Genomic DNA, 72089 nt, shown 5'->3' with positions numbered 1-72089 from the left:
TGAACTGGAAGTATTAATTGTGAACCGATTCCAAATAGGGTGGCAAGAGTCGGAAGAGGAAACTCGGACTACCCAAATCTGGTCTCCTCCTGTCTACCTCGCTCAACATGTTTCTGTTTGTATTTGAGGACTGGTTAGTATTGCGTCACGGGACCACGTGATCTGTCGTCTCATCAAAGCTCGGAAAAACTCTTCAATTTACGGGATCGTGGTATCTTCCACGCAATAAAATCACTACCCGCCTACGATATTTAATTTATAAACATCACAGTCCAATTAAAATCTGTAGAGAATTACTGTACACACATAAAAGGATTTTATTTTTGTTTCTGGTCCCATTTAAGTATTGAAATTGGTAAGAGGGGTACAAACTGTTGCTGGGGTGGGGGTGGGGGTGGGGTGCGAAACACGAGCGCGCGCGTCTGTGTGTTAAGTGAATAACATACGTCAAATGGACGTACTGTAAGTCTAGGTGTATTTGTCGCAATTCCAGCTTTCAGTCTCTGTTGCAGATGTTGAACGTGGCCAAGACCTAACTTTACGAATACGTACTGATACTGGCAATTTGTCTTTGAGCCATGAATTAAATGGTAGAGCGATAGCTTCTAGTGCAGAAGTTCTGGTTTTGGTCCATGTAGAAGATTTATCCTGTACTGTTCCCAGTTTCACTTCACCGTATCTTGCAGAGAGGAAGGTTCTCGGTTATTTCAGAAGCTAAGTCACTAAATTTGCAAGCCATCATTGGGCAAAGCAACCTAAACTGAAGTTAGAACAAGCTTATTACTCTGATATAGACTGGGCATCACAATGGCACGGCTGCCACTTTATGGAACCCGCTCTGACTTTTCTATGGAGTAAATAATTTCACTTAATATTATCATGCAGTCTCTTGTAGTATCTAGTGTTAGCACTTTCCACTCTGTAAGGTGTATAAGTGTAACCTTCTGTTGCCCGGATGGCAAGGATGGTTGAAGAATACCTCACGTTAGTGAACTGATTATTTTCCAAACATAGCCACACCTTTCAGCTGCTTGGTGCGTTCATCGTCTTGACTCGTTGGTAGCTTTTATAACTTTTGTCGTCGACTGCAGTATCAGTATCCGATGCATTTGTACGTATTTTTTACTTTGTTTGTATCGATCCCACTCAGCATGTATTATTAAAATCTCGTACGGAATGCTTTTGCCTCCAGGAGCATGTGGCAGGAGATGATTAATGCCGTTACCGTTTGTACCAGCAATCGTGCAGATCTGTTCATGCTTATGTAGTGTAACATCCATCTCTTATCCAATACAAATTCTGATAATACCAGCGATTCCAGGAAACGTGTTAATGCATGCTATGGATAAAGTGACAGATGTAGCAATTACGGTTGATAATATGTTAATTTCAATCGCACCATTAGCTAGGAAAAATTCGTACGTACACAGTGTCAGTGATGCTAATTATCTTGCGATAGTTCAGCAAAGGCATCGTGTACTTCGCATTTTCGATCAAGATGGCGTTGTATTTCAACTATTTGTTGCAACCGGAAGACTAACAGGCTGTCCGGGTTTATGGTAGGATGTATCAGAACATAATTTACAGTTTCAGCATTGACAGCATTATAAAGCAACTTGCTGATTCTATAATTTTTAAATTTAAATTTACTAGCAGAATTTTTACACTTAGCAACGACAAATACTTTCAATGTAAGCGAGTCTTTTGACAAGAGGTCACAAAAATTAGCCTCATAACTTTAGATTTTGAAAAAAAAAAATGTATTTTAGAGCTCCAATGATAACAACAGTGAAAAAGCTAATGCTTTTTGATTTTGTTTTGTTTGATGCGATTTAACGCCATTTCTCAGCAGAAGACTAGTTTTACATGGCGATCGGCATAATTGGTGGAAGAACCCTGGAAGACCCTAGAAATCACCATCTACCCACGGAAAGCTACTGACAAGCTTTCTCACTGACCCACACTGGATAAGCCGAGACTCGAACACGCACTGAAAGTGGTGAGATGTGTGGATGATCTGAAAAGGCGATCGCTTTAGACCATAGGGCTGCTCGAGGCTCTATAATGCTATTTGAGCTACCTCTCTGCACCAATCCACTGTTTCGAAGACTCATTTATGTATGGAACACACCTCTTATTAAACGTATTTAGTCATTTGCAGTAGGATAATGACCAGAGATTGTAGCTAGAAAAATGCCATTATATTTCATCTTGATTTGGCTGTTTTGCAACGCGCTATGACGCGGTTTTTAAGTAACAGAAGCTGTATCCACATGATAAAGTCGCCAGCCGCTTACAATTCCTACCTGTCTTTACATCACAGGCTCTAGAACGACTCTATGGTTTCATTGATGTGAAGTTTCGGAATTTCAATAACTGCTGTATTAAATGTTCCAAATGCAATATAGCCTACTGTGCACGTTACAGCCATACGTAGTTCGTCAAGTGCGTCAACACAACGGCTATACGCGGATATTGTGTCATTAACACAGTAGTAAATATTCAACTCTTCACTCAACAGATACCGAACATCAAGCTTCCTGCTAAAGAGAGAAGTAAACATTACCCTCCTTACCATATAATCATCGGTTGTCCTTGTAAACAGGCACACAAGAAAATACCTTACTGTTTTTTCCAGTCTGAGCATTGCTAATTTTGAAAGGCTATCCGTTATTGTATTTCTAGACAGTTGTGAAGCGAAGCCACCCATCATGACAAGCTTTTAGGTTATCTTCGGCCGGAATAAATGATGCTGTCCTTTTGTTTGCGTGGTGTTTTCAGCTAGGTCGACTACAAGTACCAATTTTAGACTTAGCAAAATTGTTGTTTCAACATTAAAGATTTGTATATGCCGAGACTGTTCACAGAGATTGACAGGGTAAGCAAAAATAATGTGAATCTTGGAGTTTCTTTGATCATTTGTTATGTGCTATTTGCTCTCAAGCAATCTGTTCAAAAGTTGCCTCTACTATGATCTAGTACAAGTGAGCACATATAAATCACTGTGGGTAATTTTCCCATAACCAATAACATTCGCCCTATTGAGATAATGTAAGCTTGGAGAATCTTCTTCGACAGAGGACTAAAAAAACCGGTTCTTGTATTTGCTATATATTCTGAAACTGTAGCTTCAAAAACTCTTTTCTGTCGATTTCGTTTAATTGGAATACTGTTTTGCAAAATTCTTTTTAATCCACATTTAGTGTGATTCGTTTACCTTGTCAATTATATCCACTTTGGATAGATGTTGTATTGACAAACATCAACAACAAAACAAAAGACCACCCCACCCCAACCCCCCAAACCAAATGTTAAGCAAAATATTTAGTTTAACTTGATCACATACTTTATAAGAATTTGTTGCTTGTAAATTCAGATATCTCTCTTAGAAGTCCAACTGACCATAACATATGTATCAATTATGAAAAGGTGGTTTCATGATCACTGGTAGAAGTTTCAACAAGGGCTAGTAAGTCACTCTCGTACTGTCCTCTTCGAGTCACGCGATCTAAGAGGTAGTTTCTAGTCAGTTATATTCGAGATGGTTCAGTATTGGGGTTACGCAGGTTATTTACAGTTCATATATCAGGGAGAACAGATGGTAACACGCATAGAAAATCTAAATTCCATTCACCAAGAAGAATAGCATGAAGTGTTTCGTTTATGCTACACTAAGAGTTCGTTCAAGCCTGGACAAAAATAATCCATGTGAATGTTCCGGGTGATGAAGAGTACAAACAAGTAAAATCATCGTTTTAATTAAGATTCAACCCACATGGTTTCATTCCTTTATGATTTAAGATCGGTTCTTCAACGGGATGATAACGATTCCATGGAATAAACTTGTATACCGTGACTATGACTTGATATCTCAATTCGAATGTGCTAAAGCGAAGAAGAACAGTTGTCGTCATACTTCCAATAGCGATCATGTGCTTGTTTTTAAAAAAATTTTTTTTAAAAAAAAAGTATTCATAAGACTATGATTGTCTTTGAGTGCCAGCTTATTCTTTCAAGATAAAGTGACAGTATTCTTATGGTCCACAGCTGCTGCCAGCACATAAAAAGTAACCTACATCATGATGGAACTTACATAGTTCGAGCTAACTGAAGGCGTACGAAACAAGCTTAAAGACAAAGCCATGTGTGACGGAATAATGGTCAACAAACTAGACACTATAATACCTGAAAGCACGCGCAACAAGATTGATAAATAACTTCATCGGGCTGTTGTCATACCAAGGACACGTCTGTGTCGGTATTTAAGCTACTGGTTTTTATGTAAAATCAATATTTTAGATTAAAAAACTTCAAGCATATCAATATACTGGATAAAACAATTGCGAAAATACACCAATGGTAGCAAGCTACTGTCGTGTGGACAGTGTAGTTGCAACGTTGTAAATGTAAAAGCAGCTAGCGCATCGACTGTAGAGCTAACTAGTGGCTACAAAACGTACAGTTTAGCAGATGTATTGGCCGTCGCAAAATACATTCAACGCCCTGTGCTTGGCGAGTGCCGTACAATAGCTGTTCACAAGATACATAATCTGCTTGTCTCACGATCAGGTATGAAAATGCACCTACAAGTACGTACTCGTGCTTGCCGATATAGCTTCGTGGTTTAAATGAACATGGTCCGCTAAGAGCATCATATTTAGTTCAGAATGACTTATGATTTAGTCTTTAGTTTCGATGCTGCATCACAACAGCTGGCAAAACACAATGTTAGAATTCGCCGCGCTAAATATGGCTATAAGTAAACATCATGCTCATGATATGGTTGAACGCTTTAACCGCACATTGGCTGAAAAACGTTTCATACATCGATATAGTCGGGAAATACTTATTTGGAGCAGGTTTTTCTAAGATTATTTACGACTGTGTTTGAGTCATCATTCGGGAAGTTTGTGTGTGTGTGTGTGTGTTTTTGATTTGGAATTTTAACGTAGCTTTAACAATTTTCCTGTTATATCGCTACGATATCTGCAGTGTGACAGTTTATAGTGATGTCTAGCAATGGGGCATCATGTCGCAGACATGTGGCATGATGTCCCACCCAGTCAAATTATCCCGACACCAGTCCGACCAGTCCTAACACTAACCTCTTAATGCTGAGCGCCAAGCGAGGCAGCTGTTCGTACCAGTTTTGTAAGTCTTTGGTATGACTCAGCCGGGGATCAAACCCACGACCTCCCACATCCGAGGCGGACGCCCTAACCACTAGGCCACTGGAGCGGTAATTTGGGAAGTTGTTGCTGCTCTTATCAACGTAGGTATGGGACTAACTGGCAAAAAGAATCATATGATGTTTTTACGATACGCTGATCCTTTTGCTTTTTGCAAGTTGAAAGTGACAGAGCTAAAAATGTCCGAGCATTTCAGACCAGAAAAAGAAATGTTTGCAAACTATTATCGTTTATCATCAGCAATTAGTATGGTTAGGTTTCAAAATTTTCTTCCATTTTTGCATCGATATTTCAAGTCTCAGCTCTTCGCGGCAGTCTTCCTATTATCGTTCTGTGCTTCGTCTGACTGAAATGGACTCGCAAACTCCTTCACATATACGATACCATTTTCCCCCCAATTCCCTTTCGTGACTAGAGTCGAAAATTGGCCGCCAAAATATTCATTCAAAACAAAAAAATTCTTGAAGGCGGGGTTAAGCAAGCTTTCTCATAATCGTAGCCAATCAGTAAAGAGAATACTGCACACTAATTTCATTGGCTTTTTTGGACCAATCAGAATCTCATGAAGTGGTATGTAACACGTTGTGATATAAAAATATGAAACTAAACATATCGTAGGAAGAATGAACTGACTATGTGATCATATTTGTTATGATATACCCGGCATCCTCTTTTCTTGACCAAGTTAGTACCTGGCCACCACTGTAAAAGTCAAATAGCGATCAATATTTAAGGTACAGAGTGTTCAACGGTCAGGATTGCATAGACACTTTTTAAACTATGTTAGTATCAAAATTTGAGAACAGTAATTAATATTTAATTTAATTTTAGTAAATGCGTTGACATGATAACTTTGACATACACTTTAAAGGCCACAACTCAACAGATTTAAAATCTCCTTACAACTGAAAATCAACATACAAGTGTGTTTATGAAAATCATTTTGATGCGAATTGTTTATACAAATGTCTAAGAACTCAATATCTCTCAAGTCTGTATTTCTAACAACAGTCCACACATCTCAAAACGTCTCGTATTTAGCATAGGTGAACATAAGTCGTATACTTTCTCCAGATTAATCCTCAGAGAGATTATAAGAATAATTTTATACAAAATATGGAGGCAACTTACTCCAAAAGCAACAACCTAAAAGGGTTTTTGAACCATTCATTTATTTCTCTGATTCCTCTTGGATTTTTGCAACTAGTGTAGGATGTCACTTGTATTTAATAAAATAAAAGTCTAATCAGAAAATAAGATGCTAACTGGGGTAGGCCTCTTCGCTTTTACGTGGGAATATAAAGCAAACAAGCATGATTCTGTCTGTTCCAAACAAGTCACATGTCAAATGCAATAAAATCGCTTTTGTTCAATTCAAAGGCTTTGATTTCCAGAATATTCAACATGACCTTTGCTGAATGTCTGATGTAGCCTAACATATGTGAGATTGTCTTAGTGTCCAAGTTAATGTCTAACACAAGATACTTTTGGTGTCCAAATTAGTGTCTAACAAACGTTAAAACTGTATGGTCTTAAATTAATAAACAGAAAAGAGTGTAAACCAACAAGTTTTTTTTTTAAATTATAAAACTCTAAAAATTAATTTATTTCCCTCGGATACAAAGTGAAAATTTGAAAAAGAACTCACAGTATTGCGAATTAATTGCCAAATAGTCCTAAAAGTTAGTCCACAAGTCCAAAAGTGTAGAGTATTCATAATGAATTCCAACTGTGTTCAGAATGAATTGAGGCATGTGTTCTTTCCTTGTATTATTCAGTTATGAAATTAAGATTGTGCATAGAAGTATTTTGAAGACGTAAGGTTAGTGATGTCGCAACCTTTTGGCGATAAAATATCTGTGATTTTTTTTGGTGAAAACATTAATGTACCGCTTTTGAAAAAGTTCAGTATCTTGGTTAAGACTACAGCTTGGTCAGACTCGCCCAGGTTTGTAAATGACCATTTAAAATATTCCAAAAACAACCATGAAAAATTAACATAAAATATATCAGAGTGAAATATTATTTCAGTCAAAGTCATTTGTTAAGCTATCCGAAAAGTAAAGTAATTTGTAGTCTAAGGTCTTATTATTACTGGGGCAATTCAGACTTATAAATTCACCGGAGAGTTGTTATTTTTACTGGAAATCTTTGCGACATGTATACGTACGATATTCTCACGCTGTGATGAAAGTGAACAGCTTTTGTATTGAGTGGAGGAATACTTCTTTGAAATCTGAATAGTGGAATGAGACATCTTTAAAATCGGAATAGTAGCGATTGTTACGTTTAATTTCTTCTTTCTCTCCACTGTTGGAATTTTAAAAAATATTCCTATATAACCTTTATAGTTTACTTTACATTACTTAAGTATTTAATACACGATAATAATACTTTTAAAAACAATAAGGTTTAATTAGGTTTCGTTCTACGTTTATACCTGATATAAAAATAGCGCCCAATGTTCTTAGCAAATATATTTTAAACGTATAAACCACTGAGTGAGTAAACTAGCGAATAAACAATGCAGTTTCTTCGAAAGCAATCATTTATCACAAATGTAGCATATGAATAAAATACATATTTATATATCACAATATATATCCCAGAATATAACAGGAATTAGATTGCTAAAGAGAACAACAGAAACTGTCTTTGAGGAGAAATATTGTGATATATAAATATGTATTTTATTCATATGCTACATTTGTCGTTGAAACATTAAAATAAAACAAATTAATAAGCTTTCGTAGTCAGAACATAGTTATGATTCGTTTGTTTTTGGAGAAAAAAAACTCTGTCATCATGAGGTAATCCAGGTACACACTATATCAATGCGCTGTCATCATGAGGTAATCCAGGTACACTATAGCAATGCGCTGTCACCATGAGGTAATCCAGGTACACTATAGCAAGGCGCTGTCATCATGAGGTAATCCAGGTACACTATAGCAATGCGCTGTCATCTTGAGGTAATACAGGTACACTATAGCAATGCGCTGTCACCATGAGGTAATCCAGGTACACTATAGCAAGGCGCTGTCATCATGAGGTAATCCAGGTACACTGTAGCAATGCGCTGTCATCTTGAGGTAATACAGGTACACTATAGCAATGCGCTGTCACCATGAGGTAATCCAGGTACACTATAGCAAGGCGCTGTCATCATGAGGTAATCCAGGTACACTGTAGCAATGCGCTGTCATCTTGAGGTAATACAGGTACACTATAGCAATGCGCTGTCATCATGAGGTAATCATGGTACACTATAGCAATGCTCTGGCATCATGAGCTAATCCAGGTATACTATAGCAATGCGCTGGATTTAATTTATACGGACTGTGGTAAACACACATTCCTGAATACTTCAAATATGTCACACAACAAGGTATGCAACAGTTATATTAATCTCCTCATAAGTTTAATTTAAACTGTCTCATGACATATTTTGCATAAATTATGCAAGTATTAAGGGAATGTATGATTTATATTTGTAATTTAGATTACAGTCATTGTAAGTAGGATTGTGATATATACTAGTTATATGACAATATCGTGATATATACTGGTTGTATAACAGGACCGTGATATTTACTACTTGTATGATAGGTCCACGATATTTACTAGTTATATGATAGAACCGTGATATTTACTAGTTATATGAAAAGGACCGTGATATATACTAGTTATATAACATGAAAGTGATATTTACTAGTTATATGACAGGACCACGATATTTACTAGTTATATCATAGGACCGCAATATATACTAGCTATATAACCAGGACCGCGATAGTTGCTAGTTATATGATATGACCTTGATATTTACTAGTTATATAACATGACCGTGATATTTTCTATTTAAAGAACCAGGGCCGCGATATTTACTAGTTATATGAAAGGGTCGCGATATTTACTAGTTGTATGACAATGATCTCTAACCTGTTTTTGACTTTCTGATTTTCCTTTCACTTATTTACATCCGTGAAACCATAATATATTTTGTCTTCATCTTTATATTTCATAGAAGCAGCATATGTAGATGTTATATCATCGTAAACTTAGGTATTTCACTTCAACACTCCTAAAACTTTGTCACATAGAATCATATTGTTTATGTACATATTTAACATGTCACGAGAATCCCGAATGAGTATGAGCCACTACTGTATTGTCCTCCAAATATCAGTGTATTGTTTGCAACCATTTTACCGTAATATTTATGACATTCTTCCGTAATATTCATGACATTCTTCGTAATGACCAAACATAATTAGTCAGCCTTCTCTGCATTATTGATTATAACTGAAATTGTTTCGACATCTTCAATTCTGTTGGTGGGTGCAGAATGCATGTGACTGTTCAAGAGAACACTTTTAGTGTACACAAATTCTAAATATATATCCTTCAGTATGACTGGCTTGGATTTATTTTTGTGGTACTCTTTAAAGTTGGGAGTTACCAGAGAAGACCCTAGTTTTGCTCATCTTCATTTATTGCACAGTATTTAAATAATAACTCCCAAATCGCATTTACCTAACATACTTTTTAAAACGAAATTTTTGATAGGTAATCATTCAAGTAAAATCGAGGACATAACAAATTCTCCGATAGTAAAATTCGTCAGCTTTTATACATGTGGTACATGTACTTTCTGATTTAAACTGTAAGGTTAATTATGTCTATAGCTGATATTTACATTTATTCATTTTCCCGTTTAGAAAGTGTCTTAGGAGAAGATATATACATAGTAGAAACGGGATTTCACATTTCTCTAACATTAAAATTGTCTTCCTTGTTTTAAAAAGACAGGAAAGTACATATACTTTTCAGTGGGTTGGTTTGGTGTGGTTTAACGCCATTTTTCATCATCTGATAGACAATTTATGGCGATCAGCATATCTGATGGAGGATGAACCTGGGAGTTCTCCGGGAAGATTCACCGATCTACGAGAGACTACTGGCAAAGGCTTTCACATACCCATGCTGTTTGAGCCGAGATTCTAATTCAAGAGGACAGAGGGGTGATGTGTTAACGATCTGTATAGGTTAGTGCCTCAGACCACTCGGCACATTTTAGTGAACACACATCATGGAATTTCATGACGGAAGTACATGAACCTATATTTAAAAATCTGTAAAATGCGAATACGGTATTGATTTTACCTTGGACACGAACAAGTTTTTACCCCAGACACGAACACGTATCTAAAATATTACCGATCTGTTTCTAATTTAAATGTGATAGTAGTCAAAGAATTATAAATCTCTTGAATTCACAGTCTCAGATACGTAATTTACTGAAACAAAGTCTTGTTTATACAGTGTTTTAAATGCTAAACTTGCAGTAGATCACGAGCACGCACCTAACTTTTAATTCAAATCCTTGAAAATTATTAGATAAAATCTTCGAAGTTTATGTATTTACTCCATATTTAAAACAAAGCAAAAGAAAAATTTTTTTAGTTAAATAAAGAAACTTACACGTATATACTCATAATGTTCAAAAGGAGATAATGACTAAACGGTATTCATTCTTGTATAGGCTGAAATAATTAGATTATGTAAACCTATTTCGACATCATGTACTAATCTTGAAAATAACTTTATTTGCATTGTTGATAAAAGCCGTTCTAAGCCTTGATAAACCCTTTTAATGCATTTGTCGTCTAATGGGAAATGCGTTGTGTTTGATACCATAATTTCTCTTCCCGATCAGCCATAGGCTTGCAAAATTATTTGTTGCTTCAGCATTTGTGTTACCTATGACAAGTGATGTTCATTTACGTAACATGCAATGGAGTTTAATCACACATACGTTCAGCTTTTCCCGTGGCAAAGGTTAGAGGAAGAAGAAACAAAACAATGATAATAAATCTTAAGGACAAATATTCAAATGTCAGAGGTCACACGAAAGCGGCATCACCTAAGGTCGTCTTTTTCGTCGTGCATATTACGTGACTGGGAAAACTAACATTTACTACCAATGTAGCAGCCGGATATTTGGCCAGAAGAAATCAGATGATTAAGGATAGTATCGCTTATCCATCTTGATTCATGCACATTTTTTGCTGTTAAACTTACGGTTGCTTTGTGTTTTTCTGTCTGATCTTAGTTTACTTTTCGTTATAACGTTTAATACAACAGTTGTATCTCATTCTGAGCAAATTTGTTACTGAGCAATTTATCCACCATTGTTCATTATATCGACACAGGATCTCTTATCAGCTGGTTTAATAACGATATCCTCCATCTTGCGAAGTTTTTCCAAAGCCAATTGTGAAAATATGCATGGCTACATATGGCGCTCTATGCAACAAAATCTCCTGGCAAATAAATGGTTGACTGGGTGTGGCAGAGCAGTGTTGTGCTAGAGTGCTTCATTGATATTAGACTTTCTTCTATACATGTAGTTATTTCCTGTTATTCTGAATAGGATCGATTCTCTGTAAATATATCTTGTTCTACGCGTGTCGCTGCTATTCGTCTGTGTGTGTCTCTGTGTATTATTTACTGTTACCCGATGAAGGCCTTTCTTAAGGTCAAAGCAATGTATATGTGATTAACGTACGGGATAGAGAATTTTAATTCGTACTCTACGGAGATTCGACTCCGGGGCCGCGGGTAAACGACACCCATCGCCTTGCCTATAAGCCCCAATCCATTTACCATCTTGACAATGTATGACACCTTTTGCCGTTTTAATGTGATTGAGTTAAAGAGATTTGATCAGTGTTGATCTGAATGGCCTTATTGGAAACCAAGCATGCTTCCTTTCTGCAGAGAAAGCCGGTTTACAAAGGATTCGCTAAAGCAAAGCCTCTCTCTCTGTCTCTGTTTATATATATATATATATATATATATATATATATATATATATATATATATATATATATATATATATATATATATATATATATATATATATATATATATATATATATATATATATATATATATATATATATAAAGTTCATTATTTCGTTTATCGCAGTGTTTCTTGTATCTGTATTATTTATACCTTATATGGGACTGTTTTGCTACCGTTTATTCAACGGAGAACCTCGTTTCGTTCCGATCAGAATTGTTTGCAACGTTATCATTTGGTCTGCATTGGTCTTCAACTAGTCCGTATGCCAATTACACGTGCGGAATGGAATAGTTTTATAGAAATGAGAACAAGATTAAATTTTCATCATGTTCCTGTAGATTCAACTACGTTGATACCAAGGAATATTTGTCAATAAATATGTGCATTTTGTAGGCATTATTATATTTCTCTTGCCATGGTAAAAACCTGTCAGGGGATGAAAATATATGCAAATCTAAAATGAAGCATCAAAACATATGCGTGCTGAGTTGAGGAATAGTTATTTTCGAATCAGTCCAATATTTCTTTCTCAGTTCAGTGTAATAAAATATTGGGTTACTTTTCTTGTGTTTCTCAAAACTCTGTGTGTGTGTGTGTGTGTGTGTGTGTGTGTGTGTGTGTGAGAGAGAGAGAGAGAGAGAGAGAGAGAGTTTATACTCACACATGTTTTCAGAAGAAGAAATAAAAGAAACATTCTGTTAATTTACGATTTGACCTGGTTTTGTTGTGTCAGTGTTAATTTCAAATGAAGCAATTAGGGTCTGACTTTGACAAATGGTGAATAATAACATCATTTAATTTTATGGAATATATGGTTCAGTCAAAGATCAAGATTTCAGCAGCTGTGGTGATATTGAAGGGAGTTCAAACTGGTTTGGGGTAGCTGACGTAGAGGGGACGCATCCCGTCTGCGAACTCATTGGCCTTGATGAAATTTGGGAAATCCTCTCTCTTTGGACCATGTCCGATGTCAGATCTAATTTAATCTTATGCATTTTCCGTGAAATAGAAGGCCGGTATAGAAATTGTTTTTTTATAGGCTCTCCTTCCATCTCAACAGTTTTTGACAGCGCGGCAACCGTTGTCAGTTTTGTTTGGTTAGGCTCTGAAAAGCGACCATGAACACTAAATGACGTCATTGTTTTCCCTCTTTGCTTATGCAGATAATGGTATGGTTCGCATTTGGGTTTCCTTTGTTGTTTTGCATTGTCATTTTTCACAGACGTATAGAAAGGTGATATTTTCAAATGATGATTTGAAAGATCTTTCTTTGTATCGTCATATTGAAAGTCCCTTCTAATATGGTCATCATGTTTCTTTTTTGGTGCTGCTTTACCTGCATGGATAACTTGTGGCCATGTAGGCTTTTGGTGAAAAATCCTAACACTTTCTTTGTTGAGACAGTTTTCTTTTGAAGTTTCGTGACTTTTAGACTGGTCCTGAGACCGAATTGAGGGATGTGTGAATAGTTTTCGCTTATGAAGATTTCCTATGATATATTTCTGTGCTACAACCGGAAGGTGAATGGAAATCGATGACATATGATCTTGACACTCCTTCTGGCTGACCTTGTATGGCGTCGTTGCCTGCTTGGACACTTTGTCGTCTTGTTCAGATGTGTGGATGTCCGCAATGTTTTCTTTCTTATTGTCTAAATCGAAGAAAAACAAATGCATAAAAGTTTTATTTCTGGAAATTATTTTGAAATGACACGACATTACCTTTATAACTTATAACAAACTGCAACAAGGCACATACAAAGAAACAGAGGGAAGGAGTTCGAAATAGCAGATGAGAGATGGCACGTAATTAAACTTCCCTAAGTAAGTTTTGTTGCCCAGAGGAATATTTATTCAAAACATGTGGAAAATGTTCAGATTTACAACATCCTGTGCTGAAGAATTACAAATTTAGGAAATAATATCCAACCACATTATTTCCGCATCAATTTTACAATAATTCATTCGGACAGGCCTTTGGAGCCTTTGTACATCACAGAGCGTTGGTTATGTACGTGTGCTCCGGTGTGTCCCGATTGGAAAACCGATGCTAATTTATTGTGCTATAACTTATAAATTCGGGAATAGAAAGGAATTAAACTGTATTAAATATAGAATTATGAGTTTTTCTTCTTTCAGAATGCAAGATCGACAAGTGAATAGTTTGAATGGGATTGAACAAAGTACCAATCTAGTGAATGGAATATGAAAATTTAATAACATAAATAAAACAAAACTTTTCATCATGAATAAAAGGAACGTAGCAATATCTTTTAGAAGAAACAATTTCCCATTACTGAACATTATTAAAAGAGTGCTAATTGTGATATACGTCAACAATGACAAATGATTTTAACAAAAGCTGCCAGAATCATGTACAAAGATAGAAATGTTCCTGTAGAATATTTATTTCCATCAATAACAGCAAACCAATATTCGTAATAAGAAAACAAACCCATAAGCATTTCAAAAAATATTGGTTTATACAACGTTAAATACTAACACACATCAACTCCCTTACCAGGAATGACAGCTTTTTCAGGATATTTCTTCTCAAGATTTGGCTCTTTCTTCAGATCCATTATTATTACGCCTGATGTAGTGTCTTTACTGTCATTCTCCTTCTGACTGTCTCTTTTCATATCTACCTTTTGATTGTAGGGATCATCGCTAGGCAAAATTGCTGGAATTTTATTTTCTTTTTCCTAAGAAACAGCCAAGAACATGATCAACAATTACCAACTTTGAATGTATGGTAGGGCTATTTCTATAACAAGAGTATTGCTTGTTAAAACAATAACGAGAACATTCTGAAATTAATCTCCTTACCCCGTATCACTATTATTCATTAGAAGTATGCAGATGCGGCTTTTGAGTATTGTATAAATCGAATGAAGCTAACGAGGGCATTGTATAATGGCTGTGATGTATTACTGTGCAAATAATTACTGTTCTTGTGCTGGTACCTAACCGGAAGTGTCAGGGCTATATTATGATAAATAATATTTATCTCCCAAGTTGTTAAGCGACGACATCTATTTCAAAATAGATACAATTTTAACTGCTAAACTGCCAAATTTGCCTTTTGATGCAAGGTATCAACTTAAAAAGTGAGGAGACCAAAGTAAAGTTTGCTACGGCAAATACTTTTTCTAATTTGAAGTGATAATTTCGTCTTGTAGTCATCCTGATGATAAAAAATGCGAATTGAACTCGTGTCTTACCTGCAGCAATCTATTGTTAGTCACCACTGTTTTCTGCCTGATGTCCATGGACATATGCAAAGAGACTCTGACACTGGCATAGTGACTGGTTAATTTCTGATGCAGAAGATGGTACATGGCAGTTGTCGGGCTGGGGAAGTTTCCTGTGACATATCTAATAACTTCGCTAATCCGGAATCCTTTGACTTCACTCATATACTTCAGGATATTGTCATCTAGGTCTTCTACTTTCAATTTATTTGGACATGGCGATCTCGAAAGCGGAGTTCCAGGACCTAAAATGTATAAATAGTAAAAATAGAAACAAAGCCTAAAGTGTGTGTGTGTGTGTGTGTGTGTGTGTGTGTGTGTGTGTGAAGCAAACATTTTATTTCAGGAATTGAGATATGAGGATTTGGTCTTACTTAAAAGTCTATATTAAAATGCAATCTTAAGAAATTGTACTTAGATAACTTGTATCGCCTTTCTCACTTGGATATACATTAGAAACTATATATGGATTCAGCAATGTATAGTTGTTGATGTCGTGGTCGGGGAGAAATTGTTTAGTTGCATGCTTCCATGTTTTGTGTGCAATTATTTTAAAAGCATTCTCAAACACGAACACGTATTAATATACAAGCATTTAGACAGGTGTTAGTGTCTTATTACTGATTCCAAATAATATGACTTTGGTTTCAAAATAATGGACATGGCTTGCATGTGCCTAGCATAACGAATTGGGACTTTGAGCAGATAAAATTAAGTACCAAAACAAACACATAAATAACAATAAGTATGCAATACACAGCCATGAGAAGAGAAATAGAAGCAGGAATCCAAAACTAGGATAACACATGGAACATACAAATAAATAACCGCAAAATGTGAGGCAAAGTAAAAAGTTCTTAAGAAGAAAGCTAAAACAGGACGTTGGGAAAAGAAGTCAGAAAATAATGACACATAAATGAGTAAATGGATATTTTGTAATCGTTGCATTGGTCCCTTTGACAATGACAATGACAACCATTACTATTTCAGGTGTCTTTCTTTACCACAGAGTTAAATCAATAAATCAACGAGAGAGAGAGAGAGAGAGAGAGAGAGAGAGAGAGAGATCAGAACAATTTAAAAAACCTAAAACACAAGCTATTAAAATAAATGTGATTTTAAATCTCACTAATGGTAAAGTTATCAGCTTTAGAAGCTTCTGTAATTTTGTTATTCAATTTCTCTTTTCGACGACTTCGTTTTAAACCCGCTATCACTAGGTTCCATGTACATAGTGTTTGACCAGTGAAATCGTTGTTTTGTTGATCTGTATTAATACCAGATAAATTAAAAGCGGCACATGGATTAATAGGATCTGTATTGAGATCTCTATCTTCATCAGTTTAAGCTAGTTTTGTGAAGTTTAACAATCTCCTGCAGAAGTCAATCGATGAAACACAGAATATTTGTATGTTTGCGTCAGACGTGTTTTCCTGCATGGTTTATCAAATTCGAACGTTTCTTGAGTTAATAAATTTGACATTTGTGTGATTTTAGTGTCTTTCATTCGTGCAAGTATTCATGTATTCATTGCATTGTTCTCTATTTTCATTTCTCCATTTTTGGCAGCGAGTTTTGACACTATTTTATTGGATTTGTGTAGAACGTTTTAGGATTATTTTTTATTTAATTCATAGCACTGTAAGTTCCTCTTAAATGTTCATTTTTCAACTAAGAGAATTAGATTATTTGTTACGTTGTACAAATTTTGTTGGTTTTGCTTCTTACTGTTACTTAGTTTAAGACTATAGAGTCGTAATAATAAAAAATGAAATTTAATAAACTCAGTTAATATACATCATTTATAAATTTAAGCATAATAATTTTTAATCCTGTCAAAGGTTGAATGAATTAGAAACGTGTTGATTATCCATGAAAGATTAATTACGAATCTGATGATAATGACTATTTACAGGTTACTGCCTTTGTACGGGAAACCATGACCGAGTTTTATTGACATAATTCTGCACGACCATGCGGAATGAAGTTATTTTCAGAAGCAAACGAGTTTATATTTTTCATACAAGTGCAGTAACCTTTTTATTATATGCTCATTTTGTTTAACTACCTAAGGCGTAATAATAAAAGAGATTACAAGAAACAATGTAGTTGAATTTATGCCTGGTTCCAAAACAAATTCACAACCATAGATTCCTCAACTCAATACACAATAACAGTATTCATGCGCACATAGCTCCGCCCAGCAACCTTTTAACTTAGTGTGCACTTTACATCAGTTTAGAAAAGAATTGTCGTTTTGGTCTAAGTAACATTGAAATTTAGAGTCATATTGTGGATGAATGAGCATGGATTTTGTTTCTATGTTGATCCAACTCAATTCTGCATTTCTGATTATGAGGGACTGGATTACTCGGTAAATTCAGTGCAAACAAGAGAATGAATTTCAGTTCTGGAAATGTGGACTACTCGAAATTTCAGTCCAGCTTCCTTGTGTATGGGGTTTTGTAGGACATGTCAGTCGGATTTGAGAACTAAGTAAGAAACTAAAATTTGAGGAATTTCAAGATGCATAGATGTAAGTACTTTTATTACCATTCCTATTACCAGATAAACAAAACGTGTTTATGCCCTGTCATTTGAATTGGGCTGTTGGAGGGACCCCAGCTATGACTTGTATCATACAGTGTGTCTAATATTGCTAGCCTAACATTGTATTAAAGTAGCTACACCGGGATAATAGAAAAGCAGCTGTTGTGTGACACTTCATTTACAGATCGGAAATACTACTTTTACGTCGTCTTGGCTTATTGACTCTGATGCATTTAGTTTCCAACCAAAACCTTCACTTGCGTTCTTTTGTCGAATATAGTAATTTGACAGACTTGTAAAATGGTACGTCTCTGACAGATATGTGATAGCCCTTGGCCTCAATATACTTTTCTATGGTATATTTGTTTAGACCCCAGAGAGCACCCGTCATAGTCCTAACGATTCTATTTGGAAAAAAAAGATATGAATATTCTCCTAACTAACTGTATAAGTAATCAGGAAGACATTTTAAATTACTTTGTCTCTCACGTTTGTTGTTGACATTGCGAATATCACGTTCATTCGTTTGCTTCTTTGAAAGTTTCGTTTCTAACTCAGTGAACTCTTCTTCATCGTTAACTTTATCATCTATACTTTCAAATGGACGAAAGAGTTGCTTCAGTTAATTCACAAAAAAATTTAATCAACCAAAACCTAAAGCGTCTACTACACGAGTGGATATGGTTTGTTTACATAGTAGTTCCTAATACACTCTCTATATTAAGGCGCACGTGTTGCGCACGTGTGTGCAACACGAAGGTGTTCATTATCGTATAATACAGTATTGTGACACTGTAAAGTTAACGGAGACAAAATTGAGTATATAATAAGATGGAATTAAGTACAATATAAAGGAAACATCTGCATATTATCTAGAAGAAAACAATATTTCATCATTGCTTCTTAGAGAAATTGACCCAAACCCTATTGCTTCAACGTACGATCTAAAAACAGGTGTATATATTAAAACACATTATCATTAAATGACTTAAGCAGAAAAGGGCAATATCAGCATACACAATTGGCGGAACTATTGTTAATCCTTTGGCTTTTACATGAAATAATTTCATAGTTCAATTATTTGATACAAATGGTGGAAATGATTAAAGAGTGTGACATGGTTATATCCTAGAAGAATAGGAGAAGAAACCTAACAACGAAAACAGAGAAAATTAACTCGAGTAAATGAATGAAAAATTGAGAGGATGAGATCTAGCTCATCAGAGCGTAAATAATTTACATAAAGCTTTTCTGTCATACTGATTTGATTCCCCGTTAGAAAACTCATGGCAGCCTACACCACATGACTTGTTTCATTTTTTTGATCAACAGATCACTTATGTGTGCATTTATATAGCCCGTGTAATTGGTGTTACAGTTTATATTGGGTATAAATATATGTGAAAAAAGCAAACAGGTTCTAATACTTAAGAACTTATTCTCTTCTTTATCATGTTTCTTTCTCTAAAATATAGGTAATTAAACAGATAACAATGACAACCATACAGAACACATACAGTTTCTCACAAACATGAACAACCACCACAAGGTGTTTAACAACTTAATCGAACATACTGTATTATACATGTGCCAAACAAAGTAAAACCTTAACAAGTTTGAAAGGTGATAATATCTTGGATCGGACCTTCTGTGGTTTCTTACCTTCTGCCAACCAGGCATGTCTAATTGCCTCTTCAAGCTTGATTCTTCTGTCTGGATCTGGTGTGAGAAACTTTTTAAGCAGATCTCTACATTCTGAAGAAAATTAAAACATAAGTTGAAAATATGATCTATGTATGAAAAGCTTCCGCTGTAATTATCACACGCTATGAAATTTAGTAAATGTGTTTTAAAGATGGTTCGTGAATGATATAAAATCGGAGGATCATGGAGTTAGGTTTTATTACGATATACAGCTATATGTATAATGGGTCATATAGCTTCTATGTACATTATTTTATTGCCTTTTCCCTTAAATAACGGTCTGAAGATCTTCAAGATTATATATAGATAAACATGTACCACAATGAAGCAAGTTTTTCAGTTGACTCAAGGAAGATATCTGCAATAGCCCTTAAAATGGAAGTGTGGTGATTTCAATATAGGTGACATAGCTATATTTTAAAAATCCTGATAAGTATATCACAGAGTATTCTCAAGAAAATCCAGTTACTGACTGATCTACTGTGGCTAAGCGGCCTTGTTTCACAAAACATTGCAATGGTTCTGTGGAAGCAAGGAATACAAATTCTTGTTTGATGAAAATAGATAAAACCTTACGCCAAAACGTTTGAAAGACTTGGTCGTATCAACTATAGTACTAAAAATGTTGAAACAATAATATAGACAAAGCTAATTTGTTTCAAAATAACAAACAAACATGTTACGATACAAGAGTTTGACTTTGGAAATGTAAGTGAGCTTAGAAAGTATGATTCTTTAATTGTAAATGTGCAAATCGGGTAGTTTTCTAGACAGACTAAGGAAAATTATTATAAATACAACAAAGCATACACCCAATGACTTTATTTAGACCAGTATTCTAAAGTACTACAAACAGGAATATTATGTCCGATAATCAGTGGTGGATGAAAGCTAAGGAATACAGGACAGAATCGAAACATCAGCTACCGATAACGTAATAAAAGCTCATAATAGTGACTTTTAATCCATGAAACGCATGATTTTCGAAACAGAACACGAAATCTTAAACCAGGAAGACATGTTACAACAACCGATAGTTCTCAATACCTTCCAACAAAACATATTTCATAATTTATTAAACATTTCGGAAAGAGTGATTTGAACTGTCTAAATGGATTGTACATGTAGCTTGACTTTGAAATTCTTCGTATGAATACCTTTGGATATTCTCTCTGGTAGTGGATTGATCTGGCCGTTGACCATCTTGTTATGCAACGTCTTGATATTGAACGGTTCCACCGTGAACGGTAGATTACCTGCTAGCATGGCATACATGTTTACGCCACTGAAGAAAAGAAAACAGAATAATTCAAATTTGACACATTGCAAACTTTACTGTGTGTTTGTGTGTGTGTGTGTGTGTGTGTGTGTGTGAGAGAGAGAGAGAGAGAGAGAGAGACTTAACATAAATTGGCTCAAGGTAAAGCATGACGATATATCGTTAGTAAATACCTGGTCTTACAAAAGGCTAGTCAACAATATTGTGCAATCCATAAATCCTAAATAAATAGTTTTTTTTAAAAAATATCTTTTCTTCTCCAAGACATTAGCGGTCACTTACATGCTCCAAACATCAATCTGTGGACCGTATTTTCTGCGCCCTAAAAGTTCCGGGGCGGCATATGCTGGACTGCCACATTGCGTGACACAGAAGTCTTGCACCTTCCTCCCGTTCTTGGTGTGGACAGTTTTTATGGAGTTGCTGAGACCAAAATCTGAATAACAAAATATAAAAACCGAAATGAGAGACAAAAAGCAAGATAGGGAACATGATAGGTCGCCAGAGTAATAGACAGGTAGCTAGAAATATTATTAACAAACGTTTGTGCCTTTTCTTCATCAACCTAAAGCACAAAGCCATTTTCATTCTCCTATTTTGTCATCTAGAAGCAATTAATGTTGTTTGTATTATTAATATGATTATTTTATTACTCTTATTATTCATTTCTTGATCCGTTTTGAATCATGCCTTGTTTGATTGTAACTATAATTTTCTAGCCAGGGTTTGATTGACTCCTGGTAATTAGTCAATTATTACTGAATTGAACTAAGAAAGTATCCAGCCAATGAGACAGAAGTTTGTTTTAGTGTAAACTCAATTAAGAGGCTTTAGAAAATATTCCACCAGATAAAATCATGGACATTTAAAAACAATGCAGTTTATATAACAAATTTGGTCCGTTGATTTTTTAAACGGATTTTACGTTTGCGCCTTTTATCGTTTATTTTAATTTGACCTTTTAAAGGATTTTAACAGCTATACCTTTGATCTTTAATTTTTTAAGACATACGTTTATCAAGAAAGGCGTGTTATAACTACAATTGCTACATTTAATTTAAAACGTAACTTTTAATCAGCATTACTGAGCCAGTGTGTCGTGTTGACCTGCTGCTAAATCCTATATATTCATGCATACATACTAAGAAAGTTATGCCACGATTTCATTTATGCCTAAGTGAAATAATACAGAAGTAAGTCTCCAGCACTATATAATGTACTCTTTTATATTACGACGGTTCAAAATTGGGGTCAATCAGATTGCAGAGGTATTGTGTCCGTTTAATTATTTATACTAATCTTGTTTGATGTGGTCATTGAACATATATAAATCAGCTTTATATATGTAAACCAACAATCTTGTATTCAGATTATTCAGAAGGTATAATCGAATATGTAAATTTGCTGAAAACAAAGTCTGGACTGTAGGGTGTGATAGACATTTTGTACAAAGATTATCGTACTTTTTAAAGGTCACTGAAAACGTATGCATTGCTTACGTCAAGCAGCATCTCATTTCCTACATCCATACTGGGGAAAATGGCTCTTATTGGAACTTCAAAAAGTATCATGAGTAAACAATTGGAGTATAAAACTGATCCCATTTTAACTTTTTTTATCAGCTTCGTTACCAATGAATTAAACGCTCGATAGATTGAAAGTTTATTTTAAATTACGAAACATTGCTGTAAATCACTCAAAGGTTTTCAATGTTATAATTTGTTATCCACAAATAATAAAGGTTGTACAAAATGAAGCTGACATCACTGATAAAAGAGAACAATTTATAAAGCTCATATCGATTAGCAGAGATCTGGATCTGCCGTCACTTTCACCGATATCTTTAATCATGCATTCATTCAATTGCGTAGCCCGGTTATTCTCTCTCTCTCTCTCTCTCTCTCTCTCTCTCTCTCTCAAACATAATGCATGCATGTACACACAAATCAAATCATTTTAGAGTGCAGACACGCCGGTACTATTAAGTACTTCCGATAATCATTGTTAGTTACTATTAAAAATGAATGGAATGGGCGTGAACGAATGTGTCCGCTTTGTCGCCATTTCAAGTGCCGCGGTTACTGCATATTATTTATCCACCTTTAAACTTTCCTTTATTCGCAGCTTGCTGACTTGGTTTTTTGTTAGATTTTTTATTTCTTTTGCATTTTTAAAATGTTTGTCTTTGGTCCGTATCAAGGCAGAATTTGGTCTTTCAAGGGAATGTACTGTTATGAGTATTGGCACTATATTAACACTGGAGTTAACAAAAAAGAGGTTATTTTGTCTTCGAAAAGGTTTTACTACTGATGTTCTGCGAATTTCCCAAGAAAACCATTCATTTTTTGTTCACCAATATCTTAGTAAGAAGCACTATGAACAAATGCAGAAGCATCATCTTTGCTCGTTGTCTGGGATAGACAAAGTGACTAAAACGTTCCAGTCGAGTGACTTTGTGTGTACTAAACGAACAGTCTGGAATAGTTCTAATATTGAACTAGAAAAGACAAAATGAGGACGCAAGCATACATTACACATAGAAATGGTTCTTTTGAATGTAAGAAAAATTGTTCTTAAAAAGGAACGTGGTATCGATCCAATTAAAACAATAAAAAAACTTTTGACACTCCATTACCTTCCATTGTAAGTATCTTTATCTTCTATCTTTGACGTGCGTGTTGACTCACATAATGCACGGGAAAAAAACGTCGGCTAAGAATTTTGTTGCAGGAATACTGTAGGGTTGCTAAGGTCTCATTGGATAGTTTCGTATTTTGACACCTCCCTAATTTTTAAGGTGCATAAGGCACATACTGATTCTTTTAGCTGCCTTGTCACAGAAAAATATTCAAAATAGCTCTTTGCTGTCAAAAATGAATGTAAAATTATGGGGTTGGTGGCAGTGTTGGTTCAGTATAAAAGAAACCAGTTGCATTAGGAATTAACCAGATTGCGTTAGTCAGAATCTCACATGTATGCTTTCTACAAAAATCATTAGTTTGTTTTTATTTGTATCTTCAGTGTAAAATTATTCTCATTTTTCTGCAATAGGCCATTTTCGGATGGAAATTCACCAGATAAACTGTCCAGTGAGACCTAAGGCAAACTTTGTTGGAGATACAGTATATTTAATTAGAGTTTATTTATCAACGTTATTCTGTAAACTAATTCCTTTCATCTGTTTTAACTATTTTTCGTTTGAAAAATTTGATTGGAGTCATATTTTAAGTAGCGTATTTCACTCATATTCTTCAGGTCACGTCCATATTTATCCTGTTTCTACAATTTATTCACAGAATTTTAATAATGATAATAAGAATGCTCAGTCCAATTTTGGATTCTTTTCTCTAAATAGGCTGTTCATGCGAATGTAATGGGTAATTTAATTTTATTTAACTGCATCAAAGACTAAAACAAAACAAAGAACTGACGAAAGGAAACATAGATATTATACATACAATATAGACTCCTTACGTCCTGGCTCAGAGTTTAAATGCATAAAACACCTTGCTTTCATCTTTCAATAACTAGCATTCTATCCCAGCACGACAAAAATAAAATAATAAAGACTATTAACAGACGGCCAGTATGATTTTTGTCTACAAAAATCCACCCTCCTATACCAATTATTTCGTTACAGACTTTTTATTCAGCTGGCGCAGATACTATACTGATAAATAACCTTATTATTGCCACATAAAAGCAAACTAAGAACAATGAGCCAGGATGCATCCTGTCTAAAAATAGCCCGTGTTGTTTTTGTTTTTGAAATTTTTTTTTTCTCATGTGGTGTGTGGTAGAATGTTGCTTTTGAGAAAACAACGATTTATTACTGGTCTTGGTTTATTGGTTGCTATTTTTGCTGTTGGGGGTGAGGTAGTTGTTAGATTTTGAAAAAGAAATCAAGCTGTGCTATAGATAAAATGTTTATGTTACTGATACAATTAAATAAGACAAACACGAATCAGTTATTTCTTATTTAACTTTCTTTTATTGTGCAACCATAATAAATTAGTATACTTGTAATTAGTGACACAGTGAGCACATTCAACAGGGCTCTCAAAACTCACTTATTTCGACTGCAAGAACAAACTTAAAGATCTAATAATGTTTCCTACCTTAAATATTCTCAGCATTTTTTTATATTTTTTAATGTTTTTCTAATTTAATGGTGTCTGTTTTTGTAATAATATTATTATATGTTTTTTTTATCTTATAGGTGTTGTCTGATGTTGTAAAGCGCTTAGAGCTTCTAAAGATTAGGCGCTATACAAAGTCCTCATTATTATTATTATTATTATTATTACTTGTTTTTATGATTCCTATTTTATTACAGAATTTTTTATCTTGTTTCCTTTCATCGGTTCATGGTGCCAACTTGTAACTGCCGTTCCAGTCAGACGGAGAACATATACTTCGTAATATCCGTCGAACAATTTGTACGAGTATAATTTGGGATTCACTTTATACTGTTTGGACAATTTTCGTTCGGAATGACCATTTCCTTGTAACGAAAATATATGGAACTCTTCTGACCAGAGAGTTTTGGATATATCCGATTTTAAGAATCTTACATCAAACACTTACATATACTATGAGGGGTTAGTTAAGGGACATGACGACTGCGTGCCCTGGAGACAGGTGTATGAAAGAGTTATACATAGGCCCTCTGTATTAAAGGCTCCACTGAAAGCATAGCTATGGTTAGTTGTCACTTATATAGGAGTGTCTTTTAAGGTAGGGTTCAACTAAAGTCAGTTTCTTACATCTGACCTCATAGTTAAAGCAGGACACAAAAGTACAAAGAGACGATGACTTGCTTGGAATCATTCTTCATCGATTGATCATTTCCTTCTCTGAACTCGGGCAATAAATAATGAATGGACGAATGGCTGTTTTTATATTTCTCTCTCAATGAAGTACGTGTATGTTTTATCCTCGCGCTTTTATAAGTGTGAGAGAGTATGGGTATATGTATAATGTCATGAAATTCCCTCTACAGCTCGCCTTGTGTTGAATTTGGCAAAGTGCGTGTGTGTGTCTGTGTAATGTCATGAATCCCATCCTACACCTTGCCTTGTATTGAACCTGTGTGTGTGTGTGTGTGTGTGTGTACTGTTATTAATCTCATCCTATACCTCGCCTTGTGTTGATTTTGGCAAGTGTGTGTGTGTATGTGTCTGTGTAATGTCATTAATCCCATCCTACATCTCGCCTTGTATTGAACCTGTGTGTGTGTGTGTGTGTGTGTGTGTGTACTGTCATTAATCTCATCCTATACCTCGCCTTGTGTTTTTATTTTGGGGGCACGTGTGGGACAAGCTTTTGGAGTGTGGAGCTGAACACACGAGAGGATATGCTTTTGTATTACATACGACTACTGGATTCTTCACCATTTCGATTTGAAAATACATATATAGATATAGATAAAGTAGCAAATATACACCAGACAGAACGGTATGGTGCTAATCATGGATCCTATGGCAGGCTACGGGGTAATATGAAGTGACATTATATATGGAAAAAGAATATAATCATCAAGGTTAAATAGTATTTTAAGTCATCCCCTTCAGAGATTCGAACCTGGGTACACACACACACACACACCCCTCTAACTTTTGGATAAAGTTGCTCAAATATACGTATTTTATGACTGCAGCCGAAAAGATACAATTTATGTCTGATACAAGGATTATCTTTTGTCTGCCAAAATGTGCACGGAAGATAAGAAAATGGTTCCAACTTCACGGTAAATATGTACTGACATTAGCATGAGAAATTCATCAGCATCGATGACATCATAGATACGATAAAATATTAAACAGGGAATAGCTTTGAATACCATTGTATTACTAATTTGTTAAATCTTTCTTTTATCCAATGTGGTGCGTGTTAACGCATACATGTAATTTGGAAGACGAGCTTAATTAGGCAGTTTGTTGATGTTAATTATCCTGCTTTAGCACAATGAAATTAGCTCGGTTTAGGTGGTTACCTCAAATCATTTAACCTTTTCAAATAAATGAAACGTTTAATCTTGATGATTAAAGTTAATTTCGTCACTGAAAATATGTCAGTCACCTTCTCGGTGGAGGTACTACGTTTCTATCAGCTGTTTCGAATTTTCCAAATTTTCATTTACATTGGTGACATGAACGTTGGACAATATTTGGTTCCACTTGGATTCTCATATAGTTTCTGTTTAGTTATGTTCAACTCGTTCGGTGTGCTCTGGACCTGATCGTGTAACCTCATTAGCATGTGTGTGTGTGTCTGTGTTTGTGTATGTGTCTGTGTGTGTATGTGTGTGTGTGGTTTGAATTTCAACGTAGCTTTAACAATACTTCAGTCATATTGCTACGATGTCTTCAGTGTGGCAATTGATAGTGATGTCTAGCACTGGGGCATAATGCCGCAGACATGTACAATTATGTCCCACCCAGTCACATTATCCTGACACCAGGCCGACCAGTCCTAACACTAACCTCTTAATGCTGAGCCCTAGCGAGGAAGCTGTTAGTACCATTTTTATAAGTCTTTGGTATGACTTGGCTGTGGTTCGAACCAAACTTGCAATAAATGAAAAGAAGTACAGAACTATCAGATACACCATATACTCCTACCAGTCAAAGTGACATTGTTTAGAGGGAAATATTGAATGCAAAAGTATTTCAGCAGGTCTGCAGCTATTATTATCGCTCACATTAATTGTTCAAACCCTAAACAAGCACACAAATGAAACAAAGCGAACGTGACTTCTTGACTTAATGATATCCGAGCAGATGACTGACAGACTGTCAGAAAACGATAAAAGAAAATATCATCTTCAAACTTTATGTCGATCAATCCATTAATGAGGGATCGTAGTCAGTTATCTTCCCTTTAAACCGATAGATGGCAGCATGGAAAAAAGCAGTCCAAGCTCATTTCCGGTATACTTCCTGCTTAATAAGTAAGCAATAATAAGAACGCATCTTCATCTTGCTTTACAATGTGTCTCAGTCGTATGGACCATGGACGTCAATGTCGGTGAGAGAGGAGTTTAAAAAGACAAGGCTAAGTTATCTTTATGAAAAAAGGAGTTAATCGAAAGGTAAGCAAATATTAGACATGATCAGGATATTGTATTTTCTCGTATCTGCATAAAAATAAAATAATAATTTTCACACAATTAACTTTGTGATTATTTTCTGAAATTATTTTTCAACAGATTCATAACCCTAAAATCACATAATTCATGGACGATTCAGTAATTTATTCTGAATAATTCTTTAGAGAGTTACTAAGTGGGGTAATTTAGTTAAAAGTTTGGACTTCCTTAGAACCGACTGTACCTGTTAGTTTGGAAATATACAAGATTTTCGTTGAATATTTTTTAAAGTTAAACATAAATTAGATATATTATTAATGTAATATCATATCTGCATTATATGCAGCTGTAAATGTTCTTTTTATTCTCAGGTCTAGGACAACGTTTTTTTTTTTTTTAAATATGTCGTCCTAGACAAGTATATTTTATAAGTCATATAAGTGAATAAAGTCTGCTATATTAGTACTGCTCTCCTCCATAAAATAGTTTTCGGTTTTCAAGAAACAGAGTTTCATTATTTTTATTAAGATGATCATGCTTCTTATTTAAAGTGGGTTTAATTTGAAATTAAACCAATACAGGGCAGAGAGAGAGAGAGAGAGAGAGAGAGAGAGAGAGAGAGAGAGAGATGTACATATGTGTTTTGTGTATGTGTGTGCAATGATATATGTCAGATTTGCAATGATATATGTCAGATTTGCAATGATATATGTCAGGTTTGTAATGATATATGTCAGATTTGCAATGATATATGTCAGATTTGCAAAAGAGAAATGTTCTATTTTTATTTTTTTCAGACAACCTGTACCTAATATATTACTTGGAAGGGACAAAAGGAGAGATATTATCATGGTCTAAATAAAATGGTATATGTCAGATTTGCAATGATATATGTCAGATATGCAAAAGAGAAATGTTCTATTTTTATTTTATTCAGACAACCTATACCTAAAATATTGCTAGAAGGGACAAAAGGAGAGATATTATCATGGTCTAAATAAAATTGCTTGGAATTGACAAAAGGAGAGATATTTTCATGGTCTAAATAAAATTGTATTGTTCTTGGTGCATTAAAATCAGTCTTGCAATGACAGTTTGCAATAAGATTTAAAGCATTACATTGGATTTTGTCGCCCTACAACATATGGTGTACTATTTTAAATGGGAAATGTTTCTGATTAATACACACATACACACACACACACCTCTTCTTTTTTAATCATTTATTTGTGCAAGTCCGGACCCTTCATTGAGGTGATTATTATAAAAACAGACCAAGACTATATGTCTCTTTGTGACCGTATATTTTACTTTTGTTGACAAAATAAGGCAATTATTTTCTTTTCCTTTAAGGTTTAAATACAAAACTGTTCTCACAGTTGTTTTGCATAAATTAATTGTCTTGTAATGAGTGAATAAAATAATAAGACAATAAGTTGTACATTTGGTATTTACTTATCAAGTTCTTTCTTCCATGTACGTGACTGAAAATTACAGCATGTCAAACAAAGGTTGTATATTGGCCCCAACTCTTTTCGTCATGATGCTCTCTGCCTCTTGTACTGATGCCTTCCATGTCTATGACACTGGGATCGACATCAGACACTGGACCGACGGCAAGCTCATAAATCTGAGGAGACTACAGGCGAAGATGAATTTACAGAAAGTGACTGTTCTTAGTCTCCTATTTGCTGATGACTGTTCCCTGAATACTTGATCCGAGTCTGACATGTAACATATTATGGACCTTTTTTTCTTCCGCTTGCAACAATTTCGATCTCACAATTATTATCAAGAAGACAGAAGCGATGCACCAACCTGCATCGGGAAAGTCTTACATAGAACATCTAACAGTAAATGACCAAAACCTCCTAGCAGTGGAAAAGTTCACCTCGAGCTGAATGTGGGCTAAAGAGTCTCTCAAGTCATTTTTGAAAAACTTAAACACTGATCCATAGTCTTCGTATGTTCTTGCACAGGATCTCTCCACCTGGCAGAGACTCGTCTATACTGGAACTGCATACATTGAACACAGGAGAACTGCAAAGGCAGTGCAAAAGAGCGAGCATCGTAAATCTCAGAACTGCAGCACATCCTCTATTGTTCAACCAAACCCAAGCAATAGCTCATGTCAAGTGTACCACAGACGAGTCAGAGCACATATTTGTCTGATCAGTCACTCACAGAAAGTAAATCAACAAGTGATGTCATGGTTATCGTCGAACTCGAAAGACGAACAACAAAACAACAATTGACTGATTGATTGATTGATTGGTTAGGTTAGTTACATAGTTTGTACATTAATTTATAGTTAGTTGCTTAGTATTTGGGTTCATTCGTATATTTGTTGGTTAAGTACATAGTATTTAAAGTTTAAAAAATGTTCACCGTGTTATGTTTCTTTCAAAATTTCCTCTTATAGAAGGATTTGTCAACAATCTAATAACGACATTTATCTCAGAACAAGTTTTCGATTGCACTTCTTGTCCAATGGAATACACTCAAAATACAGAAAATTAATCTCATTTCTTTCATGCATTATTTACTTATTCAATGACTTTTTTTTAAAGGAACGTTCATTTCTGATACATTGAACAATTAATATAAATACTTTATCAAGGTCATGATGATGTCATTTTAAATAAAACTTACGTATATCGAGTAAGAATACCAGAAAATGCAAACGTTTATTTGGACAGTGATAACTGTCGTTTTAAGAAATTCCTGCCGTAACTCACTTTGTAAGTTCTTTGAGCGATTGTAATAGGTAACTTGAGAGACCAGATATTCCTAGCATTCTTGTATTAAGATAAGATTAAGATTTCTCTGTGTCGAACATCACTGCAGACTTCATGCGAGAGGAAAATGCGAATTTATCTTCTTTCTATCTCGTTATGATGTTGAACTGAAACACTGTGGGCATTCTTTGGTTAAAAAGTGCAGTTATAAATAGAAAAATCTGACACTGAAATCTGAGAACTTTAACATTTTACCCATATTATTACTTGCTATGCATTTGGTGAGTTTTTGCAACATCTTTACCGTTTTGGCTCATGGGTCAAATTTACTTTTAGTAGATTTGACAAGCATTTTACCGGTACCATTTACGCTGCTTAGCAATGTATCACCATATTTGTGCTGATGTGCGATTAAAAAAGCTATACATACATACATACATACATTCATACATACATACGTCTCGGTACTGACTTTCTGTTTTGAAAAATATTCGAGGCGACGAATTATTTCGGCACTGACCAACGTGTTGTAAATTCGACACCAAAAATTAATTAATCCACACAAACTACCTTAATATAAATCTTAAATATAAATTCGATAAAATATTTATTACGTCGCATAAAGCCATAACATTTCTTATGTATAACTTGTATTCAAATGCAAGAACGTAATGCTAGTTCTTAAAGTTGCAATTTTCCGCATATTCACAATATTTCCTTAGGATAATTTTTAGGGATCACGCAACATTAGCGTCAATTCGATTTGTGTATTCGCGTTCTGATATGGTGTTTTCCTTGTGTCGTTCATACTAGTATACGTCTTTGAACATTATACAAGCACCCGAATTCCCGTTAGTAGCAGCGGGTTGCGGTTATTTAAAACATTTCTTTAAGGTTTAAGTTGCGGATATCTAGATTGAAATTGTCGTTTCAGATCTTAAGGTTTTTGAATTTGGTAACTCCAGTTATCATCATCATTATCATTTCTGGACGCCAACAACTGTTGTTAGTCACCACATAAAGCAGAAGATAAGGATGACTGATTCAGCAAACTTCAAATTCATTGAAATTTATGAAACCACAGCGATAGAATCGTGTTTATAAATTGGATTTCTCAACCACACATTGATCGTATGTTTGCCTGACTGCTGGTTACTGCGTTACAAGAATTTTGTTTATATTGAAATTATGCTGATAGGAAGTGGTCAAAGGGAGATAAATCGTATAATCCGTTAGTTACGATTTACTGTGCAGAAGTTACTTTTTCCAAATATTTTCAAACGTTTAACAAAACTTCTGAGAAAATTACAAAAGGAAAGATAATAAATTATATTATTTAACTGTGCCAGCTTTGTTCAAGAACAAAATGAGGATGAAACGCTTTAAAAGATATTTAACAAAAACTGTATATGTATTTAAATCAACCGTTGTTAATGAAAGCCTAATCCACGTGTGGTAAAGCACAGGAGTCTGACGTTCAGTCAATAAAGTACGGCGAAATCTCTGACAACATGAAATCACCTTATTGGTTATATAAATGAACACAATGAGTGCAACGGTGACCACAACCCTCCGCTCGATTCGACTGAATCTGTGATATATTCATCCCCTTCAACTTGTTCTCCAGCAAACTGTTTACGCTTCACTTTCCGATGGATTGAAAATTCAGAACTGATTTTTGCAGACACTGCCACTATTGTGGCTTCTTTCAAAATTGTTTTCCAGTCATCCCGAACAGATTTGAGTTGACTGATCAATGCCTCAATATTTTACACCTCGACATCAATAGTTGCCTTTCTTGCCTGAATGACCTGGTTGCAGCAATCAATCAATGTGAGGACTTCCATCCAAATGCCTGCCATGAGAACACATTTGAAGGAGTTCATATATTTTATGGCACCTTTCACATCAGTTCGTGTTTTTGCAGTCAGATTCAAGCTCTGAACTTCTTCCAAAGAGGCAATGATTCCACACAAGTAATTAAAGAAGGGGCGAATGCTATCATGTCTCTCAGTCCATCGAGTCCCAGATTGCCCATGCAGAGACACACTATGCAGCTTCTTTTGTAATATTTCGCAGCGTTGTGGACTAGCAGAGAATATGGTATACACAGTTTGAACAATTCCAAAGAAGGTCTCAGCATCTGTGCAGCTTGAGGCAGCATTCAGTCCACACAAATGCAATGAATGACAGCCACATAGTGAGAATATAGAAAGTGGGTTCTTCTTTAGGAAAACTGCTTGAACACCTTTGTACTGTCCTGACGTGTTGGCCCCATTGTCATAGCCTTGGCCACGACAGTCCCCAAAGCGAATTTTCAAAGTTTCCAAAGTCTCCAGGACTAATCTTGCAATATCAGATCCAGTCTTTTTTGCACAATCTGCAAAGATCAAAAACCGCTCTTCGATGGAAAATTTTCCAAGTTCTTCATGTACGTATCGTATGACAAAAGTAGTTTGTTCAGTATGACTCACATCAGGGGTGGCATCAATCATAATTGAAAAATACTTTGCAGATTCACACTCTTCTACGATTCGTCTCCGAACTTCAGCAGTACAAAGTCCAATGAATTCATTTTGAGAATGATTTGAGAGATAATGCGCTTGAAGCCTTTGCCCCTTTATCCTGTGACCGTTTAACTCTCATCACATGTTCCTTGAGAATTGGATCATAATGCGAAATCAGTTCTAGCAATCCTAAGAAATTTCCATTATGAGGATCTCCAATTATGTCTGACTTTCCGCGAAAAGCCAATCCACGTTCACCAAGAAACAGAACTACATCCAAGATTCGTTCCTGAATTTTTCTCCATGTAGCTGCTTCGGTGAGGATTTGGCGATCCAGAAAATATTCAATTGACCGATCATTCTTCACTCGAACTTCTAATTCACGCCACTGAATGTATCACTGTTTATGGGCTTTTGAATGCTCATGCTCAGGAATACGATTGATAAGCTTCTTCCATTTCTTTCCAGGTTCCCATTCTTCCGTCATTGCAAGTGATGAAGTCAAGCGTTGAACCTGACTTTCAGGTGAAAATAATCGACATGGCAAACAAAATAGTGCCATCTTTGCTCGGCTAAATACAAGCCAATCTCGCGAAAATGGTTCCCAATTTGGCATTTTACCTTTCAAAACAGACATTGGAAATATGTGATTTCCAATATCTTTTGGCAGCTCCAGTGGAAAGGAAATGTGACCAGCCTTGACAAAATTTTCCAGCTGAGTGGGTAAGAATGTTCAGTTTCAAATTCTTCAATGTCAAATGGCTGCAACAAAACTGCTCCAGTTGACCTTGCAGAAGTATTATCATTCTCACAAATTTCCATGATTTGACTGTCCTCAAAAATGGCTGGTGCACTTGTACTGTCACTGTCAGCACTATTTCCAGTAACAGATGCACCTGCAATTTGGCTTTTTGCTGAACTTCCTAAGTCATGACCAGTGGTATCAGCTTTTAAACTCTCTATAGCTGCTGGAACAAAAGATTGGATGTCAGGGTCATCTGTTTTCTGAGTTGATGAACTACTGGAAGGGGCATCTGAGGTCTTGGGAGTCGTCGTAAATCCAACATCCAAAAAGGTTTGCCTCCCTTTTTGCAGAGCTGCTTTTTTGCTTTGCTGATATTTAGCTTTGACACACTTGATGGATATGTGCGTTTCATTTCAGTTCTTTCCACGTACTATGCAATGCTTTGATGACTTCAGGGGTATATCTTCCAACTAGAAACGTAACGTACTGAAATGCAGTACTTGCTGAGTACTACTGTAGTACTGCTGAAACTTCAACCAAAACACTCATTTCTCAGCAGTAGCTCCATATTTCCGTTTTTAAATACAGTACACGTGAATTATTTTCAATTTGGAAGACATCGGCAGATCACCGCTCACATATCGTTTTCATGCAAAATATATGCCTGACGACTGACGTTTCAGACCAAGAGAAAGTGACGAACTGACGAAGTCATATAAAACTCACGTCAGTCAAGTGAGTCGCATTACCGGTAGAAACTATATAGCAGGATGATTCAACCCGTCATCCTACTTCCTTTTTTCTTTTTTTTTCTGTTTTCCTGTCTCACATTGTCATTAGCTACCTCGTGCCGTAGTGTATGTTATGACTGGTTCTCTTTAAAAAAAAAAAAAAATTCGGCAGGCAGTGTTTAACTCCGTGTGGGGGCCCCTCTGGGGGGCGGGGCCCCGAGCAAATTGCTCGGGTATCTCGGCCTCTGCACGGCCCTGCATGTGGGTAAAAATACCGACTTTGTTAAACACTCTACAGTGGATTTTTGTTCATAAATGTACAAGGGGTTAAGAAATCTCATACTCGTGTGATTCAGAAGCACGCTTTTTAAATACAGTACTATCAAGCTGATTTCATGCATTTTACAAGTGGACTAGAAACAGTATTTCCAATCTACTAACGGGACGTCCATTAATTATGTCAACAATTTTTAGGCAATTTTTTTAACCCCCTCCCCGCCTTGTCAACAACTGTCAAACTTTCAGTGACCCCCCTAATAAAATTTTACCCCCCCCTACAAACTAACAATATTTTATACGGCTGGCTTTTATGCTAAAAATAGAATTATGGAAATTAAAAGGTCTACAAATAAATTTTAATACATTTTTTTTATACTTGTTTAACAGATTTCAAATTGACTATAACACTTTGAATTCATGAAAAAATCGAGAATTTATATTCTAGCTTCTATCATCGTCCCATGGGGAAGTCAAATGTTACTCAATTGTTATAATGGGCATAGTGGCTGATTCATTAATTTCTTGTGGAACCGATACACCCGACAAGTCAACATCATCTTCGTCTAACCATTCTGCGCTTAACATCTCTCCATGAGCAATAATTGCCATCAGCTCTCTCTGTCTTTTGGCAGCCACTCGTACTGGCTGAATTCTTTGCGGTTGAGGAGCATGTGGTAATTGCCTAGGCCCAAGATCGCGTTGTCGGTGCTGTTGAACATGCTTCTTCAACATGACTTGTGAAGCAACATAGAGGTAACATTGTTGACGTCAATTTATCTTGAACTCCCCCCCCCCGCCCCATGTCAACAATTGTCAAACTTCTTCAAACCCCCTCCCCCTTTATTTTGTTGACATAATTAATGGACGACCCCTAAGGCTATATGAAGAAGTTCCGTTAAGCATGATCTTGAATGCGTTAAGTACGGAAAAAATATGGAATTATTACTGTGGTGAAAAATAAAGAACAGGTTTAAAATATTTAAAGAATATGTAGATTGAAAAATAGAAACTGACAATATCACTTGAGGCTAATTGGCTTAAAAATTCCTTTTCAATAGCACAAATGCAAGATCACGTGACTCTATAACATAGTGACTCCAAAGTACCCTGAGAGGAATGATTGTAACAAGAATCGTATTTTTAAAAATCTCGAGGAAATAATTAAGACTTGATTTCGCCTGTACATTTATCTTCGGGATTGATGAAATATAAAAACACTCTATACTTACCGATTATCTTGATGTCGTGATTTGAATCTAGTAGCAGATTTTCGATCTTGAGATCTCTGAAAACAAATAGTTTTTGAACATTTAACACCATTCCATGGATTGGTATGACAACGATCGTCATTATTAGTACTGATTTTGCCAACAAAATTACAAGTGATGGGGTTAATTAGTCTATTCTTAACGTGGTCATTATCAGTTCCTATTCGCACAAGATGCAGGTAAATGACACAAAGCTTTGAAAATATGAGTTTGATTGACAGTTGTTGTTTATTACATTCTATTGAGAGTTTCATGATTCCTGTTTAGGCTGACAAACGACGAAACAAACAATAAACAAAACAATCACGTAAAAAACATACATACATACAGAACAAAAACAACAGAAAATCATTATTGCATTTTTTATATATACATGTTTACCTTTCAAAATAGATTTTAAATTAATTAAAATAATTTGCACGCACTTAAGTAAATTTTTGCACATTTTTGCAAAGTGTAATAAAACCATTCACTTGATGAATGAAAAGTGAATCCGCGAAGGAATTTTTCGTCAATCTTTACTTCCAAATCAGAAAATGATTGGCACGGTTTAAGGTCAAAGGTTAATTATGGAATTAAAGAAATTAAGTTGAAACATCATGTATACTATATTGTGTTGATCCCCAACAACTTAAGTTATTATCGAAAGCTCTTCATTAGTAACGGGCGTGCTTTTGTATTTTTAATGTTCATGCTGTTCACATTAAAATCTTTATGCTTTCATAAAGTTAAAATCTATAAACATAATTAAGACTTTTTATATGATATCATATTTTGAACGAACTAGGTTTTTCTTTTAGCTGTTGAGTCAGATTAGGAATTGGAGTATTGATTTGAAATACAAAGGGAAAAAATGTTTTCTTTTCAAATCCTTTCTCTAACATAAAAAGAGATTCAACAGAAATCCGATATAATCCCCCATCTCCGATGAAAATCCAATAGACAGGTGTATGGTAGTGATATAAGTCGATGTAATTCGTTGTTTGGATTTAATGCTGTTGATTGCTATCAGGAGAAGAGTATCGGCTTCGGAGCGTGCGGGTAAAGCGTCATATTGTTATCTCTTTCCCTCATTCAATGAAGATTCCGGTTTTGTTTACTTCAGTGTAAATATTCTTAAACCTTCAACGTTCGATCAGTGAACGATAAATTCCTCCAACAGTCTGTTCACACATAAAAATTTTTCATTCAAATCAACGTACCTACTTTGGCTGGGCCGGATCAGGTCAAGTATTATTTTGTTTAAATCCTAAAATTCAAACTGGTCATTAGTTTCCTCCTAAGGGTACCAAAGGAAAAGTGTATGTGTCTATTTACTCAATATGTGCAAAACACCCAATAAAGGTGCCCAAAAATAACGCCATGGCCAACTTTCAAGTGACAAGCGACTGTACGTTTGTGTGTGTTCACGCATTGTTTTTGGTTGCGGAGGGGGTGAATGAATTGAGTCCGGATCCCCCTCCCTTATCTGGCCCTGTTGGTATAGACGCTTTCCTTGAAAAACTAACCAACCACCGAGCCAACAAAGAAACAAAAACATGAATGGCGGTGCATCTGTTGCTTCGGAATCTAGCATGGCGCGAGTAATTCTGCGTCAGCATACATCTCTGTCTCTGTTTCTCTCTTTTTCTTTCTCTCTCTCTCTCTCCCCGTAAAAGCAATGCCAGTGTTTAAATGTTAATAATATTTTCGTCCATTGTTTTTGCAACATTTCACTAATTTCGAACGCTTGCTTTACATTGAATTGGATGCAAACGGTAGATTTTCATATATATATATATATATATATATATATATATATATATATATATATATATATATATACACACACACACACACGTACCTACATAACTACGTTACATACATACATACATACATACCTGTGTAATATACTCAGCCGATGTATATAATCAATCGCTGACACAATTTGCCGGATGTACTTCCTCACTTCGTCTTCCGGCAGCATCTTCCGCTGCGAAATATAGTCCACCATATCGCCTTCTGTGCATAATTCCGTGACAAGATAATAGCTGTTCTCAGTCTCCATGATCTCGAGGAGCTGGATGATGTGGGGATGTCGAATTACCTGGAGAATCTTCCCTTCCCTTCGTAGATTCTTCCGCAAATAGGAGTCATCTTTCACTCTTTTCTTATCGATTATCTTCACTGCAACCTGACAAGACAGATAGCAGTGCATTATTAAAATCTAACAGAAAGAGGCATACAATTCGAGGTAAATAAACGGTGACATTTAAAAGAATGTTATGAATATAGTATAAAAAGAAAATCTATTAAATATTTGCCGATAATTATTGATCTATTGTGAACTTATTTTTCAATACCCCTCACACACCCACCGCCACACCTACACACAAATGCGTATACACGACGAAGATAAGAAGACAACTGCAAAGTTTAATGAAATGTGCTCATATATGATAAATTAAAAGTTACATTTTCATTACTACTTTCAATATGCAATCAGGCCTAATAATTACAGGCGTGCATAGTAGATGGCCTAATTATGGATTATTTTTGACGCTCTTGGGTTAATTTCCTCATGGGCATTATTTCTTCATTATTGATATAATATCATTATTAGTTGTATCAGTATTGTAAGACAGATCTATTAGGTTCATAATATTGTTCAAAACATTTTTGTTTGAGAAGATCTTCTATAGTAAAGATACCTCTTGTAGTTTACAAAACTCCGAAAATGAATTGAATGGGTAAATAAATATTCTATTGAATTTTAATGTACTAATGCAAATGAATCACGGTGTTTGTTAATGTCTCGTTTTTCGGTTTGACCTACATGTACCATTCGGCATTGTGAAACCCAGGTATTAACATTATTTACGCCACTTGTGATGAAAATTATGGGGAGAAGAAGCGTATTTTGTTTCAATGACGGGCGTCTGTCAAGAAAGGTCAGTACAGTGTTTATTAATCATAAATCTTATACATTTATGTCAAAACATGAAGTGGAAGAAGATTTTCAGGTGTTCTATGAATCATATACTAGTATATATTCTTCATTTCTATCGTTCTATCTATCTAAAACCAATTTTTCAACACCCCTGCGTGAAACAATAAAATCTGTGAGATCTACAACATAACATAAAACTTTACAACAATTAAAAAAAATTCTATTTGATAAGGAGAAAGCCACTATAGTGGTATGGGAAAAATTAATGTGAATTCATCTCTGTTAGGTAACACAGTTCAAGATGTCCATAATGTTAACTGTATAAAGAATGTTACCAGGGGTAATTTTGTTTGGTCTATTCTAGAGTGACACTGTTTTTTTTTTTTTTTTTTTTTTTTTTTTTTTTTACAGGCATCTGTTGGTTTTTTCATCCTTTTCTTCAGTCACTGTTGACAGCGACTTTGTCGTTTTGAATGAATTAGTCAAACATAACATTAAAAAACGAAGCTTACTATCGTAAAGGAAACATGATTTCTGCAGTATATCGAATACATGACCATATATTGCACCGATAAAACACTCCAATTAAAAAAACACGTTATTTTCCCACCTTTACACCCATATACACATATTTATCCTATTATGTTTTCTTGAACAAGTAGTAAACAAAGCAAAACATAGAAAAATGTATAAAATAATAGCAATAAGAGAGAGAGAGAGAGAGAGAGAGAGAGAGAGGTGGGTTAGTCGCCCTTGCCTTTTCTCCAGTGGGGATATGAAGGGCTTCTTTCACTTTAGCGAAGGATCCCTCTCCCAGAGTTTTCCCAAGCAGGTAGTTGCCCACCTTTTTCGAGTGTGGGAAATTTCTGAGGGTCTCCCTGGATACTTCTACAACTTTCTGAGGGAGGTACGTTGTATCACCTGGAAGCATTGACGTCACTCTCATAGCGCTAGGATCGGATTATATGTATACATCGGAATCTGCAAAATAGAAGGAACAATTTTAAATGTCTGGGTGAAACCGCTAATGTGATGATTTGATTCTTCTATGTACAATACAAACCTGTTTCTTTTAGGAATAATTTTGGATCTTCTTATGTGTTTTGGCAACTTTTCGAAATCGGGATAATCCGACTGTTCTATTTATTAAGTATTTAGATAAAATGTAGATCGTTGACTCAAATGTGCTTCATGAAATTGTGGGATGAAACGTTATAAGCAGAAGGAGGAGATTTCATCGTGGAAACAAATACATGTCGAAGACAATAGATTGAAGACAATTTTTATTTATAGTAAGAATTTCATTACATAATAAGAAACAGTAGATCATTGGAGCTATTTTACAGACTATAAATAATAATATAAATATTTATGTAAGCAATCAGACATGCTTAAAAGTTATACAATTTTGTTTAAAGACTAACCTTAATGCAGTTAAACATTTGACGGATGTTTCGTTATGATACTGACTGAGAATCTCAACTTGTGCAAGCCTATGTTTTTCAGTAGCTTGTATGAATTAGTTTAGCAAGGTAGTAGATGCCAACCGAAAATCCCTATAAATTGAAGAGAATGAAAGAAGACAAACTTAAGTTGTAGACTCTATGCACATTGTCAATGAGACAATCTTGTCAGACATCCCCGCTTGTAAATAGTTATCATGGTGAAGGTTTGAGCAAAATTCTGATATGTTTTCATTGCGAAATCTGGCTCCCTGTGTTAAATATCGGCATAAGGTTCGTGGTCAGTGATGATAACCTGGTTCCCTGTGTTAAATATCAGCATAAGGTTCATGGTCAGTGATGATAATCTGGCTCCCTGTGTTAAATATCGGCATAAGGTTCATGGTCAGTGATGATAATCTGGCTCCCTGTGTTAAATATCAGCATAAGGTTCATGGTCAGTGATGATAATTTGGCTCCCTGTGTTATATATCGGCATAAAGTTCATGGTCAGTGATGATAATTTGGCTTGCTGTGTTAAATATCGGCAGTATTCTGTTCAGTTTTCAAGGTCGTGGAGAATATGTGTTGGAATTTATCATACGTAATAGTAACGATAAATATGGATAGAAATGTACAAAGAACGGCTGGGGCAACCCATACTTCATTAAATATCGCCTCTTAAGTAGATTTTACGCTGCAGATTTCACGTAGGCTTTGTACAAAGTATATAGGAATTCGTGAACTTTAACCGTAGGTGACGGCATATCGTGGATTATTCGGAATTCCTAGCATTGTTACGCTTAAGAATTGTTCTCGTATATAAGGACTAGGTGAATGTAATTCCGAAGTATATGTGACTGCTTTACGAGCATTTCTCGACCCAAATTTAAACCTGATGTAGGTGGGTTTTGTGATAGCTTATGGGGTAGAGACTGCTAGTATTTGTTATAATGTGTGTGGAATTTAACACCAAAATTAACAGACTTTGTTAAAAGTATGTCGGTCACATTGCACTTAGTTTCTTCTGCTTCTTTCTGACACTTTATAACAATATAGGGATCATACACTGTGTAAAGCATTGGCTTAAGCAGTTGGGGAAGAGTTTGGGCCCAGTGGTTTGATTGTTACTCCCACCTGATTAAATACGAAGTACATAAATTATATCCCACGGTTCTTGTTATGATTTCATCTTTTTCTGTCTTTCAACACGATATAATCTGTGCAGGAGTGGCACGTGCGATTTCGATGTTTGAGAATGGCAGACATCACGAATTCATGCTTCACCACGTAGCCAGGCTATACCAGCAAGATCAGAAAGTAGGTTGATAACTACATACAACTCAAATCTGAGAGCACACTGTTTAATAATAATATGAATGAGTAAAGTTTTGGACTAACAGGGGAATGGAGTTATAGACAAAGTATACTCCTTAGCAGTTTCATCACCCCAAGCAATGCGAATTTTTAAATGCGTGTACTTGGAAATAATCTCTGATTCGACTGAGATGAAAGCTTAGTTGTTATCGCTCATGCAGTCATCAAGTTTATTATATTTTTATGTAGCACCGACCACTTTTATACACTAGAATCCGTTCTCAAGGTAATACTGAGTTCTTTTCCTCAAAAATGTCAAGACGCTCAGGGAGATTGATTAAATAGTGATGTAAAAATTTGGTCAAATTTGTATTGCGTATACAGATTGTAAAATGACGAATCTTTAATTTCTACATGTCATCCCAAACCCGTATTAACACGTATATTTTAAAGTCGCTGCAGAGTGCAAGGACATAATTATACCTGATGACCAGTTTCTTAACAGTCCACTTTTTCTTGAAATAAATATCTGTGTATACCTTTACTGAAGTGTTTACTATACTCGTGAACAGCGTTTATGTTTATCCTTCGATTTGTTACCAATAGTATACACCCTGATGTGCAGAGCAGGTGGCGTGGCTAAAATATCATACAAATCGTCTGACACCATTGAAATGTCGACATTGTACAGTGCACGTTTTACTCCCAAACCCTCATGGTCTACAATAAGAAAAATGTTTACTAGTATCGTCGTTGCATTGATACTGAGAAAGAACAATACAACCACCGCCACTATCACCTTACCACAATATGCTACCACTACTCCCGTACGTTGCTGCTGCCTGTTCTACATCGCCATCCTCATCAAAACGATATTAATGGAGGGTTAAAAATAGACCCATAAAAGCATACGCAAAGTATGCCATAAAAATGACGAACAGAAATAGCAGAGGGAAGAACCTTATATCCACGATTAAGAAGGTTTCTTCAAGTGTAGAGCAAATTAAGCGCTTTATGAAACATGTAAATAGATCGAGTTTCCTCTGGCTTGGAAATTGTTGTATTATTTAGGTATTCCTATTAATTTCCAGGAACAGAGCGTGACTGCACATATATTATGTGCGAAGAAAGAAAGCAATGGCAGCATTTTTGTTGACAGGTGTTTTCAAGGGTTCTCCTCCACGTAGGAAGGAAAATATAATGTTATTACATATTGTTTGATTATCGTATTTTATTTCCAGACAACTATCCTTCGCCAAATAGCCTCACGTAATCAGCTATCCAAGCCGTCTTCCAATTCCAACTTTTCAGTAATTTTTAAATCTCGTACCTGATCTCGGTCCACGAGATGTACAGCGACATTAGGCATCGTATGTGACAGCTTTTAAGTCCAAACATAACACTTCTAAAACCATTTGTTTTATCACATCGAACTAGTTTCGAAAAAATCGAAAAACTGCATTATTTATTAATTTATATATTTATTTATTATATATTTGGACACAGGATGTGATTTTGCAGAAGAAATTTTCTTGCGCACTGTGCAAGAGTGAAACACGCATTTTAGGCGTTGGAAAATATAGTGTCCTCTTCTATTCAGCCAACACGAGGACAACGCCAACATTTTCAATGAATGCTTTGTTCAGACGTGATTGTACAAACTAAGAAGCTCTCTGAAAAATGAAAAAAGAAGTAGACCAATTCCTTTACTATGTTTCATTATTGCACCCATATATGAGACCGAAATGAAAAAGTAGATCAATGCCCTCACTCGGTTAAATGATGCTACACATATATGTGACAGAGAAATGAAAAAGCAGACCAATGCCCTCACTCGGTTACATGATGATACACATATATATGATAAAGAAATGAAAATAAGCAAACAATGTAGGCATGTTATCGCAGCATGAAAATATAATGGTGGCACTCCTTTGGTACTGACGAGTTTTAGCCAAAATGACCGTATTGTCACTCCTTTGGCACTGATGAGTATTACCCAGAAGACAAAAGCCCCTTCAAAATTGCATGAGTGTATTAAGAACATTATCAGAGTTCATCCGTTGCTACTTTCCTTATTAGCTTTTGCAGTAAGTTTGCTATCATCAGGAGAACCAATGTGTCAGGGCCGGTGCAAGGGTATACTGCGCCCTATGCGAACCTTACATCTTGCGCCCCCCCCCCCCTTCGAGGCACGCCTATTATAAACTGTTCATTAGTATTAATACACGTTCGGTTTGATAATTTATTAATTTCATTATTTAGTCTACATATTTAATAATAATAAATGAATAACCTGACAATGTACTTTTTTCGTCGCCTTCCCCCCTCCCCCCAAATCTTGGCCTCCTAGGCAGTCGCCTAGTTCGCCTATTGGGTTAAAACAGCATGCACTGAGTGCAGGATTGAAAACCATCGACGTATGGGATAACATAGATGATGTTAGTAGCCACGCTTTACAACGTGTTTTCAGATTGTCAGTTTTTAATACACGGAATGCTTTTAATGACAGAACTATCTGACTTGAGCAATGACACAGTTCCTTAAACACTATTTTCAAACATTTACGAAACACTTGAAGAACATTGAAAACACTGAAGAACATATTCAGTACAAAGTTGACTAACGCGTGAGCAGACTGGGAACATTATTACGTCACTAAGATATAGAGAGGCCGTACGATGTCAAACTGGTTTCGTTCAGTAGGTTTCTCTTGTATTATATTTCTTTTGCCGCATCCTATAATACGTGCCCTAAAGAATGAGGTGAAAAATCAATAACAACACATTACACCAGTGTGATGATATATCTTAGCATCCAGTTGGTGTACCTGTCTTACAATACCTTGCTTATTAAATAAAAAAAACCAAACAAAACAACACACTTGTTCATCATTACGATGCATTGCTTAAGACCTCTGGAGAAATATTAACAGGAGACATTGATACATGTGAGCGACAATCCGCCATTGTTTCCAACCCCACTCACCCATGATAGAAAATGTACGCCGACAAAGAGTATGGTAAGAGTATGTACTTTGATTGTTACTGATACGTGTCACTCATTTCTTTTGCTTTTTCCTGTCGGAAAAATGCACCATTTATACAGTGCAATCTATCAGCACTATTAGAATATAAAGTATACATAAAAATATATTTTATATTGTGTTTTAGAGTTGGAAGAACGTATTGATGCAAAAAGCGGACAGTGTGTCCCACTTTGATGCACTCATTGAGTTAGCGTCGGACGAGTTGTAAGAGAATCGTGCAAAAGCGAGAACATATATTACCATTATATATTTTATGTACCCGTCCAAAACATAAACATAAATATTACAATTAAGAATGTATGTACTCTATATTTTTTTCTTTTTGAGGTACACTGACGAATCTTTCAGCGACTAAAATTGATTTTGGCAAAACCTTGTCTTGAGCGTTACAGTCCACCGGACAATCACTTTGGCGAAGATCTCAAGCAATCATGAAAAAGATCTGGCTGAAAGACACTAAGGGCCAACAAGTTTCTAGTGTAAGTGATGTTGTTTGGTACATTCTCCTCTCTTCAAATAAGTTTGCACTATTAAAGAGACTCAAAAGTATTCGTAGTAATACTTGACAAATTGCTAAGATTCGGCGGAGAACACCTGGCTGAGTGTGCGAAGAATACCTTATCAAATAAAAGAGAAAAAGACAGACGTTTAAAATCACAGTGAACGAAACTTTTCAACCATGAAATAAACACTTTTTTAATTTTTAATGTTATTCCTGCAACTTTTAATTAAAAATTGTAATTAGGTTGCAATAAAATTAAAACAATCCTTACTTTGCTTTTTGTGATGACATGTCATTATCGTTGTGACGTAAGTGAAGTAATTAAGACATAATAACAATGGACACTTTTTACAACCAATCTCTTTTAATAACATGTGACAGAAATGGTCTTCAACTAACTAACAGACAAGAGTTAAAACCAACAAGTTTTGTAAAATTTAACAAATATTATTTCCCTAAAATACAAAATGAAAATCTAAAAAGAACTTAGGTATTGCGAATAATATTCCAAATAATAATAAAAGGTATAACACAAGTCCAAAAGTATTGAGTATTCCAAATAAATTCCTGCGGTGTTCTGAAAGAATTCCGAGCCTGAAAGTGCTGATGTACCAATAGCGTGGAAATAGTGTTAGTGTACTAACAGTCTTGATGTATCTCAATGATATAATGCAAAATGTCTCTAAATGAATTCACAATAATCCCAAAATAGTGATTAAATCCAAAGGTCTTAATAAGCACTCTGTAATTCCAGTAAATAATTTAAATACATACATCCTCTGAATTTAAAACTGAACACAACTAAAAGACAAGTTCCATTCTTCAGAAGTTAAGGCAGGATTAAATAATTTATGTTTACTTCTCCCTTATATACATACCTAAGTAATATATGAGGACCAGGGTGAGGGTCTAATGTTCATATCTGAAGCATTTTAACTTGTCGACAATATGAGGTCTGTTAATAAAACTTTAGTAAAGAAAATGTCATACAACAGGTACACCAGGATGTCTCCAGGGGAATACAAACGTCCTGAACTCAGAACCAAGTAAACATATTTACCTTCAAATAATAGTGATTTTCAAATATAATCTAAAATCATTGACAAACATTAGCTATGTAATATCCTTTTTGCAGAAACAGAAAAACATTAGTCAGGTAAACCAAACTCCTACCCTTAATTATGGACAACAGTGAATCTCACAATACAAATCAAATATACTTAACATATAATCATGGACAAAAGTCAACACACAATACGAGTTAAATATATATAACACAGAAGTCGTTCCGACTGCATTGAGGCAAACCATTTTTCCAATCGCCATGTTACGTATACAAACAGTTCGTGACTACACTACCGGAAAAAAGCACGTGATTTTATCTGATCGAAGCGCCTGCTCTCTAAAGTCTATTGTGCACGCGATGTAGAGTGAAATTGACGTGTTCGTTAATGATCATCTGCAATAGTAAAGGTTTCGAGATGTTGACCACACGTGTCTAAGATGCCGGATCCATGGCTAAAGAAGATGTATAATGATCGTTAATTACTATCTTCGGGAACACGGAACAAAGTCAATATATTGATATGTACGTTATTATAAAGGCTCGAATCGGGAGTGTGTCTCGCATGTAGTCATGCATTGGCCGTAAATGTCAAATGCAAATGACCCAGTTACTGGATTCTCAGTCAACTTAAACCATATATGACGGGTACTTTAATGTTTAAAGGAAAGACAGCGACTTATTCACTTTATTTTCTTTCTGGTGTAACAGTGTGGCTATGTAAGTTTTTTAAAAATGTCGTTTGATATTGGACTGGTAAATCATGTATAGACACCAATTGCCGTATAAATATTCCCTTTATGAATTTAAATGGTTAGGCTTTAATTCGTGTTGTGAAATAAATTAAAATACTTTTTGCACCACTTTTTAGCGCTTTCAAGAGACAGAGATCGAAGATTAAGCACTCTGGTGTCACACAAGACACACAGGGGATACTTTCACCTGCTCTCTCCAAAAGGTATTTTAACACCACCCCCTTACGCTCACAAGCTGCGTTAGTTATGGTTAAAGATGTTGATATTAATTTCACGTCCCACTTTTACTCATGCTGGACTAGAGTGAAGTGATTCAAATTGTCTATCGGTTGTTGGCCTGCGTAAATCCGGTCCATTCGTATTTCAAAGCTTTACGTCACTATTTTAAGCGATATAGAAGGAATTGTGTGAGATTGTCCACTTACACAGTTAATGCTCCATATAGTAGCCATATTATTTGTATGTCTGTTATGAAAGTGAAAAGTAAAATATTATAAACTTAAACATACTGATGAATTAGTCATTATGATTATTCAAGAATTACTTACCAAGTACAATCCATAAATAGAACTGTGCAAGCGTGCTTCAATAATCCGATTGCATTTCTTCGTCTTCATTAGATAACTCACCATTGAAATTTCGAGTATCGTATTTTTAAATGCTCTCGCACAATGAACTGATCCTGCGGAGCTTTTATAACATGTTTAGGACAATGCTCCAACACCGACTCTACTTTCACATTCAAGTTTCGTTGTGATATCATAGCATATCACACCAGACCAGACTGCTTGCCTCAATGCCGCAGTCAGAAATTGTTTGTTCGGAGTTATTTAGTCAACGTCCTATGGGTATATATCTGATCTTCTGGTGTAAGTTGAAGTGCAAACTGTTTTGTTGACATTTATCAAATCTAAACACTTACAAGCCTGCGGTGAAAGGCTTTTGAAATCGAGAAGTTCAATAAGTGTTAAGGATTGATTATGAGCCATTTTTAATATATTACTTTTAAAATTAATTGATGTTTTCCTTTCTACGGTAATGGCGGTGAAGCAAGTATATAAATATGTTCTGTAACTTTTCGGCAGAGATGGAAATATGTATATATATATATATATATATATATATATATATATATATATATATATATATATATATATATATATATATATATATATATATAACTTGAAATCTCTTGGATATAATCTACTAATTTGTATTTGTATGCAACTAACATTTCATCGAAAAAAAGACGCAAAATGAAATTAGCAAAACATTTTGTAAAAATTTCTTGAAATTGAAATAGTGACAATGTTCTGTTAAATCTAAATCTCAATTTCAAGTTTTTACGGTGTAATTGAATATCCATCAAATTTAATAGACAAAAGATTTTTATTTCCCTGTTAAAGCAAGGAAATAAACCATGATGAACTTTGGTAAAGGAGGGTATAATAAAAGAGACAGCTTTTTTGTAATTCAAGGAAATATCTGATTTCAAGATTAAGGCAAGCAGCTGAATATATATAATATTATTATTTTAAATGCAACTAAAGGAAGAATTATTGAATTCGCTAATGTTCATCAGCGTATGAAGATATGTAACTAGATGTTACAATGGTTCCCCCCACCCCAAACCAACTTTTTTAAAATATCTTCCATTTAATTTGTTGTTATGGAATTGCATCAAGCTGTAGCACTTTTGTCGAAACCGTGGATGAACCTTATTTCAATAACATTTCATACCGTCAACTTCCGATCTTATTTCTTGTTCTTCTTTTACTTCTTGTTCTTGTTCTTATTCTTTTCTTCTTTTTATTATTATTACTATTATTAACAGTTGACTGTCATCTCAGACCGCTCCGGTGGCCTAGTGGTTAGAGCGTCCGCCTCGGAAGCGGGAGGTAGTGGGTTCGAACTCCGACCGGGTCATACCAAAGACTTACAAAAATGGTACTTACAGCTGCCTCGCTAGGCGCTCAGCATTAAGACTGGTCGGCCTGGTGTCAGGATAATGTGACTGGGTGGGACATCATGCCACATGTCTGTGGCATGATGCCTCAGTGCTAGACATCACTGAAAACTGCCACACTGCTGACATCGTAGAGATATGACTGAAAAATTGTTAAAACGTTAAAAATCCAAATCACACACACACACACACACACACACACACACACACTGTCATCTTACCTCTGTCCGCGTGGGTTGGAGAGAAAACTTGCCAGTAACTTCTCGTGGATTCCTCCACAATATACTGGCCGCCATGTATGACCTATCATGTGCTGAAAACTTGCGTTAAAGCCACAGCAACAACAGCAACATTATCATTATTATTATTATTATTATTATTACTGATGTTCTTAATGTTGTTATACATTTGATTAAAATATTCAGTGACCATGGAAACCTGCAGCTAATTATATCCATGTGATCTTATGTGATCATATGGTAACGGAAGTTATATTTCCACATCATTATCAATGTTTCTAAGAAGTTTACGTTTTCCTCGGAATGGCTGTAATACTAACATTTATATAATTCTCCGACAATATTTAATCATTCCATACTTGTAACTTGAGGAGGAAAAGAAAGATATTCTTCTTAAATGCATATGATTCATTTGCAACGTGTGTTAACATTCCCCTGCAGTAGACACAGCTTATTTTGTGAGTTTTTCACTCTTTGACATTTAACAACGGCCACATCCGGTTTTCACACTTCAAAGCACCAGTAAATGCTAAATGTCAGCCTGAATGTACCACTTATAATGTATTATATCCCTTGTTAATGTCGATACTTTAAAAGCCTTTTGTTGCATCCCAATAACATAGCCATAGTGTATCTTCTTTATTTGTTAATGTACTATATAACTTCCACTGATAAAGTTGTAAGAATGTCCCTGGAAATGAAGTTAGACAACTTGCTTTGTTTTTGAAGCCGGCGTAACTTTAGTGAGAGACAGCAAAATTTGTTTTATATTTCGTGTTTAATAAGATAACTTAATTATAAAAAAAACATATTTTGCTTGTCAAAATTGATAGTTTCACCGTTTTGTTTTATTAGGAAGCCTTTGATTTTAAACTTAGAGAGACGCGTGCTATTTGATGAGAAACACAACGAACTGAGAAAGACGTGTGCTATTTGATGGAAAGCACAGCGCACTGAGAAAGACGTTTAGTGTTTGAAAACACAACAAACTGATAAAGACATGCAGCATTTGATGGAAAACACAACAAACTGCGAAAGACGTATACTATTTGATGGAAAACACAACAAACCAAGGAAGACGTGTACTATTTGATGGAAAACTCAAAGAACGTAGAAAGACGTGTAGTATTTTGACGGAAAACTCAACGAACTGAGAAAGACGTGTGCTATTTGACGGAAAACACAACAGACTGAGAAATACGTGTACCATATGATGGAAAACACAACAGTCTGAGAAAGACATGTAGTATATGATGGAAAACACGACATCCTGAGAAAGACGCATACTATTTGATGAAAAACACAACAGGCTGAGAAAGACGTGTGCTATTTGATGAAAAATACGATATACTGAGAAAGACGTGTGCTTTTTGATGGAAAACACGACATACTGAGAAAGACGTGTACTGTTGGATGGAAGACACGACAGACTGAAAAAGACGTGTACTATTTGATGAGAAACACGACATACTGAGAAAGACGTGTACTATTGATGGAAAACACGAAAGACTGATGCGAAGTCACAAATTATGTAATGATCAGCAGACTGATGCGATCTTACAAGTAATGACGATAGTGCTCTGCTAGGTATTCCCATTGATTTGGTTTTGTCTCTTACCCCGGAGAAAACACAAGTAGTTAATGTGATTAATTAAACAGTCCTAAGATAAATTTTAAGAGGATATGCCAAGAAAGTCAATTACTGGAGTTTTTACTTAGTAAGGATTATGGTTACACGGCTATTATACTTACACATTCTGAACATTGCTAAACGCATCGAGTACCATTCATTTTGAAAGTTAAGAGTTTAAATTTGGACTATACATTTGAGACACAGAAATAATACAAAATTGAGAGATAAATTAAGAAAAGTTTCGAGCATAGTCATTTGCAGAAGTCTTTTTAAGTGCTGATCGTGAACATTGTGCAGATAAAAAGACACGGATATAACATAAAGCCATTCAATTCGTACGTATTTTAGTAAAAAGAAAAAAAAATAAATTAATAACGACAGCCCATTTCTTTCATTTCTTTTTATTGACAAACAAAGATGAGAACGGCTGTCAAACGTAATTTCAGTCGTCAGAGGTTACAAGTTAAGGTTAATTCAGTCAAGTCTAATTCATAATTTGTTATCATGAACCATGAAAGGTACGGTACGGAGACAAATGGTTTCTTGAAGATATTGCAAGTCCATAAACGTGAATTTCTGGGCTGGAGGTCTGAGGAAAGGGGATGAAGGTTATAGAGGAGCGGATTACTTTCTGAGTAGTTTTGCTTTTTGGGGCACTCACAATGTAGGCTGTTTTCTTTTGTATAAAAGCTAAATATATTGTACGTTGTATGTTTCATTACAGGGTATGATAAAACTTGTAACAGTGTTGTGTGGAAGGGTCGATATTCAATTAGATTTGTAATTGCACTCCACCTCCAGTAAATATCGACCGCACCCAAACCGTGTCAGAGAAAGAATCTGTAATATGCAAGGTATTCTTTTAAGTTTGATTTTGGGATTTACTATTAACACTATCTCAGCTGAAGTGGTAAATATTCCTCTCACGACTTAATCATTTTGTAAAAGTAATTAATAAATCTGGGAAATCAAGACTTACAATGAATGTCATACTCAATACTTAAAATGTAGGACAAATCTAAAGGACTGATTAAAGGAAACTACACTGGACAAAAACGCTGTATTAAATGTTTGTCTGAAAGGACTTCTATCAATTTCGATTATTTTCATTTCTTTGTATACACATTTAGGGTGAAATTGATTTGAGGAGATCCAACGAAGGACGGGTAACACATTCTAAGTAATGCAAAATGATTATACAAAGAAATACGATACTACGGTAGTGTTATCATCCGCGACACGGTGCAACAATTAAATTTTTTACTAATCCCGTTAAAGGGTGAGCGGGGAAATTGTGTTGCGTCTGTGTAAAATTTGAGCTGCTTAAATACAATTACACCCAACAATGACATTTACCAATCCAAACTAATTGGGCAAGAGAATTGACATTCCCTGATAAATTGTGGATTTAAAATGCCTACATGTACTTTCAATTGAGAAGGTGTTTCCAAAACAGTTACTTATAAAAAATTATATAGGTAAGCTTTGCAGATTAACTGGGACAAGTATTTTAGCACGCACACGAAAATTATCCTGAGATGAAATGAAAGAGGTTTTAGAGTATTTGTCTTTTTAAATCTCAGGCATGTACAGTCGCGTCTCAATCATAGAAAATGTACCAATCCTAACAATAAGAATTGGAATAAAAATATTACATATGACGCGCGAGCCACAGAACAAAGTAGATAGAAGATATTTACTTTATAAGCAGATTTTAGGAACTATTTCATGAGCGAGGTAGAAACATTGCATTGTTGGAGCGGCCAGTCAACACGCCTCTATCCTCGATTACTCCGTCGTTTTTTTTCAGCCATTATTATGATTCTCATCAGAGTGAGAACTGATGATTAAACAATTTCGTTAGAATATTTATTGAAATGTTTTCCACTAAAGACGTGGAGCGTAACAGGTACTATCCGGCATCGTCTTGGTGACTATTGAAAAGAAATAGGTCACGCAAATTTTTAAGCTAGACAATTTGCATGTGAAAAATATTTTTAAAAAATGTAATACCTGAAGCACACATTTTGTTGCTTGGAATTCGAATTGGATCATTTTTAGACTACAGCCCACCCCTTTGATTGCTTAAGCAGCCTTGCTATATGTTAAGATCTCTTCATCCTAGGAGAGAGAGAGAGAGAGAGAGAGAGAGAGAGAGAGAGAGAGAAATTGGTCTAAATGGATATAGACAGGGGTAGATATTTTCTCCAATGGAAGTAAAAAACAGTAATATCTCCAATGTGATGAAAATTGTGGCAATATAAATTTTCTTCCACGGATACATTCCAATATCTCTGTATGAAATATATACTAAAACTATTTTTCTTTGCGGATGACACGTAGCTCAATAATGAGTGTTACGCCCATGAGCGCTTCACACCACTCCAAATATGGCTGTGAAATCGAGTGTTTGTTTAACGATGTAAATTTATTGCTATGTTTATCATTATCTTTATGACAAGCAGTTTATTAATAAACAAACAAAATGTCAGTAAAGAGATAGGGAGGTTATAGACTACATTTAATCCTTTGTGAGATACCACTTTTATATCTGGTGATGTCCTTGATGTAAGCCACGAATATACTTCAACACAGTTCTCTCTTTATGTACAGTACTTTTGTTATGAGACTTCATTTATAATACTAAACATTTTTACTGCGGCCGTTCCTATCAAGGGACGGCTAATGAATTATAGCTAAAAGTTGGTCATGATTATGAAATATTCAATTGTAAAATGGAGACATTTTCCGCACAGGTACATTCTCTTGCGTTCACCGTACGCCCTAAAGTTGTAAAGCTGGAGAGGTTTGGAAGGTAACAATTATTAGAGTGAGCTGAACTATCGAAGGCATATTCTGACAACTTGGGCATGTAAAATACAATGATAACAAGTTTGCTTTGCACCTCCGTTTTCCCAGGTTCCATGCAGGTCCAGGGAGGTGGAAAGGATGGTGGTCGCTCATTCATCCAAGTCAACATTTAAGCATTTGGGAAGCATCTACGAAACTCATATACATTTTTATGCGTTCTCTCCACAGGAAAACTACGAATGTTTTCTTGTAAAGTATCCATTATCATATCAGTCAGTATCATTTTATTTACAATCTTCTCCTATGAGCGAAAGTAATGGACATAGTGAGCAATTTCTGACAACTGCCATTCAGGATAACGGTCAAGAATGTCAATAAAATTTTCTGATGCAAACGATCTAAAGCGGACTAGTCGGAAGAACGCATACGTGATCCGGAGACCTCTGACGCGTTAGTTGACTTTTTTCACGTTCCTCTTGTGAATTTCTCGACACAAATGTTCTACAGTCACCAGTTGAGATTTTACTCCGGCAAGTCCCTGCCAACCTTCATTGTAAATCTTCACTTGCAATTCGTTTGGTAATCATTGAATAATATTTTTGAAATGGGGTTTAAATACTTATCTAGGTGTTGTCCAACGTCTGACTCCTAGCCAAGCTGGTTTCTGAAATGACATGGTATGCCACTTCAATGACTAGATCCCACTAAAGGTAGGTAGTGACAATCCGGAGTCCATCGATCATGTTCCAGGTAAGCATAATCTTTCTGCTCCCACAAGTGAAGTGACACACCGCAACCGATACACTTGACTTCATCCCCTTCGCACACGTAGAAACATTCGGCTCTTGCCAATTCTTAGGGGGTAGGTCATCCTAGATATTTAGACCATTTTCCTTGGAAGGTTTGGAATAAACGTTTAAAGTTGCAGTATACAGGCAAACGCACAGGGAAAGAATATTCGTCTTTCACAAGTTCATTTCAATGAGGGTAGGGTGAAACCCGCAGGAGTTTACTCATTTTAAGACCACTACTAGCAAAGCTTAGAATATTGACGTCTGGGTTCTCGTCCGTCCAGGCTCCTAAACGGTCTCCTTGGATGTCAGGATGACGTTGACCCAGGCGATCGATGTAGATGCAACTATCCATGTCAAAGTATAGGACGCGATCTCCTAACAGTTCTAAAGCTTCGCACAATTTTAAGCGAACTTCTACAAAGTCCAGTTCTTCTTCGTAATTGACTAAGGTCAAGTCCTCACGAACGACGTCCACGAGTTACATGTATTTAGTTTTGTCGTAAATCATCTGGAAGTAGCGGGAAGGTTCTGCCAAATACTTCGTTTTAGGTAAACACGGTCGTTGTGTCATTTTACCCCACAAGCAAATTAACATCACTTTGGCAAACAATCGCCTTCTTTCGTTTTTCACCACGTGGTGTAAAGCGATGCCTTCCTGCTCCCAGTATTTCTCTTTGAATTTCTTTTGGTCTTCGGGATTGTGGCACCAAGATGGATAGCCATTGGCTTCTTGTTTAAGTTTCAAAAGGCTTCGAGGTAGTCTGCGAAAATGCCTTTCTGAGTCTCGTCGCCCTTGAGAAAGTGGTAAATTTCGTACACTTCTAACACTTGGTATCCAGGGTCCAGAGCTTTGAACAATTCCACGCTGACCCACGTTCCTGTCTAAGTCCGTTCTCCTGGGTGTGCTGACAAGGCTGGTCATGATTACGCGTTTCAACACAAGTACGGCACAAGGGAAACATCAGTTTTATTTGGCAATGGAGAGGTAACACGGGATGGTACTAGTCCGTGTGAGGCAAGACTTTGCACTTGATCAAGCCTTCCTATTGTCGAATGTTGTGCAGGTCGATGTGTTCCATCAGCAATTCCGGATGCCCTGCGTAAAAGCGACACTATTTGCACACGTATGAATACAACGAACACACGTCCAAGTATTTAATTTGTTTTTCTTTTTCTTCGTCGGCGTGGTACAGCAATCATGTTTCATTCGTCCGTCCTCCGTACAAAGTGGCCCGTGGGTTTAAAGGCTCCACCAATTTGTAACTTTCCACGATACGTTTAAACTCGGGATCGGTTTTCAAACGGTGATCGTACTCGTGTTCCCACATTTCAACCACTTGTTATCATTGCTGTTCTATCTTGAAGCGCCTTTGGCAAGTGGCCTTGTACAAGTCTTCCATGGTCCTTTGTAGAAACTGATTTTTGGTGCCACGTTGAGGATAGCAATGGGACATCCGTGAAATAAGCATTCGTTAAACTTGTACACGATCATGGAGTTCTCTAAGTCACAGCCATCCACCGAATACGTTCCACGTTTCATTCGCCTCCTCCGTTTCAAGCGTGTTAAATCCATTTTTCTTCCTCTTCGCACAAGTACTGTAGCCAGCGTAGGGCTTTGAACGAGTATTGACAAAGTTGGCAGTTTGAGGGCTGATTACAGCTCGGGTGATTTCGGCCATGAATCTTTGGCTGTACACTAAAGAACACGCTTTGTCGATGGTGCAGGATTTATTCAAAGGATCGATCACTTCGTGTTCCATGAACAGTTCTCGAAAGTTTCTACAGCAACGCCGTAAAATGTTCACGTCTGAACGACAATACTTTAACATTTCTTCCTGAAAGTCGATGGGGTCCGAGGCGTGAGTTTGATACCAAGCGTAGAAAGCTTCTCGTTTTTCGGTACGCATGTTTTCGGGGTCGCAGAAGTGAGCCTCAGGCAAATGGGGCAAAACGGCATGTTGATCGGCTTCGCTTTCGAAAATTAAAGGAATACAGCCTTTGGCCATTTCTGTCATTCCAAACGTTTTAGGCATTCGGCTCAATGGCATGGCCATGTAACTCATTGTATCCTTAAACTGTTCTTGTCCCATTTACATAGAAATGAGTTTGGCTCCTTTCAAAGTCACTCTCAGACGTTCGGTACTTTGTTCCGTATAGTATCTGAGAAGCAATTTGCCATCGTATCCCGATACATTTTGAGCAATCACCGTGGCATGGCGATGACAATCTGCATATTGTTCGATGTCCTCTTGGCTCCACGTCTCGTCGATGTGGCCTAAGATCCACTGGGCGAAATCGGCTAGCGTGTTCAGTCCCCGAAAGATTTTTTTCGCGTCCTCCAGGAATCTTGTTGCTTTGAGGGCAATGGCTAAAGATAGGCTTGGATGCACTTCTTGCACGCTCAACGAGCCACGCAACAATTAGGGATGTGAATTCCGGTCTCTTGCATGCATTCGAGATCGAAAAAGATGAAATTCCTTTTCTTCCTCTTCTGGTCATCGTCTTCCTCTTGATGATCGGAATCGTATTTTTGAATGTAGCTGTTGGTGACAAATGTGACATCGTTTCTTTCCTTAACGTACGTTTGCTTTGGCATTGTTGGTACGTGTGCCTTGTCCACAAGTAGGGCACAATCTCAGGAGTTGATAAGCACTTTTCTTTTGTGAACCTTGCTTCTTTAGATGTTGTTGGTAATAGGCAGGCGGAAAAATGTCAAGACAGGGTTTAAAGGCCAACCATCCCTTAAATTTCGATCTACTATGCATGTGTTGCTCTTGATTGTTATAACAATTGTCACATTTCTCACGTTAATAACCGTATCCCAGGAATGCAATGATACTGTTGATGGTATCGAAATGTTCATGATGATAGACGTGGATGTATTTTCCGTCTTTGAAATCTTTGCCTGGAAACAACAGAGGTCCATGTACTTTGAAGGTGTAGAGTGTAGTAGAGACGTCTTACAATTTTTGTATTTCACAAATGCCACAGGCTGTTTCTTTGGATAACTCCGTCTTGCTGTAACAGGAGTTCTGCTTGTTTGGCTTAGTTTGATTTTGAATTGTTTGCCAAGCTCTTTTCCATTCTACCGTGTCTTTCGTGTCGGCATATGTTCGTCCCACCACGATGGCACGGGCTAAACACATCTGGTCTTGAGGGTTGTAAATTCGGACGAGACTCTATTTGGTGCTGCGAAGTTCGTCTACCAATAACACCTTTTTGTGTCATGTTCCTTGGGGAAGAGACACGTGGGTCATGAACAGTATCGCGTTTCCATCGGTCATGTGAAACTTGTCGTTGTAATTTGTATCGTGTTGAATCGTGTCGATGACTTTGGAAGGTGTCAGTTTTGCTGGGCTGCTAAACTCGATACAAACGGGGGACGTACAATTGTCGTGATGAATGGAAAGTCTCAAGCGATCGTCTTCTTTGGCTTCACATTGCCGTTTCAGTGTGGTTAACAAAGAATCCTACACCTCGGTGATGGACCCCTCTGATTTCCCCAACGGTACTTCGGACCTAAAATCCTTAAACTTCACCGTGTACGTGTAAGCCGTAGTTCTAAATTTTCTAGAGGAGCGCTTTTCCGTCTCTCGAATTAGGTATTAATTGTGAGGAGTTAATGGTGACCTTTGGTTGAATGTAGACTCTCTGGCCTGGATTCTGGCGCACTCATGTCACGTTCAAAATCACTGGCATTCATCACGACTGGAAACGTCAAATAACTACATTTTAAACGCCATAGGTCCCTATATCAATATTAGACTAGTGTCTTCCCTATATAAAGGGTCAGTGTCATCCCTCCCGGTATTCATTTTACTCTCAAACCGACCAGAACGATGGAAGAACCCACACAGATCGAACTTCTAATCAGGGCTTTGCGAGGTGTTTTCTTCAGACAAACCGACGGACTACTCTCCTTCCTTTTGAGATAAAAGCATAGATATTTGCTATATCTGTAGGAAGAAAGGGCATTGGGGTACAGAGTGTTTAGACCGTCACAAAAGCAAGACAAGAGTCAAAAAAGAGACAAAAGTCAAGATAATTGTTATCATTGTAAAGAGAAAGGATATTCGTCATCAGAGTGCCCAAAGAAACAACAGGAGCAAGGAGAAGAGGGCGTTTCAGAACAGGAAGAAGGGGACCCGCCCCAAAGGACGAACTTAAACAAGTCCAGAATGAGAAAAACGAGAATAAAAGAAGACGAAGAGAATAAATGAGTAAGAAGAGGAGGACAAAACTGTAAAAGTGAAGAAATTCAAACAACAGAGAGAGTGAACAGAAGACACAGACTAAGTCTATGAACGTTTTAAAGCGTTCTGTTGTGATATTGAATTACAAAATTTGTACAAGAATAGACCAGACAAGAAACGTAAGTTTCTCTCCGTTTCGATTTTTTAGAATAAGAACATACACACACTCTCTCTCTCTCTCTCTCTCTCACACACACACACACACACATACACACACCCACACACATAAACACACATGCGCGCGTACATCATAGGGCAAAAAACGGATTTTGAGTTTTAATTGATTTTGGCAAAAAGAATGATATCTCTTTTCGAGAGAAGTGAGTGGCCCTGAAAAGGACTGTTTGGTGTTTGTTTGTTTAAAAAAACAAACACAGAAACGGGACGTAATCAGCTTTAACTGCCTTAAGCTTTATTTCGCGGCCAAGGCCTACTTCCGTACTTGCTCCTGTTGATGAAAATTTGGTAGAAATCACTAGGGGTGGTATCGCAGGCGTAGTCACATGGTTGGGTTGTTTGGCTCGGGAAGGTCTTTTTCTCTTGGGTCGTATTAAAGAAGTCTGATACATTTGGTACATCTGATACAGACCCTTACATTTGTTTCAGACTCCTTAACTCTGCTGAAATATTTAAGAGTACCTTGACCGTTGGACTTTCACTGTCCTCCTTCTCTCCAAGACCTTGTTTCTGATCTGCTTCTTCTTCTTCCTATCGTTTCCTTCTTTTTGCCTCCCCTTCTTGATGTTGCTGTTGAAGGAGAAAAGCTTCTTCTGCTTCTTTCTGCTGATGTAAATATTTCTCGAATTCTTCTTTATGTCTCTGTTTAAATCCTCGGTGTGTGGTCAAGAACAGTGGCGTCGCCAGGGGGTGCGGGGGGTGCGGACCGCACCGGGTGACACCATCTTAGAGGGGTGACACCAAAATGAAAAATCGCAAATTTTACAGAGCACACACTGCTCGGTCTAGTCGGATTTCATAAGCGGATAACCGATCATAGTTAAATACATGACTAGCAGGCACAGGGTGCCACCATGCAGTCTGCAGAGCGTCTGGTGCTTATTTGCAGTGGCGTCGCTAGGGGGATGCGGGGGGTGCGGACTGCACCGGGTGACACCATCAGAGGGGGTGACACCAAAATGACATTACTAAGGATTCTGTATGGTCTGTTACGGAAGGAGGACCATGGGGGTGACACCATGAGCTACCGCACTGGGTGACACCAACCCGAGTGACGCCACTGGTCAAGAAGGAGAAGGTGGCGAAGATGCTGATACTGAAACAAATTCTTGCGAAGAGAGAAAATCCACTAAATCCCAATTAAAATCAGTCTTTTCTGAAAGCAGAACTTTGCTGACCTTAGTGGCCGCTGCTATGACATCGCTTATCGTCTCCACGGTCGGTTCTCCCCAATTCATCGTCTTCTAAGTTTCCGTCATGTTTGGTTCCTTTGTCACATTGATTCACGGCGCATAGACGCTAGCGCATATATATAGGGAATATGAATTTTGTAACTCATATTGGGATTGGTGAAGAAAAACTCATTCCGTTTCGATCCGCTCTTCCACTATAAATAACCCCGTTCATTTCATTCCCTTCACCTGTTCTCCTCACAAGATGTGGACAAACGTAGAATCGTCTACCCTCGTATCGTCTATGCTGTTCCGTACGAATTTACTCATGTTTATGAAATCATCATCATGATCCCGATTCAATCAGCCCCTTGCAACATTGTTGCAACATTTTTATCAGTCTTCATTATCGTGACTTCACCTCACCTGTTGTCCGTATATAGTCCCAATATTCCCCATGTTAATTCCCATTCTTCGTAAACGTTACCGGTGGTGGTGGGGGGTCTGAAAATCCTTGTTCGTAAATGTTCCCACGACCTTTTTGACTAGACTTTCCATTGTCCGTAGGGTATCTTCATTCACTACTTAGATGATCACGTAACGTTTAAAGATTCTAACACTGCAGAGACAATTAATATATTTGCCTTAATACCCACTAAAAGACTCTTTACTGTTCTTTACATTGACGAATGTGATCCTGATAGCTCTAAATGACATGTTCAAAGGATGAAAAATTAAGGAAGGTTGGCAGGTACTTAAAACCGTCCATTTTCCAATCCAATTAGATTAAATGAACTGTCTTATGTGCTGAGTCGTAAATAACCTCAGATCCCTAAAAACGTGTTTCGATTGAAAAAATGATGTAATGCGTGAAATCTGTTCGTGCCTAGTGAAGTAATTTTTCAGCAGGGGAGCGTGATGGACCATTTTCTAGACGCACTTAAACTGCCACCCGCACCCCTAACCCAGCACAAGTGCGAGCCAAATGCACTAAAATAAAGAAGAAAGATCGTTGGGCTCTCATCGTGTCAGATGGCTGCCTCTCATACAGATCACGGTGCCTAGGCATATTGTCGCTCGAATGAGTACGACGGAATGTGCTTTGCTAAAGGCGCTTGCACTTGGATAAAGTTTGGAAGTATTGAGATCGGCGAGAAAAAGTACTTCTGGCGAATTCTGTAAAATTTCCTACACAGGTTTATAAAAGATAATGGAACATACCCTTGCACTAGGTATTGGAAAGGTGGGAAACCGAGCCTCGTTCTACGTCTGTCTTATAATGCGCAGCTCATAAGCCACAATGATTGTGCCTGGACCAACGACCACCGCTTTCCGGCTTCGAGGCAACTTCACATCTACAGGGACGATGACTGAGAAACCATACTGGATTCCTCTCAAAATGAGCAGGAGGCTGCTTGAAGGATAGAGGGGCAAGACAAGCAGCTGCATTCAGTGTATGTTCCAAGACATCCGGACTTACAGCACACGAGAAAAACACAACGAGATTAATATAGCCTACTTTCCATTCTCCAGTGACCATAAAGTGCCAACGGAAAAGGTCCTTGGCGAGAATAACTCCGCAGAGGTGACGGTCAGAGAGGTAAAAGAAAAAAAGCAACAAAAAACCCAACAAAAAAACACTTGCTTGGATCATGCAATTTTGCGGTTTACTTGGCGAGTTTATATGTTATAAGAACTGAAACAACAATTCCTAAGAGGGCCAAAATTACAACGTGGTGAATTTGGTCCTGACTAGGAGCGTAAGAGTCAGTTAAAGTGAATTTCAGTTCTAGCGCCTGGACTTATTCTATGATGGTATTGTGGCGTCTGTACATTTGACAGCGTCTTTACTTTGTAATATTGCAAAAGATAGCTTGACATAGAAAAACCTACCAAATAACTACTGAGTCACAGGCCCATTATTGTCACAGCGGCCATAATCAGTTCATTCTTCGTCGCAAAGGCTGCTGCCACGTCATGATCATGAAATACGCACATCGTAGAGAAACAAGTCAAAAGGGTTATTTTGGCCGCGATAAATTGCATATGGTCATTTCCTTTGCCTTACCCAACTGGGCATACCATATCATCTGCTTTCATTTTCGGATGTTTGCAACTTTTCACTCTGCTTCGAACTTATTTTGACCTTGAATGTGTGTGTACTTTATTGTCTCGACTTTTACCTCTGCTGATTAGGTTACCCTCTCAACAGCAGCGTTCGCAGTCGTCGCCACTGACGAAGAGACCATCAGGCTTATCGTATGCTTCGAGTGGGTTATTGTTTTGTGGACAGTGATAATTGGCAGTTCTTGAGTATGGTTAAATTGGAGGGAGATAAGCTGTGTCATTGGCACGCTATAGCGATGAAAGAGTTCGCAACATAAAGCGTTACGCGGATGTCTAACACAAATGTCTTCATCGAGGTAGTTAATAAATCTATGTTGAGTTTCCGCGGGTTAGGCAGCACCATTAAAATGACAGACGAGCACATCTGTAAAGAAGCACCTTGGTTGTTACGACTCGAAGGCAAACCTCGTAGCGACCATAGGGTTTTTCGATATTATCGTCGCCCATTTTATCCAGGAGAGAGAGAGAGAGAGAGAGAGAGAGAGAGTGTTTTATTTAGTAGTGCCACTAGCCACCTTTGCGGTTAGATGGGCACACTTTCGTTGCTTTTCTTTTTATTACATACAACTACGGTATCGGTCATAACCGGGTGGATTTACTCGTAAAGAAACTAAGAAACTTGTCAAATATTTTGCCGGTGTCAATTGTTTTTTTTTCTTTCCCGCGAGAGTGGTATGACTTTTTCAGGTGAAAATGTAATATGTGCATGCAATATATGATAGGATGCCCAATAAAAAGATCAGAATAATTGTCTAAAGTGTCCCCAATTGCAAGTTCTTGTGATATAGTGTTTTACACCCGTTTTATTGTTATAGTCCGAGTGAGTGTACAGGAAATCTTATTGTCGGCGAATTCTACCTCACTTTCGTCCTTAACGACGGCCTTTGATACTTCTTGTGATCTGAATGATAGTCTGAAAATCATCATCGTCTGCTCCATATATCTTTCATCGTGGAACTCCCGATCTACCCATTGAGTTTCACTCCGGCGGGTTTTGAATGTGCATGGTTCATTGTTAATGTTAATAATGTGTATTTAACTTTTAGATTTAATTTAAAATGCAACAAAAATAATATATATATATAATAAGTACTAATAACAAACGAAATGGAAACTTATTTCTCAGGCAAGCTAGAAGCTAATATTTTTAACACGGATGCACTAAATACCTTTTACAGATATAGGAAAACACTTATTTCTTTGTGCAAGTGCCACAGAACCTGAACTTGTCCATAATACACCCACAGGACATTGCCTAAAAAGGTTAGTGGATGACTAAAGACATACTACTGTTCGCATCCTGAGAGTGTTTTCTTCTCCTATTGCTTTTTGCAGTCATATGTTCAATGTATTGTTCAATATTATCGACATTAAGATTAATTGTATCAATGGACATCTATGACTGATTGTATCAATCGAAATCTATGACTAATTGTAATAATGGACATCTATGACTGATTGTATCAATCGAAATCTATGATTAATTGTAATAATGGACATCTGTGACTGATTGTATCAATCGAAATCTATGACTAATTGTAATAATGGACATCTATGACTGATTGTATCAATCGACAACTATGACTAATTGTATTGGGGCCCCGAGTGGCCGAGTGGTCTGAAGCGCTCTCCGATACGGACCAAAGCCATCTAACCTCTGTCTACGGCGGTTCAAGTCTCGGATTCAGCCAATGTGGGTATGTGAGAGAAAGCTTGCCAATAGCTTCTCGTGGGTCGGTGGTTCTTTCCGGGTTTTCCCGGGTTCTTCCTCCACCATTAATACTGGCCGCCATGTATAGCCTATCCTGTGCTGCAAAATGACGTTAAACCCCACAACAACAACAACAACAACAACTAATTGTTTCAATGGATATCTATGACTAATTGTATCAGTCTACATCTATGTCTAATTGTATTACTCGACATCTATGACTGATTGTATAAATCGACATCTATGACTGATTGTATCAATGGACATCTATGACTAATTGTATCAGTCTACATTTATGTCTAATTGTATCACTCGACATCTATGACTGATTGTATAAATGAACATCTTTAACTAATTGTATCAATCTATAATTGCATCAGTCGACATCTATGACGAAGTGTATCACTCGACATCTATGACTAATTGTATCAAGTACCATGCCATCATTGTATTTGGATTGGTAAAGGTTGGTTATCTATATATTATGCGTTCATTCTATTGTAGTATTCATGTTTTATGTATAGAAGCAACTAATCGAAACAAGAAAAATACGTGTTTAATAGAACATTAATTCGCAACATACACACGGAAGTAAAGAATCTTGTAAGGTGCAGTCTATTTGCTCTTCTCAAACCAAACCATTCATTCTAATTAATTTTGTTATTAAATCATAGTTAGATCGCTATTAATCGTTTGTTAACGTGCTTAGCAGCTGAAGCAAGACTACTCGTTTAATACGTTTTTGGACAACACCGTTTTTGTCAATGATGCTATCAACCTTTATTCCACTGCCCTGGAGGCAGCCATCATCGTTGAAGCGCATGCCAACCATAGGGCGTACTTGTCTGTGAGGTACTTTTTGACTGTAATGTTGACCATTTGATGGCCTTTTGCCATTATGGAAACCACGTTGTGTCAAAGCTTTCCACAGGTAAAGTGTTTCCTTACCTTGCCCGTTGTTCGTACGGTCTGCGACTTTGACTGGTTAGGAATGCCCTCGATAGTAACTTCGACCATCTGTATCTTCGGGTTGTAAATGTTGGTGTCCCGTGCCAATGCAAAAGAGGGTTCGTCAAACAGAGTCAGCCTCCCGTGGACGTTGAGATTGATGTTCCACAAGGTCTTATTATTGTCAAATGTAACGATTATGTTGGATGCAATATGTCGTATAGGATGGACGGTCATCTCTGGTATTGATCCTGGAGCATGCGTGCGAGCTCGGATTGCGTAATCATGTCGCATTCTAGTGTGATTCTATCGATGGTGTATCTGGCGTTCGGGTCTCTTATGACCATGTTTTTGCTGAAATAGTCGTTGAAGATGATTTCGTAATCCATTATGTTGCTCAAGCCTGGCTTGTAGAAGGGCATGTGTGATACAAGGAGTTTTAAATCCAAAGGCACATATAATCTGTTCCTGTAAGTTTCAGCGAAAATATTATTTTTCTGCTACGTCGTCATCGCGTTTCTGAGGCCTACTCTCAGAAGCGCCATGTTGTTAGTAGCAGACTCTACTCTGCCTTGTTAGAACATTTACTATGGAACTTCAAAGGTCATTGTAACAGCTGGCGATGGTCACCACATTCTTGCCATGCCAGAGATTTTAATTATTGTCCTCTTTGCTGTTGGCGTCTTTTGTTTTACTGTGTCCGTAGATGATGTAATCCTTTGTGCCCATGTTTGGAAATCGAACCAAGAACTGCTGGTTAGGTTAATTTGTGCTTGGATTATTGGTAACGAAAATCAATTGGCGGGTGCCTTTCGTCTTAGAGTTTCCGGATGTAGCGGTAGATTAAGTTTTATAACCCTAATATGACAAAATCTTGTTTAAGCGTATTGAACACTCTGGAGTCGTATGATCACACAACAATAGAAGTAAGGAGGACGTGATCATTTCATGCAAGTTGGTCGCCACTGCTGCGGATGAGGATACGTCGTTAACTATCTTAACATTCGGCCAATCATATAAACAACCAACCTCACCACAGCTTAAGCAAGTAGCGATGTTTGTCTGACCCTTGGGTAGGATGTGGAAGACGTTAGAGATACGACCGATAAACTCGTCAGGCGATTTGATAGCGAACTCCCGAGATACAAGGAGATAGTCAACGTAGCATTTACGGCGCGCTCTGAGGCAGGTGAGGAGATCGGGGGAAGCGAGTGGTATATCTCCTCCGATATACCCAAAAATACCAAACAAAATAGAGATAAAAAATGATCTAGGAAGTTTACACGGTATCCTGACTGCACTGGGTAAAATTAGCATTTATAGTGATGGTGGCGAAAGCGGTGTCATACAGACACTATCAAAACACGCGACTGACAACAGAGGGGCTAAGAAATTGAGACAAAATTTAATTCCTGCGCTAATGCCCTTAGTAAGTGTGTTGAAAAGACGTTCAGGGTGTTGTCAGGTATCATGAAAGACATTATGCCTTTATTTCTCAAATTTAGCGGCAAAACAGCTGCGTGGCTTCAAGCTAATTTATAAGGTCTAGTTATATTCGTTGGAGAGCTAATGCAGCTCGCTGCGGAAAAATGGATTTTATCTCAAATAGATTCAAAGCAGCGCCAGTTCTATGGTAACCGTACCATCAATTAGCGGCTTTCAGCGGCGTGTGCCGGATATCCGTTATTTCTTCTATTGTCCTGGTCGGCACAACTTATATCCGCATCGAGTCGTTAATACGTTCATCACAGGCCTAAGTAAAGCTCTCTCTGACTTGACCATGATAATGATCGCCAATTCATTGTCAGCCTCCGGTCCCTATGTGTCGGGTGTTCAGCAGACAGTTTCTATAGACCCCTCTCGTTGGTGTGAGAATATTAACATCCCATTCCAAGTCCGTCGTAGCTACTATTCATTTTTGATATTGTTATTGCTATATTTATCAACAAATGTAATTCCTTTCTTACTGATTAAACGTTTTAATCCTTTTTCATCAGGATGCTTAATTCTTATAATTTTGTTTCACTCATCGAATTCGTATTTTCAAATTTTGCCATATTTTCAACGAGTCATGAACAATTAGTTGTCATATTATCTTGGTCATTCTGTATATTATTTTTTTTAAAAGATTTTTTTGTCATGATGATCCAATTATTTTTCTAGGCTTTTATTTTCCTGGCAGTATATGCAAACATTTCTCTTTATCCTGAAATCTGTCTTCCTTTCTGTGCAGTAAATGTGCGATTTTATTTGCACATGAATGTTGTACTTTATAAATGTAATCAAAGTCCTATTTTTCAGAGTCAAATTGTCTTAATTAATTTTTATGCTGTGAATTTGTACGAGTAAAATATTGCATCTGCATTTCCTCAGGTACTTCTATTAGTTGTGGCATGTGGACTGTTTGATCCGGATGAGATTCATATCCAGTATTGTCTATAAGCAACATTCATTTATAGACTCGTGTTGTTCTGTCATTTGTATCCGTCTCCTCCTTTACAGTATTGCCTGCTACAATGTTAAATGTTAGCATTGTGTTGGTACTACCTTTACAAGATATTTAAACTGCGATGACATCTGGTTTTATATAATGAAATGTTTTGTTCTGTAGAGTAAGGTTGTTTCTCCTATTGCGGGCATGGAAAATATTAATACAAGAACCTTCAATCGTGTCTTCTTTGTACAAATCTGTAATTTTGCTTAAAAGTATGGAATCTCCTATTCATAGTAACTGTTGATCACTCATAACGATGTGGTAACGACATGCTGTATTGGTCCTTGGTTAGGAAGTCTGGGTGTTGATCACACAATAATATATTGTGAGTATATTCCTACCAGTTTCATTGGTTGGTAAGTGTGGATGTTTCTCCCACCAAAGGGCGTATTAATGGTGTAGTGTATGTGTATGGTAATATATATTTTGTTGGTTAGAAAGTGTGAGTGCTGATAATACAAAACAGCGTATTGATGATAAAGTATATGAATATATTCCTACCTTATCCATTGGTTAGCAGTTTTGAAGGTTGGTAACTTAATAATTCACCTTTAGGCTATAGAAACCCATAATGGCATATCTAAGGACATTTTTAACATTACGATTCCAATCTAGGCTATAGCGACCCATTAATCCTATATATCTAATACTAAATTCCCATGGAGGACATAAAGCCATTTTGAGATGAGAGAATCATATGCCCAAAATGGCGGCCGTAATGTTAATTTCCAGTGAAGTTGTGGAGACAATATTCCTGATGTCAGCATGTATTAATACTGTTGCTAACTTGATTTGTTGGGGGTAAAGTGGGCACAAATGTGTGCTCAGGTAATACTGCTGTAAGAAATGATTTTGATCATTGCTCTTTGGGGTGAAGGGATTTATATACTTGCTAAGTCCAAATTGGTGTTTGACAGTAATATATTCCGCTGGTACTGCCTCTCATTTTCTAGAGTACTTCGTGTGATAAGAAGTTAAGTAAACGGGAGAGTGATGGAAGAAAATATATGCGGAGCTAGGGTAATTTAATATCTTGATCAAAGCCCTTTGGCAATATTAAATTCAGTGTATTACACGAGATTGATAATAAATGGATGGTATCAGAGGATGCGTTAGTTAAATGAGATTTTATGAGCACAGTGAAGCATATAATCAATAACACCCTGGTGAAGTACAGATATAAGAAGTAACTGTTACACGTAATTAAATGTTTAGGTTCATTACATATCAGCGGTATTATATTTATACAGTACCCGATCGAATATACCTGAAATGTTGCTGCTAAGCAAACATTTAGTATCAGCAATGAGACATGAGATGTCCTCATATTAAGACAATATTGTGATATAACGTGCATGCCCTTTATGTGCAGTCATATTCGAGCTTTGTGTTCTCTTAACGGAAGTCAAAGTATGTCGGCAATTTACATTTTACGTTTAAAAAAAGTGTCGCTTATATATGTCGTGGAAATTCTGAAAGAAACAAAAACGTAAGAATCTCCTAAGTCGGCGTAGATGTTCATATTCAAACATACCAATCATCGTGATCGACAAAATTAAACAAATATAGCGTTGAATGTATGCAGTTTATACGCTTGTCGAAATGTTTCTTACATTATCGTTCCGTAGAAGTATATAGACGAACAGACGTGCAGAAAACAACTAAGCCAAAACCATACGCACTTGAGTTTCGAAGGTTTGGGTACGACTAATCCTTAGCAAAGTAAAGGCAAGGTACGGCCGATGTCGAGATAGACCCTCTGAGCATCAAGTCAGATCATAAATTTTTATGTTCGTCATGCTGCAACGTATTCGATAATCAAATACTTTCCAAGCATGTAACAAATAAATTTGTATCTGCTAAATTTTGAACACACATTATGTTCTTAGAGCTTTACCCATCTGATGCAGAAATAACTTTCTATTTCTCTTCTTTGAAGGTAATATTTTGCAAAAGCTTATTGCATAGGTGTCTTTTACACTGGACTTGTTATGCATACTTTGTCAGCTGCTTCATAAACGTTAAACGAAAATTAAACTCTATAAAGTTAAGAGATACAGGCTATCTTGACTGGTTTTTAAGTGGTTTCATATATCATAAAATGTTTCATTACACTCTCATGCTTCGTTGTTGTAAACCGAACATACAATAGTGCTACCAAAATAAGGATCAGCGTATCTGGTTTGTAAGCTGGGCCATAATATCCTCCACGCTGTACATACTATATAACACATGACATGAAGGTTTTTTTTTTTAAGACCACTTGTATGAATCGTAATGAGGATAAATAACAACGACCGTGACAGCCCAAAAAACACAAATGGTGCGAACACCAATAAAACCATATGGTCATTAAGTAGACACATACTTAAACAGATTCCTTTTCGGATATCATACCTCAAATTCAAGTCAGATAGCTTCGTTAGAATCGTCAATTACATGTCATGCCACTGTCATTTACATCCATTATTGAAATACAAACAATTACGTATCAACATGAAGCCAATGTATGGAAGGGCCATAGCGTCGTAAAATGTACGCAGACGTTTTTGACGATTCACACATTACCATTTAGTTTTATTAGAAGTTTACTGACGGATAATCTGTCATAAATTTTGTTTTATGATTAAATCAAAACTGATAGCATTTATATTATCTACAGCCTCTTAAAAATGTCAGTATAGAAATCTGTAGTAGTATTTGAACTTACTTATGGGCACTTGCTGTGCATTCAAAATTTATTTGTGGTTTTTGAAACAGGTAATGAATATAACTTGTACATGTAAAATGCATAAACGGGGTCCAATCTAACGTATGAAAACAGAAAGCAAGCATAGATAAATAACATCTAATGGCACCTGAACAGCTTAATATCGAATACAAAGCAAAGATAATGGAAAGGTAAGACAAGAGAATGGGACAAGTGTGGTATAACCGACGAAGACTCCCATGCATTTTCTTACATTGTCTGTACTACTCTTTTAAACGGGTTTACGTTTTCAAACGCATCAAAGTCTTCAAGCCAATTCTTCAGTTAAAAGATTTCAGGGGTAACATTATCGTTTATTCTATGCCCACCGCTCTGTTGGCCTATGTGGTTAGAGCGTCCGCCTCGGATGCGGGAGGTCGTGGGTTCGATCCCCGGCCGAGTCATACCAAAGTCTTCTAAAAATGGTACTAATAGCTGCCTCGCTTGGCGCTCAGCATTAAGAGGTTAGCGTTAGGACTGGTCGGTATGGTGTAAGGATAATGTGACTAGGTGGGACATCATGCTACATGTCTGCGACATGATGCCCCAGTGCTAGACATAACTATAAACTGGCACACTGCAGACATTGTTGCGATATGACTGAAAAATCACACACACACACACACACACACACACACATTCTATACCAATTATTACAGCATCAAGGTAAACTAGGTCATTAGTTTGAACTACTGTAGTTTAATTTGAAACTACTGAAAATTACTCAGTCAAATAAATGGAGATGGCTTCAACACCAACAAAAGAGCAGAACAAATTCAGCAACGTGATAAAAAGCTCATAACCGATGCAAGGGATGTGCATGAAAATTAAGAGCTGATCGTGATGTCTTTATGGCAACCAATCACTTGGTAGCAACCATTTACAATACTAAATTTAAATGCAAATGCGGAGGAAGTGACATTTAAATTTACAGCAATTTATTACAAGTTCGAAAAAAGCACACACATATATGTGGAAGAAAACTCATTAAACATAAAAGGAGATATTGATGACTTCGTACACGAATATATACAACAAAGAGGAAAATATCGAAAGAAGAATTTCGCAAAGGAAGAGAAGAGAAAGAGGAATATAAGAGTAGATGTGATAGTTTATGATTTAGATGAATCATTAAAATTGGTGACAAAAGATTAATAGACTCACTTCACATCTGAAAAATCCCGCACAAAAAATCCAAACAAACAGTAACAACAAAAAGCTAACGAAATCACTTACCTATTGAGACTTATGATGAGGACTTCTAAACCTGTTAAGTCGATCAATTTTTGTGTCACGTGATGCTAGTTACTAATGGTACAAAAACCTAGGTATTTTATTTATAGCTTGGGAGGGTTTGTTTACGTTGTGCAGTTATCTGTTGAACATGCCTATATTACAATGAAAATGTCTCGAGTGTATAGCTACAATTTATTTGAGGTAATTTGTTACATAGATTTAAGCTGGAAACTGTTTTAGTTTTAGATTTCCTCGAATCGATCATAATTTTTCATTTTATACTTAGTTATTACACGGTATTCAAGAGAGTATGATCGATACCAAATGTATAGACTGTTCATTTGATCTATATATGCATACCATGAAGTCCTCTCAGTTTATGTGAACACTTGCCACAGATATTTTTATTGTTTTCAGATTACAAGAGGGAACTATGTACCTTGGAACACATTTGATCTATATATGCATACCATGAAGTCCTCTCAGTTTATGTGAACACTTGCCACAGATATTTTTAT

General features: G+C 36.5%; 1 protein-coding gene across 1 annotated transcript; it reads right to left on the bottom strand.

Moving 5' to 3' along the window:
• Nucleotides 1-12838: 12838 nt before the first annotated feature.
• On the bottom strand, nucleotides 12839-48046 carry LOC149796429 (uncharacterized). The gene is made up of 10 exons (XM_089960224.1): nucleotides 47810-48046; nucleotides 39891-40114; nucleotides 38085-38377; nucleotides 36166-36221; nucleotides 21129-21282; nucleotides 20725-20852; nucleotides 19526-19618; nucleotides 15284-15558; nucleotides 14581-14764; nucleotides 12839-13711 (listed from the first exon to the last, which is right to left on the bottom strand). The coding sequence occupies exons 2-10, from the start codon at nucleotides 40077-40079 to the stop codon at nucleotides 12888-12890; spliced, it is 2196 nt and encodes a 731-aa protein (XP_089816350.1). The 5' UTR covers nucleotides 40080-40114; nucleotides 47810-48046; the 3' UTR covers nucleotides 12839-12887.
• Between the last annotated feature and the right edge of the window lie 24043 nt (nucleotides 48047-72089).

This window comes from Sinohyriopsis cumingii, chromosome 6 (assembly GCF_028554795.1).
Source record: "Sinohyriopsis cumingii isolate HCF-2022 chromosome 6, ASM2855479v2, whole genome shotgun sequence".
In the NCBI taxonomy this organism is placed as follows: domain Eukaryota; kingdom Metazoa; phylum Mollusca; class Bivalvia; order Unionida; family Unionidae; genus Sinohyriopsis; species Sinohyriopsis cumingii.
The sequence above is the reverse complement of the archived record's forward strand: the minus strand, read 5'-3'. Positions and strand labels throughout refer to the sequence as shown.

Bases quoted from the DNA above. Each gene is read 5' to 3' on its own strand.
- LOC149796429 (XM_089960224.1), bottom strand. From the start codon at position 40,079: ATGAGAGTGACGTCAATGCTTCCAGGTGATACAACGTACCTCCCTCAG. The intron at 36,222-38,084 runs GTATGTATGTAT...ATTTGTTTTCAG, and splicing joins CGGCTGAGTATATTACACAG to AGATCTCAAGATCGAAAATC. The intron at 14,765-15,283 runs GTAAGACACGAG...GCTGTTTCTTAG, and splicing joins CTAACAATAGATTGCTGCAG to GAAAAAGAAAATAAAATTCC.